A 69,711-nucleotide genomic window follows, 5' to 3' on the forward strand; every position below is an offset into this window, starting at 1 on the left:
TTAATCTCGAAAGATAAGTAGTTTGTAAGTGTTTTATATGGTATGGATCACCCTAATGGTGGCGACCATATTTGACTTGCAAATTATGAAACAATGATGGAAGTTCATAAGATAGAATTGCCTTGACTCTCGCCTAAACGGGACAACGCTGAATTCCAATCTTGATCGAATAAAAGGTTGCTAGAATGTTTAACATTTTAGATGAGCTGACAACTCTATTCAATGAATGGTAGCTTTGACTCTCGCCTAAACGGGAGACTAATATCAGTTTGTTGAAAACCTTGGAAATTTTTTAGGATTAAATGTTTTAGTATTTTCACTTGTCATTCCTACTTGCTATATGTTTAATAATTTTTGAATTGTGTATGAATTTATATTGAACCATGTTATTTTCTGTTATTAAGTTGAAGTTTAATTTTGAATCTTCATTGTTGGTCTAACTTGGTTTGTTTATCTAATGAGATAAATCCCTAATGGATTTTCACCATTAGACATTCATAATAGTGTTAGATCTCGAAAGATAAATATTGTATATGCGACATCTAGCTGTTCATCAATTGATGACACCTTAGACTAGTATTTTTACGATATGAAACAAGAAGATTGTATAAATAAGATTACTTTGACTTTCGCTAATCGAAGCATCGTTGGATTCTTATTTAAACAACGAAATTATCCTAATTCCTCTTAGCTTATTCATTTCGAATTAGCTCAATAACATATCATTGGATGAATGGTCTATAAATCATTTCATGTCATTCTATATTTTCTCTTAAGAAATTAAATGACGCATATGATTATAATCCCGAAATTCTATTCCCAATTGATATAAAACCTCAATCTTAGAAATCTCCTACTTGTATGGGCAAATAAGACTTAGAGTTAAATTAGTAGTGGTGGTCCAGGAAAGAATTACTCATTATATTTGATTGAATTTAAGTCTTTGACTTTAATTTTAGAATCCAAACAGAAATTTTCTTATATTTCTAATTCCAAGAAGCAATACAGTTACACTTTCCAAGTGTTCAATATCCATCTTCTATTAATGGATTCAAACTGTATGGAATATGAGTTTGGTATTTTGTGACCAGGATCCACTTTCACTATTCTAAGAACCCTTTGATGTAACTATACCTAAGTCATCAAAAGACTCAACCACATTTTTCATTAATCTATAGCATTTGTATCTTGTTCATAGTGGATTTGACAAGATCAATCTCTGCAAAGAGTTAATATGCCTATATCCACTGAAAGTAGTTCATCTCATTCGCAGATGAATGTACATTCAGGGGTGGATATGAGTTTTTCGTTGTATTCTTAAAACGATAACTCTAGATTATACTTTTTAGCAAGTGTTGACCGAGGTTTTCGGCAACTATTAAAATATAATTATAATAATGAGCTGTAAGAAAGTGAGATGAAGACTTTTTACGTGGTTGGGGCGTTAATGAGCCTTAGTCCACGAGCCACTGCTATTAATGGATGTATTTAATACAGATTCTACACTTGAGAGAATGTTTTTCTCTTAAATACAGAGAATGCTCTTGGTGAGTTTTTTCTCTTCTTGCTCTTTTGCAACCAAGATTCTCCGACCCCCTTAAATGAGCTTTGAGGGGGATATTTATAGTGTTTTGGTGGGGTAATCCCTAGAATTGTTCTTACACATGTGTCTGTAAGTATCCATAAAGTTGGGCATTTCCGATGAATATACCATGGGTGATGCATGGTCAAATCCCTAGGTGCTGTAGGGTTTTTATGGAGAACGTCCTTTTTGTCTTATGATTGACGTGACTCTTCGCAGAGTAGCCGTCGCTAGACTTAAATGATCATTACTGTAGCGCTGCTGTTCGGGGGTTGTGCCGTCAGACTTTATTGCGTGTTACAGTCCCAACACGCTTCCTCCCATGCAGCATTAAATGCGACTTGATTTCTCGGGAGAGACCTGACACATCCCGGAGGGCCTTCACGCTATACTAGCTTCCAGGAGTAACTTGTACTCCGGGTGTCTCCTCCGGGACCCATGCTAATAGCGCTTCCTGGTGGCATAAAAAGACTTAGCAAATCTTTCCAAGTTATCTGATCCACGTGTCCCCTCTTGACTGGTCCACGTATTTTGGGCGAATTTTGGAGCAACATTTACCCCCCAAGCCTTGTTTACTTAGTAAAAATAAACCAAGGCTTGTTCAAGTGTCTCCGGTTGACCCCTCGTTCCCCTAGCTCGAGCCTCGAGCGCGTGGGGGCACATTAAATGATGTCATTTAATGCAGCAATATGCTTGTTTGCAGGAATGTTTCCAGCCGCCTCCTCGGTCTTCTGATACGACTTGGGGGCGCGTGGAGGTGTGTCTAATAATGGCATTAATTGCGGCGATTCACTTTTGCAGAGGTCGATTCCTTCATTTCGGTTACTTTCCATTCCTTGCCATTTCTGCTCGAATTTCTCAGAGAGAAAATTCCTCAAAGTAGCACAAACTGCTTTAACACTTAAACACTTCTTTTAATTTTCCAGTGTTCGATTTTGCCAGTGCTTCTCAACTCTCACTCAACCACACTCAGTACCCCCAGTTCAACAATCAACTGGAAGTTTCTTGCATCTTTAGATAATAACATGCTTACATTTACTTCGTTTGTTTTCTGGGTTCGCACTTAGAGGCTTCTGGGTGTGTGAGTGTTTAAGTTCTTCGAGTTCTGCTTTATGTTTACTGTGTTAGTTGTAGAGTCGCCATTGTCATGCCTCTGTTGTAGGCATACAGCTTTGTTTGAAGAAGGCCATGTGTTCTTCGTTTAGCAATTGCTTAGGGCATAGGAAGGCTTTTCTCGTTTCTTTTCCTTTTTGCAAAACCACTTTTCTGCGATTTTACTGCACCCGACACTTGTTCAGGGATTCTCTCCTGAGTTTCCCAGGTGACACGTGTCCGGAGGGGGCCTCTTTCCAGCGGTTAGGGGACCCCCACTCCCTTTTTCCTGATTTAGGGTTTGGTATGGGGCCTAACTGCTGGGTTTTTTCTTTTTGTTTTTCTCAGAACATAAAATGTCTGCTTCTGGCTCGAAATCTTCGAAGAAGAAAGGGAAAAACATAGCCACCCTGGAGGAGGTTTCTCTGGGACCCGTTGCCCAGGAAGGGTACAAGTCCCGCGCCACTGGTTGGGAAGCGGCCGAGCTTCGATCGACCCTGACTTGCCCTCACCAGCTGGAGAACATCATTAATGTGGCTGGGATCAAACCCTCTACCTCAGGGACCTTCCACCGGCCTCCTCGTGACTCGGAGACGCCTAATCACAACTATGACGGCTTCGGGGCTTGGAGTCAGACCCATTTGATGGCCGGTGCCATGCTCCCGCTCCAAGATTACTTTGTGAATTTTCTTGTATTTGTCGGCCTTGCACCATACCAACTTATTCCTCAAGCTTACCGCCTGCTCTCAGGCTTATTTATTTTTTAAACCGCCCGCGGCTGGGGGTCTCCCAGCCCGGCGGAAATTTTATATTTTTATGAACTTGTATCCGTCCCCAAGAAAGGGGACAAACTTAAGGATGGTTTTTATGGGTTCCGGATCCACCCTGCTAACGAGGGGATGGTTCCATATAATAGGCAGACTCATGTTAAGGAGTACCGCCACCGATTTTTCTTCTCGTCCGGGTTCAGGGCCGTGGACCACCCGGAGCTTCTCACGGAGTGGGTGCGGATCCCACCTTACCAGCGGACGCTCCCCACTCAGGCTTTCCTTCGAAGGGCCCAAGCCTTCGCCTCCTACGACCATGCCGATCTTGATGTCGGGGGCCTGGTCACCACGGAGAATTGCAGGAAGGCTAAACTTATCCTTTCTCATCAATCCGTGGATGACTCCAACCTCTCAAAGGTCATCTGCCCCAATGTGAGGGCGCCGGTTGCGGAGAAGGCCTTCCGGGATGAGCTCATTGCTACGGCAGAGAAGAAGTACCAAGATTATCTCTACCGGAAGGCCCAGGAGAAGGCGTATTCTAAGGCCCGGGCGCCTCTGGGAGAGGGCTTCGCGTGGGGAGTCCGGTGGTGCGAAGGAGCCAAGCCATTGGCGGGAAGTCCGAAGCTAAATTTTTTGACAAGATACTTCAAGAAGAGATTGGGGGTCCTTCCGCCGGGAGGCCCCTTCGTCTTGAAGGTTCTTCTGAGAACCAGACTTCCCGGCCTCAGCCTTCAGCCCCCGAACCAAACTCGGGTGCTCCCGGTGCTAGCACTTCCGGTGCCGGTGGTAAGTCTCCCTTGATAATTCGCTATGTTCCTTCCGTTGATGAATATACCAGTCATAGGCCCATAGGGTTTGACGAGCGTCTCCGTAGGTTTAAGATGCCGTCGACCCGGTGGGGGGATCATTTGAAGGAATTTTATTTTACGAACTTAGGAGATTACCTAGGTCGGTCCCGGATGGGCTCCGGCCCTCCGGAACCTATTCCCTTAGGCCCGTCGGCTTACATAGCGTCCAGCTGGTTTCGGCCCTCGGACAGTTATCTTGGAGATGATGCTGCCAGCATTAAAGTTCGGGACTTTGCTAGGGCCGAATTAGGAAGTTCGGGTAGGAGTAGTTTATTTGCTGCACCTTTTATAAGCAGTTTCTCACGAACTTCTAACACTTGCTTATTTTATTGGAACAGGTACCTCCATGGATGCCATCCTGGAACAGCTTGCCGGGGTTCATACTCCCGTGGCTCCTCCGGCTTTCACCCCCTCTCCCCCGGCTCCTTCCTTGAAGGTTCCTTCCGGCGCTCCTCCCGAAACCATTGACTTAGTGGATGACGAGGAGGTGCTTCCGGGAGAAGGCCAAGGGAAAGGGTGGGACTTCTCGGAGGAAGCCGCCGAGGGTACTGGAGAGCCTCAAGCCCTTCCAGTGGTAGCAGAGGAGGACGAGGAGAAGCCTGAAGTGGCTCTGATTCGCAAGCGTAAGGGCAAGATGATTGCCCAGGACGAGCCGAAGAGGCCTCGGAGGGCCGACACTCCTGCTCATGGCCTAGACGGCGGGGTTTCCCCGATGGAGGAAAATCCTGCTCCTCCTCACATTGATCTTACCCCGATTCCGGGGGATGAGGTGAGGCAGGAGCTTCGCATAGCCAAACACAACTACGCTATGGACGAGTACTCCCGGGGGTATGCCGAGGTGGAGGCCCTTAGGAGGATTCTGCGAGCTGAGGTTGAGGCGAGCATCAACCATCCGGACTATCATGATCCGTGGAACCTCAACCTGGACCCCTTAACGGACTGGTTCCGTCCCCTCCTAGGGCCCACTTTGGCTCCCTTTGCCGCGGAAATGACCGGTGAGTTCGCTTCTCAGCTTACACGCTGCGCGCCCAAGCGGTTTGCCACTTGTGCCTCCTTGAACTCTATCTTCCAGGTCCAGGACCTCAGCCATTCCCTCACAGTAGTAAGTACTTTGCAATTTTTTGCGTTTCCTTTTTGTTGTTTGTATTTTGTTTTCTTCCTTTGAGAAATTTTTCCTTATACCCCGTTATGGTTCAGCTTGCTGCTGAGGCTGGTCGCCTCTCCAGGAACATCATAAACCATGGCTTCGCTCTGTCCGACTTTGGGGACATGAACGACGTCAGGAAGGTCCTCCAAGACCTCACAGCGGAGAGGCAGATCTACCGGGGAGGCCGCCGAGCACCCGGGAAGCGGCGGCCAAGGCCAAGGAAGAGAAGGCCAAGGCCAAGGAAGAGGAGGCTACCGGAGGGAGGCTCGGGCGGAGGCCATGATCCGTGTAGAGGCCCGGCGCAGAGGCGGGGATGGAGGCCCATCATCAGGAGGAACTAAGGGCTCAAACCGAGGCTGCCGAGAAGGCCAGGCGAGATCTTCGGGAGGCCAGGGAGGCTTTGGATGAAATGGCCGCCAAGGTGAGGTCTCTAGAGGAGACTCACCAGTCGGATATCGAATCCAAGGCCGCTCTAGCTGCGGAGTTGAAGGAGCTTCGGGACTACAAAGATCAGTCTACCAGGAAGGCCAAGAGGGCCGAGCTCCTTTCTCCTGTCTCCTGCGCCCGGTGCCCGAAGCGCTTTGATGATGGTGTCTACATGGCTTGGGCCACCAATGATCAGAGTATCAAGCTTACTTTTTATCCCAAACCCGAGGACATGATTGCCAAATTTCGGGAAAAGAAGAAGAGGCTTGATGCTGAGCTTGAGGCACGGATTGGACCTCGTCTTCCACCGCGGGCTGACTGAGCTGCCGTATTATTGACCCAGATTCTACCCGTTCTTCTTATAACTTTTTTTTTTGTTTGTACATATTTGCTGCTGCCTTAGAACAATTTACATATAGGCGGCAGCTTTTATTTGAAGGGGAGACAATTATATCTTAAGGCCTGTCCCCGGGCCATTTACATGTGTATGACCTACCCTTCGGGCAAGGATATTTTACTTAGATTGACCTGCCCTTTGGGTCAGGATATTTTACTTAGATTGACCTGCCCTTTGGGTCAGGATATTTTACTTAGATTGTTTTTGTTTGTCCGTGCGGTATGCCCTAGTACCCCCCTGAGTGGCATAGAAACTTTGTTTTTAAGGCACTCGGTTTTATTTAATATAGAGGAGGCATACATTTGGACGGTACAAACCCTTTGAACAAAATCTAAGTTTAATTCGCTACTGGTAATATTTTCTGAGGTGATCGGCATTCCAGGCTCTTGGGACAGTAGTTCCGTCCATTCTTTTCAGTTTGTAAGTGCCAGAACCGATTTCGTCCTCGATTTCATATGGTCCTTCCCAATTTGGTCCAAGTACCCCCACTCCGGGTTCTTGGGTGGCTGGGAAAACCCTTCTTAGGACCATATCCCCAATAGCGAATTTTTCTATTTTTAACCTTGGAGTTAAAATACTTGGTCACCTTCTTTTGATAAGCGGCCATCCGTATTTGGGACTCATCCCGGAGTTCTTCGACTTGATCCAGAGCTTCTTGGAGCAGGGCCTGATTGGTGGCCGGATCGTAAGTCGTCCTCCTGTGGGATGGGAATAATGTTTCCACCGGGACCATTGCTTCACAACCGTACGCCATTGAGAACGGCGAGTGACCGGTTGTGGTTCTGGGGGTCGTCCGGTAGGCCCACAATACCCTTGGCAATTCTTCCGGCCAGTTATTTTTACGGACGGCGGCTTCTTTTTCAAGGTGACCTTTAGGATTTTATTGACTGCTTCCGCCTGGCCGTTTGTCTGAGGCCGGCTACTCGCGGAGAAGCTTTTTATCACTCCGTGTTGGTTGCAAAAGTCGATGGAATTCCTCGCAATCAAATTGCTTTCCATTGTCTGAGACTATCTTGTGAGGCAAGCCGTATCGACACACTATGTTTTTGATAACAAAGTCCAACGCCTTCTTAGCAGTTATTGTCTTCATAGGCTCAGCCTCTGTCCACTTGGTGAAGTAGTCCACTGCTACTATTGCATACTTTACCCCTCCTTTTCCCGTAGGTAGAGACCCGATGAGATCTATGCCCCAGACCGCGAAGGGCCAGGGGCTGGTCATCAAAGTGATCTCATTTGGAGGAGCTCTCGGTATGTTCGCGTACCTTTGGCACGAGTCACACTTTTGGACATAGTCTATACAATCTTTTTTCATTGTCGGCCAGAAGTATCCCTGCCTCAATATTTTCTTTGAGAGGTTGGGTCCTCCCGTATGATCTCCACAGAACCCTTCATGGACCTCCAGCATGATTTGTCTAGCTTCAGGGTCCGATACACACCTTAAATAAGGCATGCTGAGTCCTCTCCGGTAGAGAATTTGATCCATCATTACATAACGATGAGCACGATGCTGAATCTTTCGAGACGGTGCCCTCTCTTGGGGCAACTCACTGTGGTTATGTATTTTATGATGGGGACCATCCAGCTGGGTTCTTGCCCAACCGTTTGTGTGGTCTCTTTTATTTTGATGCTTGGCTCTGCCAAGCGTTCCACTGGTACTACCCCCAGCTCTTCGATTTCGCTGTCCGAGGCTAACTTAGCCAGACAGTCCGCGTGAGCGTTCTTTTCTCGGGGGATTCTTTCTATTTTATAGTCCGTGAACTCGTGGAGCAGTTCTCGGACTATTGCTACGTACGCGGCCATCCTTTCACCGCGAGTTTGGTATTCTCCGGAAACTTGGTTTACGACCAGCTGAGAATCGCTGTAGACTTCCACCCTCTTGGCTCCTACAGCTTTGGCCAATTTTAGCCCTGCTATCAGGGCCTCATATTCGGCTTCATTATTCGAAGCTGTGAAGTTGAATCGGAGTGCTGCCTGGAGCCGCAACCCAGTAGGTGATATCATAGCCACTCCGGCTCCTGAACCATTCTCATTAGAAGCTCCATCCACAAATACTCTCCAAGTGGGGATGGGTGGCTCCGGTGTATTGGCTGTTGCCTCGGCTTCATTACATTCGGTGATGAAGTCCGCCAAGGCTTGGCCTTTTATGGAAATCCGGGGCACGTAATGTAAGTCGAACTGACTCAGCTCCATTGCCCACTTGAGGAGTCTTCCGGATGCTTCAGGCTTCTGGAGAACTTGCCGGAGTGGATGATTGGTCAGAATTCTGATCGGATGGGCTTGGAAGTATGGTCTCAACTTCCTTGATGCCATCAGGAGGCAGAATACTAATTTTTCAATAACCGGGTACCTTGTCTCGGCCCCTACCATGCGTTTACTAACATAGTACACGGGGTGCAGAATTTTTTCTTCCTCCCGACCGGTGCGACGCGGCCCGCATGCTCGGAGACGGCCAAGTAAAGGAACAAGTCTTCTCCAAGGACGGGTTTTGATAGGATAGGAGGTTTGGCCATGTGGTCTTTTAACCTTTTGAATGCCTCCTCGCATTCATCTGTCCATTCGAACTTTTGGCATTTCTTCAGTATGTTGAAGAAGGGTATGCACTTGTCCGTGGACCGTGAGATAAAGCGGCTCAGTGCGGCTACCTTTCCGGTCAAACTTTGCACGTCCTTATGTTTCTTGGGGGATGGCATGTCCAGGAGAGCTTGGATTTTCTCCGGGTTCGCCTCGATCCCCCTTTGGCTGACTATGAAGCCCAGGAATTTTCCCGACTTGACCCCGAAGGTGCATTTTTTCGGATTGAGTTTCATGCCGTATCTCCGGACGACTTCGAAACATTCCTCTAAGTCGCTTGCATGGCTGTTGCATGCTTTGGATTTGACGAGCATGTCGTCTACATATACTTCCATGTTTCGTCCCAGGAGGCTTTTAAACATCCGGTTAACCATTCTTTGATAGGTTGCTCCGGCGTTTTTCAGTCCGAAAGGCATGACTAGGTAACAGTATACCCCCTTATCGGTCCTGAAGCTAGTGCACTCCTGGTCTGCCGTATGCATTTTTATTTGGTTGTACCCAGCATAGGCATCCATGAAAGACAGCAGCTTAAATCCGGACGTGGCGTCCACCATCTGGTCGATCCTGGGCAGCGGAAAGCAGTCCTTTGGGCAGGCTTTGTTTAGATCTGTGAAATCTATACAAACCCGCCAAGTCCCGTTTGGCTTGGGCACCAGGACCGGATTGGCCAGCCATTCCGGATAGTATACGTCGCGGATCATGCTATTGGACAAAAGTTTATCCACCTCTTTCTCTAAGGCCTCGGCTTTCACCGAGTCGAGCGGGCGTCTCTTTTGCTGTACAGGGGGCATGTCCGGGTTGACATTGAGTACATGGGTGATGACATGAGGGCTGATGCCGGTCATGTCTTCTTGGCGCCATGCAAAAATGTCGATGGCGCCCTTCAGTGTTTTTATTATTTTATCTTTTTCCTCCGGATCTAGGCTTCTCCCTATCCGGAGTACTTTGGTGGAGTCGTCGTCGCACACTGGTATTTCTTCGACGTCCTCCATTGGTTCTACGACCCTTTCGGATCCTATGCGAGGATCCAGCTCGTCTTCTTCAGCCTTCTCTATCTCAGGGGGCCCCCGGACCATGAGTACTGGCAAGTGGGTGGCAACATTGTAACATTGCCTGGCCTCTCCTTGATTTCCCCTCACCGTTCCGACTCCGGCTTCCTGGGTAGGGAATTTTAGGCATAGGTGTCGGATTGAAGTTATTGCACCAAAGTCGACGAGGGCCGGTCGGCCTAAGATTGCGTTGTAGGCTGTTGGACAGTCTACCACCACGAAGGTGCAATACTTGAATGTGCTTTGGGGGGTATCCGGGCACAGGGTAACTGGGAGCCTGACTTTTCCCATCGGGATTAGCGTTGTCCCGTTAAACCCTGTGAGCTGCGATCCACTAGGAGAGAGGTCCCGGTCGGTCAACCCTATCGCAGTGAAGGCTTCTTTGAAGAGCAAGTTCACGGAACTTCCATTGTCAATCAGGACCCTAGCCACCACTTTATTTGCGATGGGGGTCTCTATGACCAGCGGGTCGTGATGAGGAAAACGCACCGTCTTGGCGTCTTCTTCCGTGAACGTTATGGGTTGGTCCATTAGCCGAGGCCTTTGAGCTGGGAGTTGAGTGACCTCCCACACCTCACTGTGTCTTGCGGCCTCGGCATATCTCTTTCGCTCCTTTCGAGTGTTTCCTCCGATATGGGGACCTCCGGAGATCATGGCTACCCGTCCATTAGGCCGGGGCGGTAGTCCGGGTATATGCTGGGTGTCACCTGCGGGAGCAGCTGGAGGCAATACTCCTGCTGTACCCCCTGGTGTTCCCGAAGGCATACCCCCTGCCACCTGCCCCGGGTTAAGGTGGGGCAACCTATTTTTGATCCACTCATAGAGGTGGCCCAAACGGATCAGATTCTCAATCTCATCTTTGAGATTTTTACACTCATTGGTGCTGTGGCCAATGTCGTTGTGGTACTCGCACCTTTTACTCGGATCTCTCCGGGAGCTGTCTCTGTACAATGGCTGGGGTCTCCGGTAGTGCGTATTCTGCCTTGTGGCAAAATATACACGTTCCTGAGAGTCCGTGAGCTCTGTGTACTGGGTGTATTGGGGTGTGTACCCCTTCTTTTGGCGCTTCTCTCCCGTTCGGGTGCTGCCCTTGGAAGACCTTTTGCTTCTCGACCCCTGGGTAGGGCCTGTTAAGCTAGCGGTCGGGGCAGCCTGTGAAGGGGTCCGTCCATTCATCCCGGACGGGTTGCCGTAATGGGAAGATGCCGGGGGCAAAGCTTGGCCCTGGCTGTATCCGGGAGTAGCAGAAAACTGTAATCCACTTATCGGAGGGGTCGCGGTCGGGACAGTACCCGAGGGCGATACTCCTGGCATGTATCCTGCTATCCCGGTGGGATAATAGCCTCCGTAAGCCACGATCTGGGCTTCTTCGAGGTTAATATATTTTTGGACTCGCTTCTGGAAGTCCTGAAGGCTAGCAGCGCCTTCTTGCTGTAATTCGTTCCAGAAGGGAGTCCCAGTGCGGATTCCTGCTTGGAGAAGCGCAAGCTGTTGTCCGTCGTCGACCTTCTTGGTCTTCGAGGCTTCCTCTCGGAACCTCTTGATGTAATTCTTCAAGGTCTCGGTGGGCAGTTGCTTGATGTTGGTCAAGGCACTAACCTCCAAGTTGACCTTCCTGGCGGCGACAAATTGTCTCCGGAAGTTGGTTTGGAGTTTGTTCCAACATCCCACCGATCCTGGTTCCAATTTCTTGAACCATTCCTCTGCCGATCCGCTCAGAGTGAGGGGGAAGCATAAGCATTTGGCGTCATTGCTGACCCGCATGACTGTCATGACTCGGTTGAATCGTGACAAGTGATCACTGGGGTCGGAGTTCCCAGTATATGCCGCCATCTCGGGCATCTTGAAGTTTTTAGGGAGCTCCGCCTCCAGGATATGTTTGGCACAAGGCTCCCGATCCTCACTGTCCGAGTCGGAGTCATCTCCCTTCTGCCTCCGGGAGACTCGGGCAATATCTTTTCGAAGTATGGCAAGCTCTGCCATAATCCCTTCGTTTACAGTACCCGAGGAGACTACGGGTCTGTATCTTTTTTGGTCAAGGTGATCCCGGAGGTCACCTTGATTCCCATTGATTTGATTTCTCAGATCAATGGGTGGACATCTCTGTCCTCCTCTTCCTCTACCCCCTGGTTCCTGGTGCACGGAAACGCTTTTCCGGTCCCCTCGATCCTGAGGGCCAAGACTCCCTCTTTGGGGCTTGCCCCTCTGCGGACCTTTCCCTTTAGGGAAATCCGAGCGGACCTTTCGCGGATCCTGCGCCTTTTTCTTTCGACCAGGGGCAGAAGTAGGGTTTTTTGTTTGGTTTTCCTCAGCAGGGTGCCTTATAGGGCTAGGTTCCCTAGGCCTTTGCTGCTGGGAATTAGGCGAAGACGTCGCTGGCTCCCCGTCGAGTCCAGCGGCCATCGCCTTGGGATGCACGTGAATACCAGCTGCCTCCATGGCTTTCTGCATGGCTAGCATCACTTCATGCATTTTTTGATTTTGCACTTTCTGAGCTTCGATCTCAGCTTCATGATCGATAGCTTTTTGTCTGAGGAGCACCAGCTCTTGGTAGCTTCCATCATCATAAGCATACTCGTCGAGGTGTTCCTCGTGGTTTTCATCGGGAACTATTCCTTCTTCTTCTTCCTCGGACTCCTCTGCTGCCCTTGAGGCTACATCTTCCTCATTGGGATCTTGAGCGTCTTCTAGAGGGCGAGGATGACGTGTAGCTCTTGTCTCCACCATTATCGTGAAGTTAAATGCTTGTTGTGAAGCAGCTTTCCTCAGCTCTCAATGAAAGCACCAAAATGTTGACCGAGGTTTTCGGCAACTATTAAAATATAATTATAATAATGAGCTGTAAGAAAGTGAGATGAAGACTTTTTACGTGGTTGGGGCGTTAATGAGCCTTAGTCCACGAGCCACTGCTATTAATGGATGTATTTAATACAGATTCTACACTTGAGAGAATGTTTTTCTCTTAAATACAGAGAATGCTCTTGGTGAGTTTTTTCTCTTCTTGCTCTTTTGCAACCAAGATTCTCCGACCCCCTTAAATGAGCTTTGAGGGGGGTATTTATAGTGTTTTTGTGGGGTAATCCCTAGAATTGTTCTTACACATGTGTCTGTAAGTATCCATAAAGTTGGGCATTTCCGATGAATATACCATGGGTGATGCATGGTCAAATCCCTAGGTGCTGTAGGGTTTTTATGGAGAATGTCCTTTTTGTCTTATGATTGACGTGACTCTTCGGCGGAAATTAGCCGTCGCTAGACTTAAATGATCATTACTGTAGCGCTGCTGTTCGGGGGTTGTGCCGTCAGACTTTATTGCGTGTTACAGTCCCAACACGCTTCCTCCCATGCAGCATTAAATGCGACTTGATTTCTCGGGAGAGACCTGACACATCCCGGAGGGCCTTCACGCTATACTAGCTTCCAGGAGTAACTTGTACTCCGGGTGTCTCCTCCGGGACCCATGCTAATAGCGCTTCCTGGTGGCATAAAAAGACTTAGCAAATCTTTCCAAGTTATCTGATCCACGTGTCCCCTCTTGACTGGTCCACGTATTTTGGGCGAATTTTGGAGCAACAGCAAGAAATTTGAAATGTTTACAAATTTCATTAATTTCTAGCAATGGTTAAAACAATTAAGGTAAGTGGTTAATGATCTTGCGAGCTGATAGGGGTGGAGATATAGTTAGTAGATATGCAGTTCAAAGATCATTAAATTGATATTTTGAATTATATCCAAACTTACCTCCCCAGAAATTTCGAGTTGCATGTTGATGATCAGTTACTAGTCATTGCCTAATTCCTTCCATGGTAATACAATTTCAGAATGATGTAATGGTTGTATACTTAATGTAAATCATTACTAGATTCATGAATGACCTAATCAAAATCTTAAGAAAAGCTAGAACTGTTAACCATGGTTTGTTAGCTATTCTAAGTGATTAGGGGTGGACCATCCCATAGTCAATAGATAAGAAAGTGTTTGTTCAAACAAATACTACTTTTCTAAGATAATGACTAAGTCTGAAAATAAAGTAGCAAATAAAGGAGATATTTATTTCTTGATTCCAAAAGTGTTCTATCATCTTATTTGACATATGATGATCCCACTGCCTCTGTTGTCTTGTCACAACCGAAGAGATCAATACCATTTAGTTTTCTTAAACATAATTACGGTACCTTGTCGTAGTGGGAGAGTTTCTAGGAACTCACCTTCTTATGACTTGGGAGACACTAGTGATTAAAATCCATTGTGAGTTTAAACAAGTAATGGATTGTCAAGATATGAAACTAGGAAGAAAAGCCAATAGAACTATGGTTTAATCCATTTACATGGAGTAACATTTAGTTTTCTATTACAAGGACATAAAAGGAAATTTTCGTTTATAAGTCTATTCTATGGACTTAACAAAACTTCCTGTTCCTAGTATTATAGGTTTGTGTTTATCTAAACCTATGGCTTGTGGTATACCTGGTAATTACTTACTCTAATGCAAGCAACTTACTTTTGTAAGATGCTGAAGCATTTTCTTTCTAATGGCAATCTATAGAAGCTTCACAACTTCTTAGGCATAGATTTTATTTATCTAAGGAAAAGTCTCAACTATTCCAGAAAAGATATAACCATGAAAGAATTTCTTATATCAACAGTGAGAGGTCTCATATATGCTTTAGTATGCCTTAGACCAGACACCTGCTGTTGAGTGGGAGTAATGAGTAGGTATCAGATTAATCCAGGAGGAGAACATTGGAAGACAATCAAGAAAATCCTAAGATTAAGAAGAGGAACTATATGTTAGTCTATAAGAGTGTGTTTAAAACTCTTAGACTACACCACATCAGATTTCGAAATTTGCCTTTGTGCTAGAAAATCTTTCTGATGAGATGGTGGTTACTCTAGGGGTGGAATAGTGATTTTGGAGAAGTGTAAAAACCTATCTGAAGCCTGTAGGTCTACCAGAAAGGGACTGAATGTTAAAGTTGGAGGAAAGGTACTTATTCAGTCTAAGGAAAGTTCTATACATTTTTGGCACCATTCCAAATTGCCTTAACTACTAGTGTTACTTCCTCAATAACCAAGAAGTAGTTGCCAAAGGTATAGAATCCAGTATCCCAAGAGAGTAGACATATAGAGAGGAATTTCACATTATCAATGATTTTGTGATTAAGGAAGAGTAATGGTGGAGAAAAGGTTGTGTTTAATTCAACCTTTCAGATCCTATTACGAGGAGTTTACTACTACTACACTTGATTTGTATATCGAGGTGTTGAGATTATTTGAAACGCACTTTTTGTTTTATATTAGTGCAAGTGGGAGTTTGTTGGGTTTTATGCCCTAAATAAAACTCATTTCAATATAATCAGATTTACTTATTAATATAGATCAGAAATAACATTTAATGTTGCATGGTTCACATGATTTATTTCATGATTATATGTACATAATGTATAAATTCATCTGAAACCCTTTTCACATACTTGATCCTGTTTATTGTGCTGTCAACACATTGTAAAGTAAACATGACTATGTGAATAAAGTTTCCTAGATTTATCAGACATAGGGTTTTACTGATATGATAATCTACAATAGAGTTTACTTGCATTTGGAGAAGTGCTATGTTCTTTCCAGAGCATTGGTTAAAGTAAAGCTCAGGTTGGATGCATGGAGCATGCATCGGAAGGGACTAATATTGAACTTTGACTTAGATTTATTAAACTTACCGTAATATCTATTCAAGTCAATATCGCCTAGTTGATCCTAGATCAAATGATCTTAATCCTGTTATGATTAGGCTCAATCTCAAGAGGCTATTCGTGTTCTTTGATTTGTTAGTTAAGCCTAATTTTAGGTCAGGGTGATACGTACATTTTGGGAACACGGTAGTGCAATTGAGTGGGAGCGCTAACATAAACATGGAATCTATAGCTTCTATCTGGCGAATAGTAAGCAAAGGATGATCTCCTTCGAGCTTGACCAAACGAACATAAATGGTGGAGTACTCATTTCACATAAGCTGAAATATCATTTATACGGGGTCAAGTGTTTTAAGGATAAAATACATAGTAGGGTGTAACGGTAATCTAATCCCTTTACAGTGTAGATCATTCATATAGAGGATCATTAATCAAATTAGGATTATAACAATGGATAACTAATGATGTGTCTATATGGTGGAACATATAGAGCATTCTATATACTGAGAGTGCAATTCTAAGTTCTATGCGTGGATTCAACGAAGAATTAATAAGTTAGTGAATTTTAGTGATAAATTCTTGATCTACTTATTGGAAGCTCGGTTATATAGACCCATGGTCCCCGCACTAGTTGAGATAATATTGCTTGTAAGACTCATATAATTGGTTTTGATTAATCAATTATAATTCTCAAATTAGACTATGTCTATTTGTGAATTTTTCACTAAGTAAGGGCAAAATTGTAAAGAAAGAGTTTTAGGGGCATATTTGTTAATTATGATACTTTGTATGGTTCAATTAATAAATATGATAAATAACAATATTATTTAATAATTATTTATAGTTATTAAATAGTTAGAATTGGCATTTAAATGGTTGAATTAGAAAATTGGCGTTTTTAAGAAAATCAGATGCAGAAAAGATAAAACTGCAAAATTGCAAAAAGTGAGGCCCAAATCCACTTTGTATGGCCGCCCACTTTTGTAGGGAATTTAAACTGATATTTTTCATTTTTTTAAAGCCAAAAAATTCAAACCTAACCCTAGTGGAATGCTATAAATAGATAGTGAAGGCTTCAGGAAATTTACACTTAAATTTTCTATTTTTCCTTCAGAGAAAAACCTGAGCCTTCTCTCTCCCTATCTGGTCGACCACTCCCTCTCTCTTTCTTCCCTCTTAAATTTCGAAATCCTTAGTGTATGAGTAGTGCCCACACACAGCAAGTGATACCTCAACCATTGTGAGGAAGATCGTGAAGAAAGACTTTCAGCAAGAAGGAGTTTTAGCATCAAAGATTCAGAGAAAGAGATCCAGGTTCAGATATTGATAATGCTCTGCTACAGAAAGGAATCAAGGGCTAGATATCTGAACAGAAGGAGTCATTTAATTTTGCTGCACCCAATGTAAGGTTTCCTAAACTTTATATGTGTTTATTTTATCATTTTAGAAAGTTCATATTTAGGGTGTTAATCAACATACTTGTGAGTAGATCTAAGATCCTGGTAAAATAATTTCCAACAGTTCTGTACTAGTCCTTGTCTCGGGTCTTGACCTTGTCGGGGTATAGGTCACGGTTCGGTTCTCAGGTCCTCGTCCCAATCCTTGTCCCGGGTCCCAGTCTGAGTACTTGTCCCAATCCCAAGTTCAAGTTTGGGTTCTAGTTCGAGTCTCAGTCCTAGTCTAGGTCGGGACTAGGTCTGGGATTGGGTCTAAGCTTGAGTTTTATGGTTGGTTATGGTCTAGTTTGGGTCCGAGTCCTGAGTTCCAATCTAGGTCTGGGTTCCAAGGCCTAGGTCCAAGTCCCCCATCCAGGTCCAGGTCCTAGGTCCTGGTCTGGGTCCATGTTGGGGTTTGGGTCCTAGTCCCTGTTTTGATTTTGATTCAGTGTCTCAGTTCAGGTTTGGGTCGGGGTGTAAGTCCTAGTCTGAGTCTGGAATTGGGTTTGGGTCCAAGTTCAGGTCACGGTCTGGGTCTAGGGTCATTTCAAGTCCGAGTTTGGGTCTAGGGTGCGGGTCCAGGTCTGGGTCTGGGTCAAGGTTCATATCAGGATCCCTATCTACGTCTAAGTTAGGTCTGGGATCGGGTCCTAGGTCTAGGTTCGGGTCCAGGTTCGGTTTCGGGTCTCGATCCTGGTCTGGGTACACGACCGTGTCTAGGTTCGAGTTTCGGTCTCAGTTAAGGTCTGGGGCTATGTTCGAGTTCGGTCCTAGGTCTGGGTCTGGGCCCTAGATCCAAATCCTAATCTCAGGTCTTGGTCTTGTTCAAGTCTAGGTCTTGGGTCGGGTCCCGCTCCTTATTTCGTTGCCCTGGTCCCTATCTCGATTATCGATCTAGGTCCTAGCTTTGGTCTAGGTTTGGAACCTGGTGTAGGTTCAAGTTTGGGTCCTAGTCGCAGTTTGGGTTTGGGTCTCAGTCTGGGTTTTTATTTGGGTTTTTGTTCGTGTCTCAGTCCTGGTCCTTGTCCTGGTCCTGGTGGTAGCCCTAGTCTTCTTCCAGTTCCACTTGCGATTCTGAGCTCAAGTTTGGGTTTGAGTTTGGGTCTGGGTTCCTTTTCGTCTCGGTGTTTGAGTTCTGTTCTGAGTTTGGGTTTGGGTCCGGATCTTTTTCTATGTCTGGATCGGGCTCAGGGTGTGGGTTAGGGTCCTGGGTCTTGGTCTAGGTTCGGGTGTGAGTCCTAGTTTTTGATCTCGATATGAGTCTGGGATTAGTTCCTGGTCTAAGTCTTGGGTTTCGATCCCGGTCTGGGTTTAAGTTTAGATCCAGGTGCAGGTCCCAGGTTCGGGTCCAATTTTGGGTGTGAGTCCAGGTTCGGGTTTGGTCGTGGTATGGGTTCGTGTCTAAGTTCCTATCCTTGTTTGGGTTCAGGGGAGGTTTCGGCTCCATGTTTAGGTCTGACTTCGGATTCCCAGGTCTAGGTCAAGTCCTGGGTTGGGTTGAGTCCTGGATTTAGATTTGGGTCTGTGTTCCGGGGCCTAGGTGCGTGGTCTAGGTCCCCTATCCAAGTCTAGTTCTTAGGTCTTGGTCTAGGTCCAAGTTCGGGTTTGGGTCCTAAGTCTTGGTTTTAGTCCAGGTCTCGGTCTGGATTCAGGTCCAGGTCTTGGTCTTGGTCCGGGTTCAGGTTCAGGTCCTTGTCAGGGTCTGGATCCTGGTGTGGGTTGCGGGTCTCAGGTCCTGACGAGGGTTTAGGACCAGGTCAGGTCTAGGTCCCGGTCTGGGTCCCGGTGAAGGTTCGGGTCCCAGGTCTCGGGTCTCTGTCCTAGTCAAGGTCTCAGTCTAAGTTTGGGTTCTTGTTCGTGTTCGGTTCTTGTCTTAGCTTTGGGTCCTAGTCACAGTCCTAATTCTGATTCCGTGTCCGAGTTCGGTTCCAAGTTCGGGTCTGGGTCCAGGTTGGGTTAGGGTCCGAGTCTGAGTACGGGTTTTTTTGATCTTGGTCTGGGTCTAGGTCTGAGTCCATGTCTAGGTTTGGGTCCTGGATCTGGGTCCCAGGTTTGGGTCTGGGTCTACGTCTGGGTCCAGGTCTCGTGTTGCGATGCCAGTCTGGGTATGGGTCGGTATTTGAGTCCAGGTCTGGTTCGTGTCCATGTCCAGGTCTGAATCCCAGTTTATGTTAGGGGCTTGGTCTGGGTATGGGATTGAGTCTTGAGTTTGGGTTCAGATTCAGGTCGAGTCTCCGTCCTAGTCTGGGTTTGGGACTGGGTCCGAGCCTGAGTTCCGAGGCTGGGTTCTGGTTAAGTTTCGGTTCCCAGTCTAGGTCCAAGTTCGGGTCCCGGTCCCGGTCCTGTTCCAGGGTCCTGGTCACGTTTTGGTTCAAGTTTCAGTTTTGGGTCCCAGGTTAAGGTTTGGGTCCATGTCCTAGTCCAGCTTCGGGTCCTTTGCTGAGTCCCAAATCAAGACACCGACTATGGGTCTTGTCCAAGACCTGGTTCCCAGATCCCAGGACAAGATCTGAATCCCAATCACGGGTCACAGTCTGGTTTCGATTCATGTCCCAGGTCTCGATCTGGGTCTTAGTCTAGGTCTGAGACTGAGACTTGCATGCAATTCTTGATCTCGATCCCAATTCTGGGTCGCAAGCCCTCGTCCATGTTTGGGTCTAAGTTTAGGTCTTGGTTCTTGTCCCGCATCCTGGTTCAGGTTTGGATTTGGGTTTGGGACCCAATCCCAGGGTGGGTTTGTGTCTGAGTTTGGGTCGTGGTCCGGTTATAGTTTAAGGTATTAGTCCAGGTCCTGGTCCTGTTCCTAAGTCCTGATTCGCTTCTGGTTTTGGTTCTAGTTTCAAGTCACAGGGTATGGGTTCAGGTCGAGTTTGGGTTCGAGTCTGGGTTCGGGTCTTAATTTTTTTCTAGGGCGAGGTTCAGGTCTAGGTTTTGGTCTCAGTTATTGTTCGCGGTTGGGTCCGGTGCCGGGTTTAGGTCCGAGTCCAGGTCCCGGTCCTATTCCAAGATCCCAGTCCGGCTCCATTTCAAGTTTTGATTTTGGATCCTGAGTGTGGGTCTCGGTTTGGGGTCAGGTCATGGATCTCAATAGTTTTGGTCCTAGTTTGTGGGCCCCATTCCTAGGTCTGGGTCCCCAATCTATGAGTCTTAGGTCCTGGTCTAGGTCCATGTTCGTGTTTCGATTCAAGTTTGGGTCTCGAGTCCCGATCTGAGTCCAGGTCCCAGGTTTGGTTATGGTCCCAGTTTGAGTCCCAGTTCTAGTGCGAGTCTGAGGTTCGGGTCCCTGGTCTGAGTCTGGTTCTTAAGTCGTGGGTTCGGCCCCAGTTTTTGGGTTTGGGTCTAGGTCTAGGTTCGGGTCCCAGTCTGGGTCAAGGTCCAGTTTTGGTTTACGTCCTAAGTCACAGGTCCCGGTCTAGGTCCAAGTCCTGGTATGGGTTCTGGTCTGAGTTTGGGTTTAGGTTTGGGTCATGTTACTGTCCCAGGTCTGGGTTCTAGTCCCAGGCATGGTTCGATTCCAATTTCATGTCCAAGATCAGGTCTGGATCCCTGTTTGGGTCTGGGTCTAGGTCTGGGTATGGATCCGGGTATGGGTCATGGATTCAAACACTGACTACTGGTTAGGTCGAAGCCTCAAGTTCAGATTCGGATCTCATTCTTATTCCAATTCGACCCTAGGTCTAGCTTCGTGTCCTAAGTTTGGGTTTGGGTCCGTGTTTGGGGTTGTGTCCCCGTAGTCACGTCCTGCGTTCTAGGTCCAAGGTCGGGTCCTGTGTCTCGAGTCTAGGATCGAGTTTTGGGTCTTAGTCCCTGTTCCAAGGCCCAATTTTGGGTCCAAGTCTCCTATCAAGGTCTAAATCCTTGGTCTAGGTCTGGGTCTAGGTTCGGGTTTGGGGCCCAGGTCCCCCATCTAGGTCTGGATCCTAGGTCTCAGTGTAGGTCCAAGTTCAGGTTCAGGTTTGGATCCTGAGTTTGGGTCTGAGTCTAGGTCTCAGTACGAGTTCAGGTTTGAGTTTGGGTTCGGGTAGGGGTCCCGACCCGGGTCCCAATCAAGGTCTAGGTCTTGAACCAGGTTCTGGTCTGTGTTTGGATCCTGGTTCAGGTCATGAGTCTGGGTCTAGATTCAGGTTTGGGTCTGGGTCCTGGGTTCTGATCTCATATGGGTATGGGTCTAGGCCCATGTCCAGGTTAGAATTTTGGGTTTATGGTTTTGTGTTTAGTGTTTAGGGATTTAATGTTTAGGGTTTAGGGGTAAGTGTATAGAGTTTAGGATTTAGGGTTTAAGGTTTAGGGTTTTGGGTTTAAGGGTTTGCTTCTAGTTCCAGTTCACATTTTGGGTCATAGGGTAAGATTTAAGGTTCAGATTGGGGTCTAGGTCCGAGTCCTGGTCTGGGTCTAGTTTCGTGTTTTGGTTTAGGTTTGAGTCTTGGTCCTAACTCCAAACACCAACCACATGTCGAGTCTAGTTTGAGTTCTGGTACGGGTTCAAGTTCTTGTCCGGGTCTATGTCCGGGTCCAATTCCAATTCCCAGATTTAGACACAGACTGTGGGTCAGGTCTAAGCCTCGGGTCTTGGGTACTGGGTCTTTGGTCTAAATCAAGATCTTAGTCCAGTTCTAGCTCATTTCTTGTGTCCTGGTTCGGGTCTCAAGTTAAGGTTTGGGTCTAGGTTTGGGTCTTGGGTCCTCAGTCATTGGTCCATGTCCCCGATTCAGGTCAGGGTCCTAGGTCCCGGTCTAGGTTAGGTTCCCAGTCCGATTGCAGGTCCCGGTCCATGTTCCGTACTAGTCCTTATCTCAGGTCTTGACCTTGTCAGGGTATAGGTCAAAGTTCGGTTCTCAGGTCCTTGTCCCGATCCTGGTCCTCGGTCCCAGCCCGAGTACTTGTCCAAATTTAGGTTCAGGTCTCAGTGCTAGCCTTGGTCTGGGTCCCAGTCATGATCTCGATCTAGGTCCAAGTCCTGGGTTCGAGTCTAAGTTATATTACGAGTTCGGGTCCGGGTCTGGGTTTGGGTCTTGGTCTAGGTTTCAGTCTGTGTTTGGGTCTGGGTCCTGGTCTTGTTCTTTGTGTGGGCACAGGTGCGGGCACAGGTCGGGGGTGCGGGTACGGGTCTTGGTTCTGGTACGGGTCTAGGTTCTAGTGAAGGTCCTAAGTCACGGGTCCTAGGTCACAGGTCCTAGCCCAAGTCTGGGTTCAGGTTCGGGTCTGGGTCTTGGAAATGGTTCCAGGTTTGGGTCTTGGTACGATTCCAAGATCTAGACACCGACTACGAGTTTGGTTGAAGCGTTGGGTCGTGGGTCAAGATCCGAATCCTGGGTCCCTGCCCATGTCTGTGTTTGGCTCCGGGTCTGGGACAAAGAACGAGGTCTAATCTTGGATCCCAGTCCTAGTCCTAAGTCCTGATTCTGGTTCTAATTTAGAGTTTGTACCCCCAATCTAGGTCTTGGTATTGGGTCCAGGTCTGAGTCTCCAATTCCGGTCCGGGTCTTGGGTCCGGGTCTGGGTCCAAGTCCACGTCTGGGTTTGGGTTTGTGTCCCGAGTCCCGATTTGAGTTTTTATTCGAGTCCGTGTCCCGGTTCGGGTTTGGGTCAGGTTCCTATTCAAATTCTAGTTCCGGACTCAAACTTAGATTCGTACTTGGACCTAAGTCTGGGGTACGGGTCTGGGTTTGGGTTTGGTTCTAGGTCCGAGTTTGGATCTGGGTTTGAGTCCGAGTATGGGTCCCAGATCCAAACACTGACTATGAGTCAGGTCCAAGCCCCTGGTCCCAGTCTAGTTCCACTTCGGGTCCCATGTCCCAGTTTGAGTCCAAGGTTAGGGTCCGGGTTCGGGATTGGGTCTTGGGTCTCGGTCCCAGTTCTGATGCCTATTTCCTGAGTCTAGGTCCCTCATTTGGGTCTAGGTCCCTCATTTGGGTCCAGGTCCTAGGTCCCGCTCCGAGTCTAAGAGCCGGTCGGGGTTCAACTCCTGCTCTGAGTCTGGGTTCAGGTTTCGATCTAAGTCTGGGTCCTGATTTGGGTTCGGGTCTTGGTCCACGTTCGGTTTTGAGTCTCGAGTTCGGATCTAGATCTGGGTTCCGAGGCGTAGGTCCAGGTCTGGGTCCTAGGTCTCAGTCTAGGTCCATGTTCTGTTTTGGGTCCTAGTCCTAGTTTCTATTTCGATTCATTGTTTGGGTTCACGTTTGGGTCTGGGTCTGGGTCTTGGTCTGAATCCTGGTTTGAGTCTGGGTCCGGGTCTGGGTCCAGGCCAGGATCCCAGTCCTGGTCTTGGTTCAGGTCTAGGTCCGAGTTCGGTTCCCGGGTGTTGGTCCAAGTCTAGGTCTGGGTCAGGGTCTCGGTCCTGATCTAGGTCCCAAGTTTCGATCCTGGTCTAGGTCTGGGTCTTGGTTCGAGTCTAGGTTCGTATCCAAATCCCTATCTAGCTTTAAGTCTGGGTCTAGGATCAAGTCCCAAGTCTAGGTCTGGGTCCAGGTCTCGGTCCTGGTCTGGGTACACAACTGTGTTTGGGCCTGAGTTTCGGTCTCAATTTGGTTCTGGGGCTAGGTTCGAGTTCGATCTAGGTTTGAGTCCGGGTCTTGTTCACTATCCTAGTCTTGTTCGAGGGTCCTAGTCCAGCAGTTCTTGTTTAGCTTCCCGTTTGGGGTCCGGAGTTTGAGTCACGATCCCGGTTTAAGTCCTGGTCCGGGTTCGAGTTTGGGTTCGGGACCGAGACTGGGATGCGGTTCTAGGTCCCAGCCCCATTTCTCTGTCCCGAGTCTGGTTCCATGTTTTGTTCTCAGTTCGGGTCCAGGGTCGACACCGAGTCCAGATATGGGTTGAGATCCAAGTCTGGTTCCCAGTTCAAGTCTAGGTCTGGGTTGGAGTCTGGTTCCTGGTGCGGCTATGGTTCCGGGTCTAGGTCCAAGTCTGGTAACGGTTTTAGGTCAAGGTCGATGTCTTGGTTCCGGTCTCGTTCTTGGGTCTCGGTCTAATTCCGATTTTAGTTCCAATTTTGAGTCACAGGGTACAGGTTAAGGTCTAGGTTTGGATTGGGACTGGGTTTGGGTCTGGGTCTGGGTTCGAGTCTTCATCGAGGTTTGGGTCCGGGGCTTGTTCCTAGATCCAGACACTGACTACAGGTTAGGTCCAAGCCTGGGTCCATATTCGGATCCCGATCTCGGGTCCCAATCTAGTTCCATTTCGGGTGCCAAGTCACGAGCTCGGTCCTAGGTTCAAGTCCGTGGCTGGGGTCGGGTCTTAGGTCACGGTCGTAGTTCCGTTCCCAGGTCCCTATCATGATTCTGGGTACAGGTCCTGGTTCTGGTCTGGATTTGGGTCCCGGTCTAGGTTCGGGTTGGGTCCTAGTGCCAGTTTGGGTTTGGGTCTCAGTTTGGGTTTTTATTTGGGTTTGGGTTCAAGTCTTGGTCCTTGTCCTCCTCCTGGTCCTAAACCTAGTCCGGTTCCAGTTCTAGTTGTGATTCCATGTTCAAGTTTGGGTTAGGGTTCGAGTCTGGGTCTGAGTTTGGGTTTGGGTTCGGATCTCGGTCTAGGTCTAGATCGGGCTCTGGGTGTGGGTTAGGGTCCTGGGTCTCGGTCAAGGTTTGGGTATGAGTCCCAAGTTTCGATCTCGATCTGAGTCTGGGTTTAGTTTCGGGTTGTACTGGGTTCTGATCCCAGTATGAGTTTGAGGTTGGGTCCGGGTGCAGTTCTAGGTTTGGGTTTGATTCTTGGTCAGGGTCTGAGTTTGAGTCCCGGGCTTGGGTCTAATTTCGTGTTCGGGTCTGGGTTCGGGTTTTGTCCTATTATGGGTTCGTGTTCGGGTTCTTATCCTGGTTTGGGTCCAGGGTCGTGTTCGAGTTCCGAGTCTTGGCTTTAGTCCAGTTCCTAGTCTGGGTTCAAGATTGGGTCCTTATCAGGGTCTGGATCTTGGTCTTGGTAGCTGGTCTCAGGTCTTGGCGAGGGTTTAGGATTAGGTCAAGTCTAGGTCCCGGTCTAGGTTCGGGTCCCAAGTCTCATGTCCCAATCCTAGTCAAGATCTTAGTCCAGGTCCTGGTCTTAGTGGGTTATGGTTTGGGTTCAGTTCTCGTCTCAAGTCTGGGTCCTAGTCACAGTTCCAATTCCAATTCGGGGTCCGGGTTTCGTTCTCGGTCCAGGTTGGGGTCGGGGTCCGAGTCTTAGTCCGAGTCTTGGTACGGGTGTTTTGGAACCTGGTCTGGGTCCAGGTTTGAGTCTAGGTCAAGCTCTCATGTTTCGATTCTGGTTTGGGTCTAGGTCGGTATTCGGGTCTAGGTCTGGGTTCGTGTCCATGTCCAGGTCCGAATCCTAGTTTAGGTTAGGGGCTTGGTTTGAGTTTAGGATCGAGTTCTAAGTTCGAGTTGGGGTTCAAGTTCGAGTCTCAGTCCTAGTCTGGGTCCAGGACCGGGTTCGGGAGTGGGTTTGAGCACGAGTTCCGGGCTGGGTTTTGGTCGAGTTTCGGGTCCCGGTCCAGGTCCAGGTCCTTGTCACGGTCCCGGTCCTGTTCAAGGGTCCTGGTCATGTTCTGGTTCAAGTTTTGGTTTTGAGTCCTAGGTCTGGGTCTTGGTCCAGGCCTTGGTCCAGCTTCGGGTCCTTGTCCAAGTCCCAAATAAGGACATCTACTATGGGTCTTGTCCAACCCCAGGTTCTTGGATTTTGGGACAAGATCTGGATCCCAACCATGGGTCCGAGTCTGGTTTCGATTCATGTCCTAGGTCCCCGTTTGGGTTTGGGTCTAGATCTAGGACCAAGACTAGGGTCCAGTTCTGGGTCACGATCCCAGTTCTAGGTCTCGAGTCATGTTCAATGTTTGGGTCTGAGTTCAGGTTTGGGTTCGGGTCCCAAGTCCCGGTTTGGGATTGGATTCAGGTTTTGGACCCAATCCTAGGGTGGGTCTGTGTCCGAGTTCGGGTCCTGGTCCGATTATAGTTTTGGGTCTGGGTCCAGTTCTTAGTCCTGGTCCTATTCTTGGGTCCCCATCCGATTCTAGTTTTGGTTCCTGTTTCAAGTCACGGGGTACGGGTTGGGGTTGAGTTTTGGTCCGAGTCTGGGTTTGGGTCCTGATTTGGGTCTGGGGCGTGGTTGAGGTTCGAGTTTTAGTCTCGATTAGGATCCGAAGGTGGGTCCAGTTCCGGGTTCAAGTCTAGGTCCAGGTTTCGGTCCCGTTCCAAGATCCTGGTCCAGTTCCAGTTCAAGATTTTGTTTTGGTTCCCGAGTGTGGGTCTGGGTATTGGTACATTGTCTGGGTCCTGGTTTGAGTTCGAGTTTGGGTTCGGATTTTGGTCTAAGTCCTAGATCTAGACACCGACTACTGGTCGGGTCCAAGCATCGAGTTCCGACTCCCAGGTCTCGAGGTTGGTCTTAGGTCCAGGTTTGGGTGTGGGGTCGGGTCTCAAATCCCTATCCAAGTTTTGAGGCCCAAGTTCTGGTCCTAGTTTGGGGGCCCAATTCCCAGGTCTGGGTCCCCCATCTATGTTTGGTTCCTAGGTCCCAGTCCGGGTCCAAGTTCGTTTTTGGGTTTGGGTATGGGTGCAGTCCGAGTCCGAATCTTGGTTTGGGTTCGGGTCCAAGTTTGGGTCCCAGTCCCAGTCTGGTCCGGGTTTCGGGGCCTAGGTGTGAGTCAAGTTCTTGGGTCATGGGTTTGGCCCTGGTTTTTGGGTCTTGGTTTTGGTCTGTAACTAGGTCCCAATCTTGGTTTAGGTCCCAGGTCACAGGTCGCGATCTGCGTCCAAGTCCCGGTATGGGTTCAGGTCTGAGTTTGGGTTTAGGTTTTGGCCCTGTTACGGTCCAATATCTGGGTTCTAGTCCCAGTCCTAGTCTAATTCCAGTTTCGGATCCCGGATCACGTCAGACTTGAACCTGGGACCCGATCCCAGACCCAAACTCGGACCTAGACATGGATCTGGATACGAACCTAGACTTACACCCAGACCCAGACCCATACCCACTTGGATCGAAACTTGGGAGTTGGATTCGGACCGAGACCAAGACCCAAGCCTGGACCCATACCCAAGACTTGGACTCAGACCTGGACCCAAACCCAGATCCAGACCGGGATCTGGACTTGGACCAAGACCCAACCCTGGACTCGAACTAGGACTCAAACCCCGACATAGACGGAGACCCAAACCCAAACCCGAACCCGGACACGGAATCAAAATCGGAACTGGGACTAGGACCTGAACCCAAACATGGACCCGGACTAGGACCTAGGACCCGGACCTGGATGGAAGACCTTGACCCGGGCCTCAGTACACAGACCCGGATCAGAACCGGAGACTCGGACCCGGACCTGAATCAAGACTCAAACCCAGGACTCGAACCTAGGTCTAGACCCAGATTAGAATCGGAAACTCGAACCCGAACTCAAACTAGGACTTGAACCCCAATCGGGTCCTAGACTCGGACTGGGACCTAGGAACCGGACTAGGAAGGGGATTTGGATCCGGGACCCACCGAGACCCAGGACCTAACCCCGGACCCAGATCCTAAACCTGGAGTAGCACCAAGACCTAAGACTCGAAGTGGAACTAGACTGGGACCTGAGACCGGGATCCTTATTTAGACCCGGGGCTTAAACCTTACCCATAATCGATGTTTGGATCTGGGACACATACCCGGACTAAAACCTAGACCCAGACTCAGACCTAAACCCGTACTCGGACCCAGACTCAGACCTAAACCTGAACCCAGACCCGGACTCGGACCTAAACCCGTACCCCGTGACCTAAAACTAGATGCGGAACTGTAAGCGTACCGGGACCCGGGAACAAGACCGAGGGACTGGGACCCATTCTCATTCCCAGAACTAGAATCTGACTAGGACCAAGACCTAGACCTAGACCGGGACACGGAGCCGAATTAAAACTCAGATTGCGACTCAGGACACAAACCCGAAGCCAGACACGGACTTGCACCCAAACCCAGACGCACAACCTAGACTGGGATTGGAGACTGCTTGGACCCAAGTCCCAGACCTAGATTGGGGAACCAAACTTGAAATTCGAACCAAAATCGGGACCCAAGAGTGGGATTGGGACCCAAGACCCGACCCCGGTTTCAATCCTCGACCCGGACACGGACACGGACACAAACACGGACTAGGACCCAGTATTCGAATCAGAACGAGACCGGGACACAAGATTGGGATCTGAATCTTGACCCACGACCCGGGGCTTGGACCCAACCCGTAGTCAGTTTCTCAATCTTGGAATCGTACCAAGACCCACACCTGGAACCATTTCTAGACAAAGACCAAAATCCAGACTCGGAATCGAGACCTGAAATCAGAACAAGAATCAGAATGAGGACCTTGGAACTGGAATTGGACCTGGACCCAAAATCAGATCTAGATGAAGAACCGAACATGAACCCGGGCCCGAACTAGGATCGATACCAAGACCCAAACGCGAACCTGAACTGACACTTGGGCCAGGTTCTACGATCTAGACCCTGGAACCCTGGACCCGTGACCCAAGACCTGGACAAGAACCCAGACTCGTACCAGAACCTAGACTTAAACCCAGACCCGGACCCAGGCCTAGACCAAGACTTGGACCCAAATCAGACCGAAAACTGGACCCAGACCCAGACCCGCACCCAGACCAAGCGCCGGACTCGTACAAAAACTCCGACTCAAACCCAAGACTCAGACCCGGACCGAGATCAGGACTAGGACCCAGACACAGACTAGGACCGAGCCCTGAACCTCGACTTGGACCAGAACCTAGATTGGGACTGGGACTCGAGACTCGAGATCGAGACACGAGACCCAAGACTCAAACCTGGGACCTAAGAACCGAACCGTGACCTAGATGGGGGACTTTGGCCCCAAACCCGAACCTAGAGCAAGACTTGGACAAAGGATCCGAACCTAGATGGGGGACTTGGACCCAATACTGGGCCTCAGAATCGGGGTCTGGGACCCAAAATTTGACCCTAGGCTCGAGATACAGGACCCGACCTTTGACTTGGAACCCAGGACCTCACTACCAGGACACAACCCCAAACTCGAACCCAAACTAAAACTTAGGACTCGGCCTGAGACCCGGGACCCGAACTAGAACAAGATTGAGATCTAAGACCGAGATTCGAATTTGAACTTGAGGCTTCAACATGACCCATAATCAGTGTTTAAATCCACGACCCAGACCCATACGGGAACCAGGATCCAGACCCAATATTTGACCCAGAATCGGAATCGAACTAGGACTGGGACGAGAACCCAGACCTGGGACTGTAACAGGACCCAAACCTAAACCCAAACGCAACCTGAACCCATACCGAGACTTGGACCCAGATTGGGACCTGTGACCTGGGACCTAAACCAAGACGGGGACCCAGACCCAAGAACTAGGCTGGACCTAGGAACAAAGAACTTTACTCAGACTCGAGATTCGGGACCTGACCCCAGACCCAAACCTTGACCTAGGACCCACCCCGAGACTTAGGATCCAGGACTCGATGCTTGGACTCGACCCGTACCCCATGACTTGAAAGTAGAACCAAAACCAGAAGCGGATCGGGATCCAAGAACAGGACGAGGCTCATGACCTGGACCCAAACCCAAAATTGTAACTGGACCAAGGCGGGGACACGAACATAGACCCACACTCGGATTCTGCGTCAAGGTTTGAGTTTGGGTCTGGGTCTTGGTCAGGGTTTGAGTGCTTGTTCAAGTCTAGGTCCAGGTCTGGGTCCAGGTGTGGATCCCGATCTGGGTCTGGGTTCAGTCTAGGTCTTAGTTCAGGTCCCTGGCGCGGGTCTAGGTTTGGGTTTGGGTCTGGATCTAGGTCCTGATTTAGGTCCCAGGTTTCGATCTTGGTCTGGGTCTGGGTCTGAGTCCCGGTTCGTACCTTGATCCCTATCTAGGTCTGAGTCTGTGTTTGGGATTGGGTCCTAGATTTAGGTCTAATCCAATGCTCGATTCCAATCTGGGTACACGACCATGTCTAAGCCCAAGTTTTGGTCTCAGTTGGGGTCTTGGGCTTGGTCCGAGTTCGGTTCTAGGTCTGGGTCTGGGTCCTGGTCAGGGTCCTAGTCTTGTTACACGGTCCTGGTCTGGCAGTTCTTGTTTAAGTGCTAGTTTTGGGTCCTGGGTCTAGGTCTGGGTTCGGGTTTGGGTCCTAGTCTAGGTTCGGGTCCTAGTCTGAGTCCCAGATTCAAACACCGACTACGAGTTTGTTCCAAGCCCCATCTACTGGATTCCGAGTCAAGGTCTTGATCCCTGTCACAGGTCTAAGTCTGGTTCTTGTCCTGGGTTCTAGGTCCAAGTTTGGGTTCGGGATTGAGACCGGGTGCGATTCTAGGTCCTAGCCCTAGTTGTGTGTCCCGAGTCTGGTTCTATGTTTGGGTCTGAGTTTGGGTCCCAAGTCCAGGTCCGGGCAGGGATCTGGGTCCGGGTCCCAGTTCGGGTCATAGTCTGAGTCCCAGATTTAAACACCGACTACGTGTTTGTTCCAAGCCCCATTTACTGGATTCTGAGTCAAGGTCTTGATCCCTGTCACAGGTCTAAGTCTGGTTCTTGTCCTGGGTTCTAGGTCCAAGTTTGGGTTCGGGATTGAGACCGGGTGCGATTCTAGGTCCTAGCCCTAGTTGTGTGTCCCGAGTCTGGTTCCATGTTTGGGTCTGAGTTTGGGTCCCAAGTCCAGGTCCGGCCAGGGATCTGGGTCCGGGTCCCGGTTCGGGTCTAGGTATAAGTTTGAGTCTGGGTCTTGGTCCGGTTATAGTTTTGGGTCTAGGTCCAGGTTCGGTTACGGTTCTAGGTCCAATTCCTGGTTTTGGTCCTAATTCTGGGTCAAGGTCAACTTGTGATTTCGGTTCCAATTTCAGGTCACAAGGTACGATTTTGGGTCAAGGTTTGGGTCTAGGATTGGGTTCAGGTCTGAGTTTTGGTTCAGGTGCTTGTCTTGGTTCGGGTCTAGGGCTTTGTCCCAAATCCATACACCGACTATGGGTTCGATCCAAGCCTTGGCTCTAGATCCAGATCTCAATCTCGGGTCCTAGTCTGGTTCCATTTTGGGTGCCATGTCATGAGCTGGGTCTTAGGTTCAAGTCCAGGTCTGGGGTCGAGTACTAAGTTTCGGTCCTAGTTCCGTTGCCCAGGTCCCTATCCTGATTCAGGGTCCACGTCCCAATTGTTGTCTGGGATTGGGTCCGAGTCTAGGTTCACGTTTGAGTCCTAGTCTCCATTTGAGTTTGGGTCTTTGTCTTGATTTTATCTGGGTCAGGTTCGGGTTTAGGTCCTAGTGTTAGTCCTAGTTTGGTTCCACTTCTAGTTACAATTCTGAATTTGAGTTTGGATTCAAGTTCATGTCGGGGTTCGAGTCTTGGTCTGAGTTACGGTTCGGGTTCGGATTTCGGTCTAGGTCCGGATCAAGCTCCAGGTGTGGGTTCGGGTCCAGGTCCGGGTCTGGGTCTGAGTCCCAAGTTCCATTCTTGATCTGAGTTTGGGTTCAATTCTAGGTCTAAGTCCTGGGTTTCAATCCTAGTCTGGGTTTGAGTTCAGGTCTGGGTCTAGGTCTAGGTTTGGGTCTAATTCTAGGTCTGTATCTGAGTTCAGGTCCCGAGTAAGGGTCCGATTTTGGGTTTGGGTCCGAGTTCGGATTTGAGCCTGGTTTGTGTCCATGTTCCTATCCTAGTTTGGGCCCGGGGTAGGTTTCGAGTCTGGGCTGGGTCTGACTTCAGATTCTCGAGTCCAGGTGAAGTTCTAGTTCGGGTTCGAGTCCCGGATTCCGATTTGGGTCTGTGTTCTGGGGCCTAGGTCCCTGGTCTAGGTCCCCCATCTATGTCCGGTTCCTAGGTTTTGGTCTTGGTCCATGTTCAGGTTTGGGTCCCGAGTCTTAGTTCGAGTTCAGGTTCCAATTCAGGTTCAGGTCCAAGTTTCGTTCCCAGTCTTGGTCTGGGTTCGGGTTCGGGTCCCAGTCCCAGTGTGGGTCTGATTTTGGGGTCCCATGTGTAAAACTGGTAGTTAGTTCCTGGGTGTGGTCCCAGTTTTTGGTCTAGGTTTGGGTCAGGGTCCGGGACCCGGTCTAGGTCCAGGTCCTAGTCTTAGTTTAGGTCCCAAGTTACAGGTCCCGGTCCAGGTCGAAGTCTCAGTATATGTTCTGGTCTGAATTTGGGTTTAGGTCCGAGTCTTGATCTAGGGTCGGGTCCCGTGTCTCGAGTCTAGGGTTCAGTTTTTGATCTCGGTCCCAGTTCTGGGGCCTAATTTTTTGTTAAAGTCCCCCATCTATGTCCCGATCGTTGGTCCAGGTCTTCGTCAAGGTTCAGGTTTGGGGCCCAAGTCCCCTATTTAGGTCTGGATCCTAGGTCTCGGCCTAGGTCCAAGTTCAGGTTCGGGTTTGGACCCCGAGTTTGGGTCTAAGTCTAGGTCCCAGTACGTGTTCAGTTTTGAGTTTGGGCCCAGGTGCCGCTCTGAGTCCAAGTCCCTGTTTGGGTCGGCGTCGAGGTCCTGATCTATGTCCCAGTCAAGGTCTAGGTGCCGGACAACGTTGTGGTCTGGGTTTGGGTTCGGGTTCAGGTCTTGACTTTGTGTCTAGGTTCAGGACGAGATCTGGGTCTGGGTCTTGGTCTTGGGTTCCGATCTCGGTATGGGTATTTAGGGTTTTAGGGTTTTGGGTGTAGTGTTTAGGGTTTAGGGATCAGTTTAGGATTTAGGGTTTAAGGTTTAGGGTTTTGATTTTAAGGGTACGATTTAAGGTTCAGGTGTGGGTCTCGGTCTGAGACCTAGTCTTGCTCTAGGTCCGTGTTTGGGTTCAGGTCCGAGTCTTTGTCCTAAATCCAAACACTAACAACATGTCGAGTCTAGTTTAAGTTCTGATTCTGGTCCGGGTCTGGGTTCGGGTTAAGGTCAAATTCTGAGATTTAGACACCGACTATGGGTCGGGTCCAAGCCTCAAGCCTTGGGTCCTGTCTAGAGTCCAAATCTAGATCCTAGTCTAGTTCTAGCTCATGTCTTGGGTCCTGGTTCGGATCTTAGGTCCAGGTTTGGGTCTAGGTTTTGGGTCTTGGGTCCTGAGTCATGGGTTTGGATCCCCAATTTAGGTCAGGGTGCTAGGTCTCAGTCTGGGTTAGCGTCCCACCCGAGTGTAGGTCCCGGTCCTTGTTCGGTACTGGTCCTTCTCTCGAGTCATGGCCTGGTCTGGGTCTAGGTCACGATTTACGGTTTGGTTCTTAGATCCCAGGTCCAAGTATCGGGTCCTGGTCCCGTTCCCAATTCCCAATCGCGGTCCCAGTGTGGGTTCTAGTCCTATTCCAAGTTCAGGTCACGGTTTTTGTCCAAGTTTGGGTCCCAGTCCTAATCTTGGTTCGGGTCTGAGTCCCGGTTTCAAGTCAGAGTTCTGGTATGAGTCCGAGTGTGGGTCTTGGTCCAGGTTTCAGTTAGTGGTTGGATTTGGGTCTTGGTTTGAGTTTGGGTCTGGGTTTGGGTTTGGGTTCTTGTACGGGTTTGGCACCTGGTCCAGGTCCCGAGTCACGGGTCCTAGGTCGCACGTCCTGGCGCAAGTCTTGGTCCGGGTTCACATTTAGAGCTAGTTTTGGGTCCAGGTCCAATTCTTATTCCAAGGTCCTTATTGCGGTTCTTGTTCCGATTTTGGGTCTCGGGTTTGAGTCTGGGTTTGGGTCCTTGTCTACAAATGGTTCTAGGTTAGGGTCCTGGTACGATTCCAAGATCTAGACACCAACTACGGGTTGGGTCCAACCCTAGGTCGTGGTTCAAAATCCGCATCCCAATCTAGGGTCTCCGTCTCGTTTCGACTCGGATCCTGGATCCCAGTCCGTGTTGGGATCTGGGTTTGGGACCGAGACCGGGGTTGGGTCTTGGGTCCCAATCCCAATCCTGGGTCCCGATTCTGGTTCTAATTTTGAGTTTGGGTCCCCAATCTAGGTCTAGTACTAGGTGTAGGTCTGAGTCTCCAATCTCAGTCCGAGTCCTTGGTCTGGGTCTTGGTCCATGTCCGTGTCAGGGTTCAGGTTCGGGTCCCGAGTCCCGATCCGAGTTTTGATTTGGGTCCGCGTCTCGATATGGGTCTGGGTCTAAGGTCCTCGTCTGATTCCAGTTCCCGAACCCAAACTCAAACTTGGACCCAGGTCTGGGGTACGGGTCTAGGTCTAGGTCTGGGTCTGGGTCCGAGTCTAGGTATGGGTCCCAATTCTAAACACTGATTACGAGTCAGGTCCAAGCCCCGAGTCCAAATCTAGATCACAATCTCGGGTCCTAGTTTAGTTCCACTTCGGGTACCAAGTCCTAGGTCTCGGTCCATGTCCTTGGTTAGGGTGTTGGTCTAGGGTCAGGTCTTGGGTCTCGGTCCCAATTTTGATGCCCATGTCTTGGTCCATGTCCTTGGTTAGGGTTTAAGTCCCGGTTCAGTTTCCAATCTCGGTCTAGGTCATGATCTGGGTTTGAGTCCTGGTCCAAGTTCGAGTTTGAGTCCTGTGTTCGGATCTGGGTCTGCAATCTGAGGCGCAGGTCATGTTCCGGGTCCTAGGTCTCGATTTGGGTCCATGTTTGGGTTTGGGTCCTAGTCCTAGTTTTGATTTCGATTCAGTGTTTGAGTTCGAGTTTGGGTCCGGGCCTGGTTGGGGTCTGAGTCTTGGTTTGAGTCTAGGTCCGAGTCTGGGTCTAGGTCTGGGTCTTGGTTCGGGTCCAGGTCCGAGTTTTGGTCTTAGGTGCAGGTCCAGGTCTGGGTCAGGGTCAGCGTCTCAGTATGGATCTAGGTCCCTAGTTTCGATCCCGACCTGGGTCTAAGTCTGGGTTCGAGTCTAGGTTCGTATCCGAATCCCTATCTAGGTCAGAGTCTGGGTCTTGGATCAGGTCCCAGGTCTAGGTCTAGATTCAGGTCTGGCTCTCGCTCCAAGTCTGGGTACACGATCATGTTTGGGCTCAAGTTTTGGTGTCGCTTTGGGTTTGGGGGTAGGTCCGAGTTCGTCTCTAGGTTTGGGTCTTGGTCCAGTCACAGTCCTAGTCTTGTTCAAGGGTCCTGGTTTTGCAGTTCTTGTTCAGGTTCCAGTTCTGTCTCCTGGGTCTAGGTCAGGGTCCGCGTTTGTGTCATGGTCTTGGTTCGGGTTCGAGTCCTGGTTTGAGTCCCTGATCTTGTCCTGGTCACCTGTCCCGGTCTAGTTCTGGTTCAGGTCCTGTGTCCCAAGTCTGAGTTTGGGTTCAGGACCGAGACTGGGGTGCGGTTCTAGGTCCCGTGCCCAATTTTGTGTCCCGAGTCTGGTTCCATGTTTGGGTCTGAGTTTGGGTCTAGGTTCGGCACTGAGTATAGGAATGAGTTGGGATCTAGGTTTGGGTCCCGATTCGGGTCTAGGTCTTGGTTGGAGTCTGGCACCTGGTTTGGTTACAGTTCTGGGTCTAGATTTAAGTCCGGTTACGGTTCTAGGTCTAAGTACAAGTTCTGGTTACGTTTCTAGTCCCGTTCCCGGGTCCCGGTCTACTTCCGGTTTTGGTTAAAAAATTTTGTCACAAGGTACGGATTCGGGTCCTAGTTTGGGTTTGGGACGGGTTTTGGTGCGGGTCTTAGTTCAGGTCCTGGTCTTGTTCTAGTTCTGGTCCCGGGTCTTGGGCTGTGTCCTAAGTTTAGGATTAGGTCCCGTCTCTCGAGTTTGGGGTCGAGTTTTGGGTCTTCATCCCAGTTCCGGTGCCTAGTTTCTAGTCCAAGTCCTCAATCAAGATCCAGATCCTTTGTCAAAATTTGTGTCCATGTTCGGGTTCAAAGGCCCATGTCCCCCATCTAGGTCTAGATCTGGTCTAGGTCCAAGTTCAAGTTCGGGTTTGAATCTCAAGTTTGGGTCCTAGTCTAGGTCCCAGTACGGGTTCAGGTGTTAGTTTGGGTCTGGGTCCAGATGAGTCCAAGTCGCTATTTGGGTCCAGGTCGGGATCCCAAACCGGGGCCCAGTCAAGGCCTAGGTCACGAACCAGGTTTTGGTCTGGGTTTTGGTCCGGGTTTAGGTCTTGAGTTTGGGTCTGGATCTGGGTCTGGGTCTTGGTCCTGGGCTCCAATCTCAGTTTGGGTATGGGTCTGGGCCCCTGTCCAGGTTGGGGTTTAGGATTTAGGATTTAGTATTTAGGGCTTAGGGCTTAGGGTTTAGGGGTAAGTGTAAAGATTTTAGAATTTAGGGTTTAAGGTTTAGGATTTAGAGTTTAATGGTCCGCTTCCAGATCCGGTTCCAATTTCGTGTCACAGGGTACGATTTAAGGTTCGGGTGTGGGTCTGGGTCAGAGTCCTGGTTTAGGTCTAGGTCCGTGTTTTGGTTTAGATCTGAATCTTAGTCCCAAATCCAAACACAAACCACATGTCGAGTCTAGTTTCAAGTTTTGGTACGGGTTCGAGTTCTGGTCTCGGTCTAGGTCCGAGCCTAGGTCTAATTACTAGATTTAGACACCGAATATGGGTCGGGTCCAACCCTCGGGTCTTGGGTCCAGTCCTGGGTCTAAATCTAGATCCAGGTCCAGTTCTAGCTCATGTCTTGGGTCCTGGTCTGGGTCTTATGTGGAAGTTTTGGTCTAGGTTTGGGTATTGGGCCTGAGTCATGGGTCCGGGTCCCCGATTCAGGTCAGGATCCTAGGTCCCGATCTGGGTTAGGGTCCCAGTCCGAGTGCTGGTCCCGGTCCATGTTCGGAACTGGTCCTTGTCTTGGGTGTTGGCCTGGTCTGGGTTTATTTAACGGTTCAGTTCTGAGGTCCCGTGTTTGAGTATCGGGTCTCGGTCCCGGTCCCAGTCTGAGTTCTAGTCCTAGTCCAAGTTCAGGTCTCGGTCCTAGTCTGGGTCTAAGTCCGAGTCCTGATATATGTCTGGGTCTGAGTCCTGAGTTTGAGTTCGAGTTTTGGTACGAGTCCGGGTCTAGGTCCAGGTCTAGGTCTGGGTTTGGGTCTAGGCCTAGTTTTCAGTCTGTGTATGTGTCCGGGTCTTTGTTTGGGTCTGGGTCTGGGTCTATGTTCGAGTTCTGGTACGAGAATGGGTTTTCGTCCAGGTCTTGGGTCACTGGTCCTAGGTCCTAGGTCCTGGCGCATGTCTGGGTCCGCGTTCGGGCCTGGGTCCTGGTATTGATCCCAGCCTGGGTTTGGGTCTATGTTCGGTTCCGTGTCTTAATCCGATTTTGGATCAAGGTCCAATTCCTGTTCCAGGGTCCTTATTCTGGTTCTTGTTCCTATTTCGGGTCTCGGGGTTCGAGTTTGGGTTTGGATCATGGTCTAGAAATTGTTCCAGGTTCCAGTCTTGGTATGATTGTAAGATCTAGACACCAACTACGGGTCAGGTCCAAGCCCCAGGTCGTGGGTCAAGATCCGGATCCCAATCTTGGGTCCCGCTCTCATTTCCATTCAGATCCTGGGTCCCAGTCTATGTCTGTGTCTAAGTCTGGGACCGAGACCGGGGTTGGGTCTTTGGTCTCAGTCCTAGTCCTGAGTCTTGATTCTGGTTCTAATTTTGAGTTTGGATCCCCAATCTAGGTCTGGGTCCTGGGTGCAGGTCTGAGTCTCCTATCCCGTTCCAGGTCCTGGGTTCAGGTCTAGGTCCAAGTCCGTGTCTTGGTTCGAGTTCGTGTCCCGAGTCCCGATCTGAGTTTTGATTCAGATTCGCGTCTTGATCTGGGTCGGCATCCCGATCCGAGTTTGGGTCTGGGTCCTAGTCAGATTCTAGTTCCCGGAGTCAAACCCAGACTCTGACTCGGACCCTTGTCCGGGGTACGGGTCTGGGTCTGGGCCAGGGTCTTGGTCTGACTCTGGGTCTGGGTTTGAGTCCGGATATGGGTCCTAGATCCAAACACTGACTACGGGTCAAGTCCAATCCCTGGGTCTAGATCTGGATCACAGTCTCGCTACCTAGTCTAGATCCGGGTCCAAGTTCATATCCTGGGTCTCAGTCCCAGTTCTGATGCCCGTGTCCCGGGTCTAGGTCTGAGTCCTAAGTCTCGGTCCAAGTCCAGGACCCGATCGGGGTTGAAGTCTTGGTCCGAGTCTAGATTCAGGTTCCGATATCGGTCTGGGTCCAAACCAGGGTTCGAGTCTAGTTCCAAGTTTAGGTCCAAGTCCCAAGTTTTTATCTGGGTCTAGGTTCTGAGGCCCAGGTCCAGGACCCCCATCCAGGTCTGGGTCATAGGTCCCGGTCTGGGACCATGTTCTTATTTGGGTCCTAGTCCCAGTTTCAATTTCCATTCAGTGTTTGGGTTCGGGTTTGGGTCTGAGTTTGGGTCGAGGTCTGAGTCCTGGTCTAAGTTTGGGTCCGGTCTGAGTCTAGGTACAAATCCCGGTGTCGGTCTGTGTTCGAGTCCAGGTCTTGGTTTGGGTTCCAAGTGCAGGTCTAGGTCTGGTTTTGGGACAGGGTCTCTGTCTGGATCTAGGTCCCGAGTTTTGATCACGGTCTGGGTTTTGAGTCTAGGTTTGTATTCGGATACCTATCTAGGTCCAAGTTTGGGTTTGGGATCGTGTCCCAAATCTAGGTCCAGGTCCGGGTTCGCGTCTCGGTGTCGGTCTGGGTACGCGACCGTGTCTAGGCTCGAGTTCCAGTCTCGGTTTGGGTTTGGGGCTAGGTCTGAGTTCGTTTCTAGGAATGGGTCTGGGTCCTCACCACGGTCCTAGTCTTCTTCGAGGGTCCTGGTCTTGCAGTTCTTGTTTAGGTTCCGATTTCGGGTCTCAGGTTTATATCAGGGTCCGGGTTTTGATCCTGGTCCGGGTTTGGGTCCTGGTCTGAGTCCTAGATCTGGATCCCTATCACTTGTCCCGGTCTGGTTCTGGTTCAGGTCATGGGACGCAGTTCTGAGTTTGGCTTCGGGACCGAGACTGTGCTGCGGTTCTAGGTCCTGACCCCATTTCTGTGTCCCGAGTCAGGTTCATGTTTGGGTCTTAATTCGGGTCCAGGTTCGGCACCGAGTCGAGGTATGGGTTGGGATCCGGGTTCCAGCCTAGGTCTAGGTTGGAGTCCGGGTCCTGGTCTAGTTACGGTTTTAGGTCTAGGTCTATGTTTAGTTACGGTTCGAGGTCCTGTTGGGTTTTATGCCCTAAATAAAACTCCATTTCAATGTAATCCATTTTATTCAACATCAATAAAGAAACAGAAGTATTTTTCATTCATTTGTGTATGTTTTGGTTCATCTTGTCAATTTCTTGTCTATTTGATTTTTAAATTCATTTGAAACCCTTTTTACATACTTGATCCTATTTATTATGTTGTCAACACATTGGAAAGTAAACATGACTATGTGAATAAAGATTCCTAGATTTATCAAACACAAGGTTTTATTGATATGATAATCTACAACAGAGTTTACTTGCATTTGGAGAAATGCTATGTTCTTTCCAGAGCATTGGCTAAAGTAAAGCTTAGGTTGGGTGCATGGAGTATGCATCGGAAGGGACCGATATTGAACTTTGACATAGATTTAATTAAACTTACCGTAATATCTATTCAAGTCAATATCGCCTAGTTGATCCTAGATCAAATGATCTCAATCCTGATATGATTAGGTTCAATCTCAAGAGTGTTATTCGTGTTCTTTGATTTGTTAGTTAGGCCTACTTTTGGGTTAGGGTGATACGTAAATTTTGGGAACACGGTAGTACAATTGAGTGGGAGCGCTAACATAAATATGGAATCTATAGCTTCTATCTGGCGAATAGAAAGTAAACGATGATTTCCTTCGAGCTTGACCAAAAGAAAATAAATAGTGGAGTACTCATTTCACATAGCTGAAATATCATTTATACGGGGTTAAGTGTTTTAAGGATAAAATACATTGTAGGGTGTTACGGTAATATAATCCCTTTACGGTGTAGATCATTCATATAGAGGATCGTTGATCAAATTAGAATTATAACAATGGATAACTAATGACGTGTCTATATGGTGGAACATATAGAGCGTTGTATATACTGAGAGTGCAATTCTAAGTTCTATCGTGGATTCAACGAAGAATTAATAAGTCAGTGAATTCAGGTTATAAATTCGTGATCTGCTTATTGGAAGCTCAGTTATATAGACCCATGGTCCCCCCACTAGTTGAGACAATATTACTTGTAAGACTCATTTAATTGGTTTTGATTAATCAATTATAATTCTCAAATTAGACTATGTCTATTTGTGAATTTTTCTCTAAGTAAGGGCGAAATTGTAAAGAAAGAGTTTTTAGGGCATATTTGTTAATTAAGATACTTTGTATGGTTCAATTAATAAATATGATAAATGACAATATTATTTAATAATTATTTATAGTTATTAAATAGTTAGAGTTGACATTTAAATGGTTGAATTTGAAAATTGGCATTTTTGAGAAAATGAGATGCAGAAATGATAAAATTGCAAAATTGCAAAAGTGAGGCTCAAATCCATAATGCCATGGCCGACCACTTTTATAGGCTTTATCATATGATATTTTCATTATTTTAATGCCAAATAATTCAAACCTAACACTATGTGGAATGCTATAAATAGATAGTGAAGGCTTCAATAAATTTACACTTAAACTTTCACATCTTGTTTCCTTCAGAGAAAAACCTGAGCCTTCTCTCTCTATACCTAGCCGCCACCTTCACTCTCTTCTTCTCTCTTGTAAATTTCTAACCTCTTAGTGGTAGAGTAGTGCCCACACACAGCAAGTGATACCTCAATCATAGTGAGGAAGATCGTGAAGAAAGACATTCAACAAGAAGGATATTCAGCACTAAAGAAAGGAGAGAAAGAGATCCAGGTTCAGATCTTGATAATACTCTGCGACAGAAAGGATACAAGGGTTAGACATCTGAACGGAAGGAGACATATTATTCCGCTACACCCAATGTAAGGTTTCTCATACTTTATATGTGTTTAATTTATAATCGTTTTAGAAGTTCATATTTAGGGTGTTAATCAACATACTTGTGAGTAGATCTAAAATCCTGGTAAAATAATTTCCAATAGGTCCAAGTCCAGGTCCAAGTCCTTGTTCCGGTCCCGTTCTCGGGTCTCGATCTACTTGTGGTTTCAGTTCCAATTTTGGGACACATGGTACGGGTTCGGGTCCATGTTTGTGTCTAGGACTGGGTTTGGGTCTGGGTCTGAGTTTGGTTCCTGCGCTAGGTTCAGGTCCGGGGTTGGGTCCTAGATCCAAACACCGACTACGGGTTCGGTCCAAGCCCCGGGTCCAGATCTAGATCCCGAAATTTTGTCTCGGTCTGGTTCCATTTCGGGTGCTTGGTCACGAGCTGGGTCCTATGTTCAAGTCCGGGTTTGGGGTCGACTCTTGGGTCCCAGTCCTAGTACTGTTTCCTAGGTCTCTATCCCGATTCTTGGTCCACGTCCTGGTTCTGGTCTGGGATTGGGTCCCAATCTAGGTTTGGGTCTCGGTCTTAATTACAGTTTGGGTTTTGGTCTCGTTATGTGTATTTTTTCGGGTTTGGGTCCTGGTCCGTGTCCTGGTCCTAGTCCTAGTCAGGTTCCAATTCCAATTGTGATTCCAAGTTCGAGTTTGGGTTCGAGTTCGGGTTGGGGTTCGAGTTCTAGTCGGGGTTCGAGTCCTAGTCTGAGTTTGGGTTCGGATCTCGGTCTAGGTCCGGATCGGGCTTCGGGTGTGGGTTAGGGTCCTAGGTGTGGGTTAGGGTCCTTGGTCTGGGTCCAGGTCCCAGGTTTTGATCTCGAACTGAGTTAGGGTTTAGTTCTGGGTCTAAGTCCTGGGTTTTGATCATAGTTTGGGGTCGTGTTCGGGTCCGGTTGCAGGTCTAGGTTTGGGTCTGATTCTAGGTCTGACTTCGGGTCTTGAGTTTAGGTTCGATTTTTAATTCGAGTCTGGGTTCGGGTTTTGTCCTGGTATGGGTTTGTGTCTAGGTTCTTATCTTGGTTTGGGTCCGGGGAAGGTTTCGGGTCCAGGTCTAGGTCCGACTTCAGATTCCCGGGTCTAGGTCAGGTCCTAGTTTTGGTTTGAGTCCCGTTTAGATCTGGGTCTGGGTTCTGGGGCCTAGGTCCCTGGTTTAGGTCCCCCATCCAAGTCCAGTTCCTAGCTCCTGTTCTAGGTCCAGGTTCGTGTTCGGGTCCCGAGTCTTCGTTTTAGTCTAGGTCCTAGTCCGAGTTCGGATCCAGGTCTCGGTCCTAGACATGGTCTGGGTTCTGGTTTGGGTCCTCATCAGGGTCTCGATCCTGGTCTGGGTCGCGGGTCTCAGGTCCCGTGGAGGGTTTAGGGCAAGGTCAAGTTCAGGTGCTAGTACAGGTCCCAGTCTAGGTTCCTATCCCAGGTCTCAGGTCCTAGTCCTAGTCAAGGTCTCGGTCCAGGTTTTGGTCTAAGTTTGGGTTATGTTTTGGGTTCGGTTCTGGTCTCAGGTCCGGGTCCTAGTCACAGTTCTAGTTTTCATTTTAGGTTTGGGTTTTGTTCCGGGTCCGGGTCTAGGTCCAAGTTGGGATCAGGGTCCGAGTCTCAGACCTAGTCTGGGTACGGGTTTTTCGGATCCCTATCTGGGTCCAAGTCTGAGTCTGGATCTAGGTTCGGGTATTGTTTCTGGTCCCTGGTTTAGGTCTGGGTATGTGTTTGGGTCCGGGTTTGAGTTCGTGTCCATGTCCAGGTCCAAATCCCAATTTAGGTCAGGTGCTTGATTTGGGTCCGGGATCGAGTCCTAAGTTCGGGTTTATGTTCTACTCTAAGTCATATTCTGGGTCTGGGAACGAGTACAGGACTGGTTCCGAGCACGAGTTTCGGGGCTGGGTTCTGGTCTAGTTCTGGGTCCCAGTCCAGGTGTGGATCTGGTCACGTTCACGGTCGTGTTCCAGGGTCCTAGTCATGTTCTCGATCATGTTTCAGTTTTGGGTCCCTGGTCTGGGTCTAGGTCCAAGTCCTTGGCCAGCTTCGGGTCCTAATCCAATTACAGTTTTGGGTCTGTGCCCAAGTCTTGTTCCTATGTCACTACAAGAAACCAACTTTTTAGCAACGAAAGTTTAGCTACCAAATGTAGTTGGTAGCAGTTAATTAATATTAGTTACTAAATTTTCGTAGCAAAATAATTTTGTAGCAAGTTCTAATAAAAAAATACTATATGAGTTTCCTACCAAATATTTTAGTAGCAAATTTATATTTTTAGCTACAATTATCTTTGGTAGCTAACATTTTGAGCACTAAATAAAAATTTGCTACTAAATTTTAGTAGCAAAATGAGTTTTAATCAAAATGACACTAAATATGCTTGTTACTAAAAATTTTGGTGGCATATGAATACTTTTAGCTACTAGTATTTTTTGTAGCTAAAATTTTATATTGGCGTAAAATATAAAGTTGATGCATTTTGTGTATATTAGAATTTATTGCAATTATAAATTTATTGCTACTAAATTATATCATATTTTTACACTAGCAAATAAATATTTCTAGTTAAAGTGTTAATTTATGTATTACTAATTAATAAATGTAGAATATAATATAATATATACGTAAGAATAGTAAACATAAAAACATAATTAAATCTGTACTTGTGCTCCAAATTAAAAAAATTAATCTATATTTTCTTAAAAAACAATATGTATATAAATTATATTTTGTTGTAATATTAAAGAAAGGTAAAAAGAAATAATTAAATTTATAATAAATGAATAAGATAAACTAAATTTAAAAAATTATAAACGCCACAAAAAATTGAAAGAAAAATAATGTAATAAACAACTACATAAGTCATATAGGATATATATAATTTTGTTGAAACAAAGATACTAGATGGACCCTCTAATAAGCTTCAGTAAAAATTTCAAAGAAACCAACATAGATAAAAGCATCTTAGGGAAAAAAAAACACTTACTACCTTAAAACAAATTAATAAACTGAAAGGTTTGCATAACACAATAACAATGTTTCTTTTATTGTGATCACTCAATTAAAGCACTCCATCTTCTGTAATTTCTTCTAAAAATTGGTCAGCCCATTCCAAACGAATTTCATCAATTTCTTGTTTTGTATAAGTTTTTTTCCCATTCCACTGCAATGAGTAAGGTAAGTATTAGTTCATATAGTAGTATTTATAATAAAATAGAAAAATATTTTATCATAGTGTATATACCCCAAATATATATATATATATATATATATAACTTACTTGAGTGGTTAGCCAATTGATAGGTCTAGAATTCATGCAAAATTCACGCATGTATCTCATTACATAATATCCACACTCAAAATCCGATATTTGTTGAGGACACTGCACATATTTATGAAATAAAAACACATAAATATTTTAAAATTTATAGAATAATTAATATATTGTTATATTAATGTAATTTTATTTTACAACTTACTTTTATAGATTTCCATGTAATGCCAGACTTTTTTGGCTGCCTATTAGTGGAAGCATTGTAGTAATCAAAAGTCCTAATAAACAAAAGAAATATTAAAATAATTTAAAAAATAAAAATTAAATTAGACTAAACCATAATATTATTTAACTTACATTGCCATTAGAGATTTAATTTTATTAGGCGGGGGTAATCCAATTGAGTCAAGCCAATAACATGTTTCACGCAATACATCAATAATTGCTAGCATCCAATGGTCTCTGTTGACCACCAAAGTAAGATATTATATGTAAGTCAAATATATTGATAACATAAATAGTTAACTAAATAATTCTTACCCAGTATTAACAGAAAGCAACCAAAATTGTCCCGCTTCTGTTCCTTCCATGCGATCTGCCATTGTCATTGCATTTTGTGCTTGACATGAATCCAAAGCTAAAATTGGATGAAAGAAACGAAAATATTGTGCTCGATTTGCCTTCACCAACTTTTCATGTAAGATCCTAAATATTACAATTAGATTAATAAGGAAAAAATATTATTTAGTGCATTAAGTGTAATTTAAAGATAAATTTTTTACCTAATGTAAAATACTATGCAAGCAGCTCCAATCCGTTTCATAGTGCCTAGATGAATTACATCGATAGGTGAAATATGTAAATATTCATCATTATCCAAAATTTCTGGGTCCATGACCATGGAAAAAGTGTGTGAAGCTTTTATAAATCGAACAGCTAGTAATGCAGCTTTTACACCCTTTGGAGTGTCCTTAGGAATCTCAAATTTAATTGGAGAATCTCGCACTTCTTCTAAATTTGAGGACGATTTAGTGGGTTTTTGTGAAGATGAGGGTTGATCTTTTTCTTTACTTGGCTCCAGTTGCGTGAAAAAACTATTTTGTTTATCCTGAATCAAAAAAAAAATTGTTATAATTTATTTTAAATACATGAAAAAAAAAATATGTGAGAGTAAATTTATGTTCTAATAAAACCATTGATGGAATTCTGATTGGTGACTCTGATGATCGTTCCTCTAATAATCTGCCTTGTTGTGATTCATAGAATATTTTCATATTCTCTTGAACGATTCTTGCAACATTATTATCTTGGTCCTTCCTTAGATCTTCAATGATTTTCTCTAATTTGTCCAAACGTTCTTCTTCAATCTCTTTATGTTTGGATGATAATTCCACTGAGATCTTTTTTCCAGGTGTAGGACCTAAACCTCGTAACCAACCGTATTTTCCTTCACCTAACACCTGCCTATATATAGCAGCCTCATCAACTACTAGTAGCAAGCCATCTTCAAATTGAATAAGTTTATCTCGTCGCAACTCAACCATTTCATTCTACAATAACAATAAAATAATGAATTATTACTTTTACAAAAACGATTAAATAAAATTACTAACTTTTAAAGTTAACATACATATTTTTCCTTGGCTATTTCGTTGATCCATCCATTCTCAATCGTATAATGAGTTTTTCGAAACATTTCGATCTCTCCACACTTCATAGTTTGTTGTTGTACTTCATCACCTATGCTTTGTTTTGATTTCTGTAATACATTTAAATAATAAATAAAATTAAAATATAATAATATTTTAATGCTATTATACGAAAAAAAAAATACTACCTCTTCATGTAAGTATTGAATAAAGGATTTTGTTCCACCAGAATGCATAAAAGAAACTTTTGCTCTATTTTTAGAACACACGGTGACTTTTTCTACATAACATATTTCATGTCAGTATTAAGAATTTAAAAGTATTAAATGTGTACAAATTGAAGAAATATTATGATACCTTCCATTCTTCATTAGAAAAACAGTTTTTACACATCCATTCCCAGTCTTCGTCTGTTAGCACCAACTTTTTAGGTCGATTTTCTAATGGATTTTTACCTTCCTCGATAAGAGATTTGTATTTCTTTGTGGCATTTGTTACGGTAGCCCCTATATCTCTCTTGACAATAGTGATTGCAAATAGTTTCGAGGTATGGATCTTTTTTAAAATCTATGTCAAAGATGTCCTAAAAAAAAGATAATTATTAAATGAATTATAAAATTATAGCTTTATGTACATAAAAATTGTACTATAAATATGTATACCATGATGCGAGCATATACTGCTTTCTTATCTTCTGGAGGAATTTTGGCCCAACCACTATACTGAAGTGGAGCATGATGACGTACTTTTACACCAACAGTGTTTCCAAATATAGTTGCATTTGGCCCATACACTCTAAGTTCACCTTTCCTATAAGAAATTATTTTCTTACTTGTATCATTTTTTGATGAACGTCTAACTCCATCCCCACGAGTAGGGCCACGGGTGTTCTTCTTTGATTCTGTCCATAATTACAATATAATTTGTGATATAACTATATTTATGTATATATTATCTTAATTAAGTCATGCATGTATGAACGGTTGTACCTAACAATTCTTGAATTTCATCATCAGATGGTGTTGTTGAATCTTCATTTGGAGAACAAGGCACAGGAGGTGGAGATTTTGTAGATGTTGAATCATTATTATGTGTCTTCTTTGGACCAAATGACCTTGTACGACTTAATGGTAGATCACGTGACTTCTTATTTGACATGACTGTAAAGCTGAAAAATACCAAATTAATTAGTATTGCATGTAACAAATTTTTATATTGAAAAATTAAAAAAAACAAAAAATTGACGCACTTTATACCTAATTAGTTTTATCACTCAATATTATATCTTCGTAATCATCAAGTTACGGTTCTTCTTCTGTATCATCATTGTGATTTATTGGAATATCACTAAATACTCCATCATCACATTCTATATCTTCGATATCATCCCGAATAAGATTGATATTACTTATTGTTGAATCAAAATTTAAATCAATATTATTCGAAAATTCTTCTTGATATGCTTCAGAACCGATGATAGTGGGATCTTCATCATCATCTTCACCATGATCTGGCTTTGGTGGTATATCCCAAATGTGGCGATGATTCACTTTACGCACTACTTTCCAATCTTTATTTTTTTTAATATCATCTAAATAAAAGACTGAACATACTTGATTAGCAAGAACAAATGGTTCATCTTCAAACCATTTTGAGCTAATGTTTATACTAGTAAAATGATACTCAGTATACATTTTATTCCCATTGGTATTGTACCAAGAACATTTGAACAATACAACTGTATTCCAATAGAGGTAGTGTACTTCCCAAATTTCATCAATGACGCCGTAAAAATTACACATTTTTCCTTCATATTCTGCTTCAACCAAAACACCATGATTTTGAGTTGTACGTTTTTCATCTCGACTTTTTGTATGATATCGAACTCCATTAACCATACAACCATCATATGAACAAACCAACAAATCAGGTTGCACTGCAATTGCATACAAATCTTCTACTGCTTGACCAGAAGTTGTTTCGTTCATTTTTTTATCTGTGAATATTTCAAATTTCATATTGTCATTTTATGATGCAAACACAAATTTATGTTATAAGATATTTTAATTTATATTTTATACTTACTTTATTTTCAAACCATCTTGAAAATTCATTTTTTTGTACTTGGTCAATGTCGGAAAATCCTTGAGATTGTAAGAATAATCTATGTTCTCTGTTTTCATAACAAGTACTATGAAATATTAATTTTATGCTAAAACATAAATATTATAATATTTGGGAAGGAAAAACAAATTAACTTACGTTAAGTATGTGTCTAACTCAGGACAATTATTCAAAATGTACCATTGAACTTGGTTTCGTTCCTCTTGAGTTAGTGTGAAAGATGATTGTTTGCCAAATGGTCTTGTAGGCATGTTGAATATAGACAAGGTAGATTCTTTTCTGAGGCCAAGGTTTTTAGAATTACGATCGGGGCGATTAAATCGTGTCTTTATTCCACGAAGATACATGGAACAAAAATTTAATGCGTCCGTAATAATGTATCATTGAGCAATACAACCTTCAGGTCGAGCTTTGTTCTTTACATATTTCTTTAAATGACCTAATTCCCTGAAATTTATTATGTTTTCAATGTATAATTTTAAAATATTGTACTCAACAATTATCGAATAATACAAATTTAACTAAAATACAATTTATGATACCTTTCGATTGAATACATCCATCGCATTTGTACTGGACCTCCCAACTTCGCTTCTAATGGCAAATGCACCGCAAGATGAATCATCACATCAAAGAAAGCAGGAGGAAAAATACTTTCCAATTTACATAAGGTCAGTACAATGCCCTCTTCCAATTCATCTAAGTCTTTCACATTTAATGTCCTCGCACATAGTTTTCTAAAGAACAATGATAACTCAGCAATTGCATCCATCACCTTTTTATTCAAATATGGCCTTAAACCAATAGGTAACAACCTTTGCAGTAAGATATGACAATCATGGCTTTTCAACCCAAATAATTTTCCATCTTTCATGTTAACATTTCGAGAAATATTTCCTGCATATCCATCAGGAAATTTTACAGATTTTATGAACGTACAAAATTCTTGTCGTTCCTTTGCCGATAGTGTATAACATGCTACTGGTTTCAACCATTTATTCCCTTTCTTTTTCATGTGTAGCTGCTTCCGAATATTTAAGTCTTGTAAATCAAGTCTTGCCTTTTCAGTATCCTTAGACTTCCCATCGATACTAAATATTGTACCGACCACACTCTCACATATATTTTTTTCAATATGCATCACATCCAAATTATGTCTTAGTTTTAACTTAGGCCAGTATTCTAACTCCCACAAAATACTTTTTCGCCTCCAGTTTGTTTTGTTTTCATAAGATGCATCCTTCATTTGTTGCTTATCTTCCTTAATGATCTTATCATTTTTCCCTGGCCTACATTTCCATAAACCTTTTACTTTGTCCAAGATTTCATCTCCTGTTAAAATTCTTGGAGCCGAACGTCTTTCAATTGTGCCATCGTACTCTTTATCCTTGCGCCATTGGTGGTTCAGACTCAAATATCGACGATGACCCATGAAACATGTTTTTCCTCTTACTCGAAATGAAGATGTGTCTTCCTCACAAACAGGACAAGCCTTATACCCTTGAGTGCTATACCCAGACACAGTACCATATGCTGGAAAATCATTAATCGTCCATAATACTGCAGCACGCATTGTAAAATATTCTTGGTCAACAATATCAAAAGTACGCACCCCATTTTCCCATAATTCCTTGAGCTCATCAATTAGAGGTCGTAAAAAGACATCTATGTCTTTACCTAGAGCACTGGGTCTTGGAATTAGTAATGCCATCATTACGAATTCTCGTTTCATACATTTCCATGGAGGCATGTTATATGGCATTAGCAACACTGGCCACATACTATGTGCGTTTGATAAATCACCGAATGGATTGAATCCATCTGTTGCAAATCCCAACCTAACATTTCTAGTTTCTTTTGCAAAATTAGGATATTGTCGATCGAAATCCTTCCAGACTTCTGCATCAGCTGGGTGTCTAAGTTCACCATCAGTATCAACACGTTCTTCCTTATGCCACCTCATATCAGTTGATGTATGGCGAGACATAAAAAGTCGTTGTAGACGTGGAGTTATGGGAAAATATTGCATCTTTTTGTATGGGATCTTCTTGCCTTTAGTTCCTTGAAATTTGTATCGTTCATGATCACATACAGGACATCTTTCAGCATTTTCATTCTCTTTCCAAAATAAAGCACAATTGTCCTTACATACATGAATGGTTTCATATCTTAAACCAAGATCACGCAACATCTTCTTAGCCTCGTAATATGACCGTGGAATCTTATTGTCTTTGGGAAATGCTTTCCAAAGTAAGTCCAACAACAGATCAAATGATTTGTTACTCCAATCACACATCACTTTAATGTGCATTAGATTAACAATAAATGTTAAGCTCGAGAATACTGTGCATCCGGGGTACAACTCCTTTTCAGCTTCAGCAAATAAGTTAGGTAATGAATTCCTTGCATTGTTGTCGCCATTTGAATCTCCAAGGTTCACAAACTCACTATTTCTATGAGATTGATTAGCCAAATCCTCTAATGCTGGTATCATATCGTCATCATCTTCATCATCACTATCATATAATGTGTTGTCTTCCTCAACGATTGATTCTGCATTCTCTTCATCCTCGTGTATTTCTGTGATATCTTCCCCGTGGAACTCCCATAAAACATATTTTGTATAAAATCCTCTTACAAATATATGGCGCTCAATCGTCTCCAAGTCATAATAGTATAAGTTCATACATGAAACACATGGACATCGAATCTTATTTTCATCATTCAAGTGAAAGGATGATAATTTGAGAAAATTTTTAAGTCCATTGAAAAACTCCTCCGATAATCTATCCTTTTGGAAAATCCAGTTCTTATCTATCATTTTTTATTGTATCTTCCGATAAACACGATGAATTATACTACAAGAAAAAATATTTAATATTAATAATTTTGATAAATACTATATTGTATTTGAAAAAATATATGAAATAATATAATAATAAATAATATGATTTTTTTGTTTGGGTTGCTCTGGTAGTTTATATGTGAATTTTTGTTACGATTTAGGTTGTTCAATTACTATGAGGGTTTCTATGTGAAATTATGTGAAGATACAAAAAAAATTATTTTCAAGTGTAAAAGTAAAAAAATCCTATCAAATATTCTTTAGTTATTAATAATTATAGGTGCCGTTTGGTAACACTTTTTTAATCACTTTTCTGTTTTTAAAATTAGAAAAGTCAAAATATTTTTCAAAAACATATTCTATAAAACTGTTTTTACTTTTCAATATTTTTAATTGAAAATTAAAATTTTAAAAACAAAAAAGTCACTTTTACTATTTTTTTAAACAATTTTTTTAATCAATGTTTTAAACTCCGACTCAGACCCAAAATTTTTCAGAAACAAAATTTTAAAAACAAAAATTCTACCTCATTTTTGTAATTTAAAAATTAAAAAACATAATTGTTACCAAACGGCACCATAGTGTATAAATTTTTGGGGTTTTTTCAATAATATACTTAACATTGATTTTATTTGCAAAAATACCTTTAACAAATTTATTTGCACAAATACCGATGTGCCACATCAGCATAAATGCCAAAATTTAAAATTATTACCGAAAATTAAAAAAACTTAAAAATTCTCGCTTCCAGAAATTTCAGTGTTTTGCAAGTAAAAAAAATAGTAATCTTTTGGTTGCTTTTGATGTAAATAATATATCAATTAGTTACTTTTCATTAAAAAAATATATATTTCAAAATAATTTTTCTCATACACATTTAGTTGCTTATTTTATGGATTACTACAATAAATATTATAATAGTTTATATTTAAGAGTTTGCTAGAATCTAAATAAATTTACTTTAAATAAGTAACAACAACACATCCTATCTAACAGAGAAGATATCATGTTTAAAAATTTAGTTTCTTATAAATTATTTTAGAAATTAGTTGATATTTAAAAATTCGATTTTCTAGTAATTATATTTTTTTTTTTTTGAAAATTATATATTAGTAATTATTTATAAGAGTATTAGGGTAAATTTTCCTAATATTTTTTAAGGCTAGTAAAAGGTTTAATTTTTAAATAATAATAATAATAATAAATAAAATAAGAAGGAATAAGCTAGCAGCTAGCTTTAACACACACAAACCCTAAACTCCAAAAAGCTAAACCTAAAATCGATCTATCGCAGCTTATTCCTAAATTCCTAAACTTGAAATCAATCGTGCCGCCTAAATTCCTAAACCTAAAATCGCTCTTAATCTCTCCCTCTCGTCTAGTTACAAAGTATGGAGCAGGAAATCTAAACCAGAAACCAACATAGTTGCGTTTGGGGGTGTGGCGGTGGGAGGAGTTGCGATTGGGGGTGTAGCGGTGGGAGGAGTTGCGATTGGCGGTGGGAGGAGTTGCGATTGTGAGTGGAAAAGAGAAGAATGAGAATATAAAAAAGGGCAGGGTTTGAAGGAAGGGGGGAGTAGTAGGAGGAGGGGCAGTTCGAGGAGGAGCAAGCAATAACCACCGAAGACATGGAAGGAAACAAAAGGTTTCGTCTGGTCACGATGTTTCTTCGAACGACTGCTCTAGTGGTATATCAGCAGCTTGATTCGAATGAGTTCGAACAAAAGGAAAAATATTTTCTGCTTCCAGCTTATTATATAGAGGATTTAAGAAAAATCACATTTTACAGGCAAACAATAGGGTATTTTTGCCTTGTTTTTTTTTTTTTTTTGTTTTATGTTTAGTGGTAGTAGGATTTGAATTGAACTTCACATTGGCTACTGCTGGGGCAATTGGGGCCACAGAGTGTTGTCTAGCCACTCTACACATTCATGTCCCTGCTGTGGTTTAGTAATTGTAGCTTGGTCTAAAGCCTTCGAATTCGATTGTACTGTTTAGCTTTTCTTTTCAAAAAAAAAAGGGAGGAAGAAAGTGGAGAGCTGAACAAAGACAGCGCTTAACAGAACATCAATTTCCGAGTAATTACAGCGGGAATCGGGGAAGTCTATTCTTGTCAGCTATATATTGATGATCTTCTATTCATTTTGTAATCAATTGTATTGATTCAATTCATCAATAATAAGCTCCATTGTTTTCCTCTTCTTGTTTCTCTCTGTTTTTCTCTGTTGCTGGTTTTATACCAGGTGATATCTATCGAGGCCTTCGTTAGAGACCCCAAAGGAGAGCTTGTCTACCCAACTACAAGACTTATCTGCTTGGAAAATACACATGGAAAGTAAGGACCTTTTTGTTATATATTTTGTCTTTCATCTCAACTCTTAATAATACAGGATTTTGTCATAAAATATATTATGATACTTTATTGGCAGAATTTTTAATCTTATGGGGAGAGCTAGAGAGCGGGCAGAGCACCATAGCCTTTACTCCGCTACATCAGGATGAAACAGATGAGGTGACAGGATCGGTCCAAACCGCAACCAGGTCTCACGGTGAGAGACAACCTGTCGAGGTATGCTTTGCCTTCTCGGACGTCGATGCTGCTTACAAGGTATATATCCATATATGTGCGTGCGCGTTAGTGTACTAATTGGGGTTTCAGATCTTCTTATAATATACTGGGTTTCATTTTAATTTTATTTGTAGTGGGAGATGGAACTTAAGTGCAACTTCGTTAACAAAACAACAATATATTATTGAAACATTCTACAATTCAAATCTTAAATAGGGTTTAAAATAAGTTTATTTCTTCACAAGTTTATAAAAGAACATTTGAACCTGAATGAGGTCTTAACTTATTTTAAATCTCTCAAAATTTTGTAAATTATTTTAAATAACTACACCATGACTATTAAAAAAAAAATCTGAAACAATTAAGGGTGCATGGTTCACCCCTTTTAAAGGAGTGTGTTGTGTAAACACTGTATTATTAGGTTATGTTTTGAATGTGATAAATATTATTGTAATAATGCAGAAAGCAATAGAGAATGGTGTCGTTTCAATTCTATATTTCCTAGTTGGTTTCAATGCATATTGTTTTAGTGAAATAGGATAGAAATTTATTCAAACCTGTTTGTGTTTGTATGTACTGATTCCTTGTATCCTTTTTGAAATTCTTTGAAACACCTAACCAGTTGAAACACCTGAAAGAATTTTTTAATTAACAATCTAATCAATGCAAGATTATAATGTCAATCATGATATATATCAAATATCATTTAGCTCATACCTTAACAACTATGTCACTGAATTGCTCTTCAGATTTGTTGAGACTGTTGAGGCAAATTGAAATTCTTTTGAGAGAAAAAAAATTAAGTGAAAATTGTTAACCGTGAATAGAGTAATGAAAAAAATGATGATAAATATTAATGTATAGTACATACATACGTATATATAAAAAATCAAATTTTAATTTTAATTTTTGAAATAGTAATTCTGTTATCTTTTCTCCCTTGTTTTGTGGGATACTTATCTTTTTGGAAATTTAAATTTAAATTACTCTGTACAGTATGTTGTATATAGGTTTTTATTTTATTTTTTATGTTTGGATAAACTAAATTCAATATTCTATAACTAAAATGTTCTACATTTGTGGTTAATATAGGTATAATTTTTAATTTAAAAATAGATTGATAGATTTTTAAATATAGATTTTTAAATACTTATTTTTAAATGTATAATGTATCAGTCATTCATGGCACACCAGCTCCATTCCGCCAAGGAAATACAAGTGCACAAGAAGCTGCAACTCCAAATAATATCTTGTTCATAGAGAATTTGCCCCATGAAACCACTAGTATGATGCTGGAACTGCTCTTCCAACAATACCCAGGATTTAGGGAAGTTCGAATAATTGAAGCAAAGCCAGGTATTGCCTTTGTAGAATTTGAAGATGATGTTCAGTCATCCATGGCTATGCAAGAACTTCAAGGGTTTAAAATTACTCCACAGAACCCAATGGCCATTACCTTTCCAAAGAAGTAACTGCCTTTTTTTCCATTTTATGTGAGTGAGTCCATTTTTCAGGAAGATAAAAATAGTTGAAGTATTTTACTAATGCTGTAGTCATGTAGATCTTCTAGAAATTTCACTAAAACCTTATCCAATGAAAGTGGGAAACCAATAGAATGCAAAGAGGAAATGAAAGAATGCTATGTTGTTGTTTAAAAGGTTAAAAATGTAGCAACGGTGTAGTATATTCGTTTTATCTGGTTAACAGATTGTTTAAACTGTCCCAAGTAATATTTTTCCATATCTGGTTAGCAACGGTGTAATATTTTTGTTTCTCAAAAATGTATAATGTATCAATAAGCAATCTGGAAGCTTTGTGTATAACTGCACAGTGATCCGTGTGCTATGGGAGTCCTGTTTGAGTGGAATTGATAATCTTCGCTTTTCAAGGAGATGGGGTTCCAGCTCATGGGTAATCTCTGTCCTCCTCTTATTGTAAAATTTCAGGTTTAATTTAGCCATAGAAACATTTATAAAAGGGGGCTTGCAGGTTTAATTTCCGATCTCAGCTTCTACTTTCCACAGGAAAATCAAACTACAGTGGCTATACGTACCTGAGCTAATGAACTTCCTTGCACATACATATATAAAGGTAACATTAATTCGTGAGACAATATCTAAAGACACCTAATGATATGACTTTTTTTTAAGGGTTTATGATATATATATATATATATATATATAATAGATTAAAGATGATGGAATCTGGAGAGTTGTGAATCAATTAAGGACAAGTGATATAATAATCATCACTATTAGAAACATAGAGGTGGGAGTGATGAGAGTGAGAGTGAGAGTGAGCAAGAGGGCTGAGCTTGTTATGGCAGGGAGAAGGCTTCTTCATTTTTTTTCACCTTTAATTGTTGTGTTGCATCTTTCTTTTCTAGTTAACATGAGGGCTTTTCAAAGGTTGGGTATTATGTAGAACAGGCATAGGTTAATAACTCATGTACTGCTAAATGTTTAGGTTGTGTTGACTATTTTCATAAGTTCTATTGAAACATTGCAGAATTGTGTAATGGTTTATATTCTATAACCTCTTATGTGCATTAGCATATTGAATCGTCTAAATTATTGGTTCCCAAACAAGGAAAGACAAAGAAAGAGACATGAAATGACAGATGGAGGACGTGAAATGTTGTAGATAGTGTCAACAGAAGTGAGTTTCTCTCTTTTAATCTGATTGTAGATAAAGTGTAATTGTACTTGTATATGAAACTGAGTGGGACATAGAACTAGTTTTGATAGAACAAGTAGTCTAGTATTTAGTAATGATGCTTATGGTTGTGTCATGATTTACTATGAGAATTGTTCGTTTGATTCGTGAACTAAGTTGCATCAACAAAGACTAGGAAGACAGAAAATCACAGGTCACAGAATATCATTTGTAGAATATTCTATTGAACAAATTTTAATAGTTTTCTCAATGTTTCTATACAGATTGATTACATTCTGCAAAGGCTAAAGTTCTTACAGTCCAACTTTAGATATTTTCTTATGGAAAAAAAAAATTATAATTATTTTGTGTATGTACTCATTTATTATAGAATAATTATGATTTTTTCCCTAACTGCCACTTATATAGAGTGCCCCCAGATATATTTATTTATTTTTAAAAAAATCACTCAAATTATCAAAACTATTAGAAATTTGTACCTTCATTTGCAAGTACTAGCTTTATCATTGTTGGAGATATTTATGTTTGTTAACTATATATCTCTTTTTGATAATAGTATTTCAGTACTGTTACACTGTTAACCATGTTTGTCTGTAACTGGGTGGGTATTTTAATTTCAAACCATTCTTCCTCAAAAAAAAAAAAAAAAATTGGGAATTTACTTAGGAATCGTTTAGTATGCTGTATAAATTGTATTTTATCAGGCTATTGCCAGTCAGCTATTTTTTGTGACATGTTTTGTGGTTCATCTTATTCAGGTGCTCTTATTTGGTGTAGTAACTTCAGAAGTTGCTATTTGGAAGGATTTACTTGTTTACTTGCTATCTGGAAGGATTTACTTGCTATCTGGTTTAGGTGTTTACCTTCACAACCCGACAGCCCTTGTTGCAGCCGTATACCCTTGATCTGGTCAATTGGTGTTGTGAGAGTCCACACCAATGGCATCACGAGAGGGCTCAATTTATTGTATTGCAAATATAAAATGTTTGGGGAAGTACTAACAGAGGTCGGATATAAGCCAACATCCAAGATTGATTTGATTTTTATAGATTTGTGTATGTTATATATTTTAAATTATGTTACAGATTTTGTATTATATATCAACAATTTACTAGTTGAATTTGTATATATATAAGTTATTATTAATTCTATTAAAGTAAGTTTTGATATTTTAATTATTCTACAAATATATAATTAAAAATTTTGCATTAATGGAATAATTAAAATTAAATATTAAATATAAATTTGGTTGGAAAATCACATATCATTCAATTTAAATTTATTTTGCAACAAAATTTCAGTAGCAAAATTATTATATTTTTAAGTACTAAAGTTGTATTTGTTACCAATTTTAAAGTGATTTGCAACCAAAATGTAGTAGCAAAAAAGTTTTAGTAGTCTTTCAAAGTAATTATTTCGCTACTAGATTTGACTTTTTTTGCTACAAAAATATTAGTAGCAAATTTGCTACAAATTGTCTTGGTATCAAAAAACTTTCACCAACGGAGTATTAGCTACGAAGTGGCCACCAAAAAAAGTTAGTAGCAAAAAGTTTAATAGCTACCAAATAGGCATTATTTGCTACCAATTTTTTTGTAGCTGAATATCCTTTTTTTTGTAGTGTGTCCCGATCCGCTTCTAGTTTCGGTTCCAGTTTCAAGTCACGAGGTATGGGTTCGACTCGAGTTTGGGTCCGAGTCTGGGTTAAGATGTTATTTGGGTGTGGAGCTAGATTTAGGTCTGAGTTTCGATCTCGGTTAAGGTCCAAGGGTGGGTCCAGTTTCGAGTTCAAGTCTGGGTCCAGGTCTCGGTCCCGTTCCAAGATCCCTGTCCGGTTACAGTTCAAGTTTTGGTTTTGGTTCCCGAATGTAGGTTTGGGTCTTGGTATGTGTCCAAGTCTTGGTACCCAGGTCTGGGGTACGGGTCTAGGTTTGGGTCAGGGTCTTGGTCCGAGTCTGGGTTTGGGTTTGAGTTAGGGTATGGGTCCCAGATCCAAACACTGACTACGGGTTAGGTCCAAGCCCCGGGTCCAGATTTGGTCACGGTCTCGGGTCCCTATCTAGTTCCACTTCAGGTCCCGGGTCTGGGGTCGGGTCGTGGGTCTCAATCCTAGTTCTCATGCCCGTGTCCTGGGTCCAAGTTCCCCATCCAAGTCCGAGTCCTAGGTCTCGATCTGAGTCCACAACCTAGTCGGGGTTCAAGTCTTGGTCCGAGTTCGGGTTCAGGATCCGATCTTTGTCTGGGTCCAGATCAGGGTTTGAGTCTAGGTCCATGTTCGGGTCCGAGTCACGAGTTTTGAGTTCCGATCTGGGTCTCGGTTCTGAGGCCCATGTCTAAGTCCTCAATCTAGGTCCGGGTCCTAGGTCCCGATTTGGGTCCATATTCGGGTTTGCGTCCTAGTCCCAATTTTTATTTCGATTCAGTGTCTAGGTTCGGGTTATGTTTTGGGTTTGGATTTTGGTCGAAGTCCTGGTCCGAGTCTTGGTCCGTGTTTGGGTCCAGGTTCGGATTCTGGTCTGGGTCTGCGTTCGGGTCCAGGTTTGAGTTCAGATCCTGGATGTGGGTCCAAGTCTGGGTCAGGGTCAGAGTTTGGGTTCAAATCTAGGTCCCAAGTTTTGATCTCGATGTGGGTCCTAGTCTAGGTTCGAGTCCAGGTTCGTATCGGGATCCCTATTTAGGTCCGAGTCTGGGTCTTGGATCGGGCCCTAGGTCTAGGTCTGGCTCCAGGTTTGGGTCCGGGTCTTGGTCTCGGTCTGTGTATATGACTGTGCATGGGCCAGAGTTCCGGTCTCGATTTGGGTCTGGGGCTAGGTCTGAGTTTGTTTCAAGGTCTAGGTTTGGGTCCTGATCACGGTCCTAGTCTTGTTCGAGTATCCTCGGCTTGAAGTTCTTATTCAAGTTCTAGTTTCAAGTCTCGGGTCTGGGTTAGGGTCCGAGTTTTGGTCTTAGTATGGGTCTGGGTACTGGTTTGAGTCCCAGATCTAGATCCCTATCACGTGTCTCGGTCTTGTTCTGGTTTTGGTTCAGGTCTTGGGTCCCATGTCTAAGTTTGGGTTCGGGACCGTGACTAGGGGGCACTTCTAAGTCTCGGCCCCAATTCTGTGTCCCAAGTCTGGTTCCATGTTTGGGTCTAAGTTTGGGTTAAGGTTCGGCACCGAGTCTAGGTCTTGATTAGGATTCAGGTGCGGGTCCCAGTTCAGATCTAGGTCTGGGTGGGAAACTAGGTCCTGGTCTAGTTACAGTTTCGGGTCTAGGTTCAGGTCCAAGTCCTGGTTCTGGTCCCGTTGCCGAGTCTCGGTCTACTTCTGATTTTTGTTCCAATTTCAGCTCACAGGGTATGGCTTTCGATCAAGGTTTGAGTTTGGGATTGAGTTCAGGTGCGGGTCCGAGTTTGCATCTTGGTCTAGGTTCAGGTTTGGGGCTGGGTCCCAAATCCAGACCCTGACTACGGGTTCGGTCCAAGCCCCGGGTCCTGATCCGAACCCTGATATCGAGTGCTGGTCTGGTTCCATTTTTGGTGCCAGGTCACGAGCTGGGTCCTAATTTCAAGTCCGGGTCTGGGGTCAAGTCTTGGGTCCCACTCCTAATTCCTTTGCGCAGGTCCTAATCCCAAGTCCAGGTCTTGGGTCGAGTGTTGGGTCCCGGTCCTTGTTTCGTTGCCCTGGTCCCTATCTCGATTATGGGTCTAGGTCCTAGTTTTGGTCTAGGTTTGGGTCCTGGTCTAGGTTGAAGTTTGGGTCCTAGTCGCGGTTTGCGTTTGGGTCTCGGTCTGGGTTTTTATTTGGGTTTGGGTTCGTGTCTCAGTCCTGGTCCTTGTCTTTGTCCTTGTCGTAGTCCTAGTCTGCTTCAAGTTCCACTTGCGATTCTGAGCTCAAGTTTGGGTTCGAGTTGAGGTTGGGGTTCATGTTCGTGTCGGCATTTGAGTCCTGGTCTGAGTTAGGGTCGGTTTGGGTCCGGATCTTGTTCTAGGTCTCGACCGAGCTCCGGGTGTGGGTTAGGGTCCTGGGTCTTTGTCTAGGTTTGGGTTCGAGTCCCAGATTTTGATCTCGATATGAGTCTGGGATTAGTTTAGGGTCTAAGTCTTGGGTTTCAATCCTGATCTGGATTTAAGTTCAGATCCGGGTACAGGTCCCAAGTTTGGGTTTGAGTCCAGGTTCGGGTTTGGTCGTGGTATGGGTTCGTGTCTAAGTTCCTATCCTTGTATGGGTTTAGGGCAGGTTTCGGCTCCAAGTCTAGGTCAGACTTCGGATTCCCAGATCTAGGTCAAGTCCTAGGTTGGGTTCGAGTCCTGAATTTAAATTTGGGTCTTGGTTCCGGGGCCTAGGTCCCTGGTCTAGGTCCCCTATCCAAGTCTGGTTCTTAGGTCCTGGTCTAGGTTAGAGTTCGGGTTTGGGTCCTGAGTCTTGGTTTTAGTCTAGGTCTCGGTCTGGATTCGGGTCCAGCTCTCGATCCCAGTCTTGGTCTTGATTCAGGTTCAGGTCCTTGTCATGGTCTGGATCCTAGTCTGGGGTGCGGGTCTCAGGTCCTGAGGAGGGTTTAGGACCAGGTCAGGTTTAGGTCCCGGTCTGGGTCCCGGTCCAGGTTCGGGTCCCAGGTCTCAGGTCCCAGTCCTAGTCAAGGTCTCAGTCTAAGTTTGCGTTATTGTTTGGGTTCGGTTCTTATCTAAGCTTTGGGTCCTAGTCACAGTTCTAGTTGTGATTCCGTGTCCGAGTTCGGTTCCAAGTTCGGGTCTGGGTCCAGGTTGGGTCAGGGTCCGAGTCTTAGTTCGAGTCAGAGTATGGGTTTTTCTGATCTCGATCTGGGTCTATGTCTGAGTCCGTGTTTAGGTTTGGGTCCGGGATCTGGGTCCGAGGTTTGGGTTTGGGTCTACGTCTGGGTCCAGGTCCCGTGTTACAATGCCAGTCGTTGTATGGGTCGGTATTTGAGTCCGGGTCTGGTTCGCGTCCATGTCCAAGTCTGAATCCCAGTTTATGTAAGGGCTTGGTCTGGGTTTGGGATCAAGTCTTGAGTTCGGGTTCGGGTTCAGGTTTGAGTCTTAGTCCTAGTCTGGGTCTGGGACTGGGTCCGAGCCTAAGTTTTGAGGCTGGGTTCTGGTTTAGTTTCAGGTCCCGGTCTAGGTCCAGGTCCTGGTCGTGTTCCAGGGTCCTGGTCATGTTCTGGCTCAAGTTTCAGTTTTGGGTCCCAGGTCTGGGTTTGGGTCCATGTCCTGGTCCAGCTTTTGGTCCTTCTCTGAGTCCCAAATCAAGACACCGACTATGGGTCTTGTGCAAGCCCTGGTTCCCGGATCCCAGGACAAGATCTGAGTCCCAATCACGGGTCACAGTCTGGTTTCGATACACGTCCCGAGTCTCGATCTGGGTCTCCGTCTAGGTCCGAGACCGAGACTTGCATGCAATTCTTTGTCTCGATCCCAATTCTGGGTCCCGAGTCTTGTTCCATGTTCGGGTCTAAGTTTAGGTCTTGGTTCTGGTCCCGCATCTCGGTTCAGGTTTGGATTCGGGTTTGGGACCCAATCCCAGGGTGGGTTTTTGTCTGAGTGTGGGTCCTGGTACGATTATAGTTTAAGGTATGGACCCATGTCCTGGTCCTGTTCCTAAGTCCTAATCCGCTTCTGGTTTTGGTTCTAGTTTCAAGTCACAGGGTATGGGTTCAGGTCGAGTTTTGGTTCGAGTCTGGGTTCGGGTCTTAATTTTTTTCCAGGGCGAGTTTCAGGTCTAGGTTTCTGTCTTGGTTATGGTTCGCAGTTGGGCCCGGTGCCGGGTTTAGGTCCGAGTCCAAGTCCCGGTCATATTCCAAGATCCCAGTCCCGCTCCAGTTCAAATTTTGATTTTGGTTCCCGAGTGTGGGCCTCGGTTTGGGGTAAGGTCATGGCTCTCGATCCAAGTTCTGAGGCCACAGTTCTTGTCCTAGTTTATGGGCCCCATTCCCAGGTCTGGGTCCCCAATCTATGTTCAAGTCCTAGGTCCTGGTCCGGGTCCATGTTCGTGTTCCGGTTCAAGTTTGGGTCTCGAGTCCCGATCTGAGTTCAGGTCCCAGTTTGGGTTATGGTCCCAGTTTGGGTCCCAGTCCTAGTGCGAGTTTGAGGTTCGGGTCCCTGGTCTGAGTCTGGTTCTTAGGTCCTGGGTCCGACCCCAGTTTTTGGTTTGGGTCTAGGTCTAGGTTCGGGTCCCGGTCTGGGTCAAGGTCTCGGTCTTAGTTTATGTCCTAAGTCACACGTCCCGGTCTACGTCCAAGTCCCGGTATTTGTTTTGGTCTGAGTTTGGGTTTAGGTTTGGGTCTTGTTACCCTCCCAGGTCTGGGTTCTAGTCCCAGGCTTGGTTCAATTCCAATTTCGAGTCTGGGATCGAGTTTGGATCCCAGTTTGGGTCTGGATCTTAGTCTTGGTATGGATCCAGGTATGGGTAATGGATTCAAACATTGACTATGGGTTAGGTCGAAGCCTCAGGTTTAGATTTGGATCTCAATCTTGGATTTCAATCTTGTTCCAATTCGGCCCTAGGTCTACCGCCGGGTCTTAAGTTTGGGTTTGGGTCCGTGTTTGGGGTTGTGTCCCCGTAGTCAGGTCTTGGGTTCCGGGTCCAGGGTCGGGTCCTATGTCTCGAGTCTAGGGTCGAGTTTTGGGTCTTAGTCCCTGTTCCAAGGCCCAGTTTCGGGTCCAAGTCTCTTATCCAGGTCTGGGTCTAGGTTCGGGTTTGGGGCCCAGGTCCCCCATCTAGGTCTGGATCCTAGGTCTCGGTGTAGGTCCAAGTTCAGGTTCGGGTTTGGATCTTGAGTTTGGGTCTGAGTCTAGGTCCCAGTACGGGTTCAGGTTGGAGTACAGGAACGGGTCGCGGTCTGAGTTCAGGTCCCTATTCAGGTCCGGGTCGGGGTCCCGATCCGAGTCCCAGTAAGGGTCTGGGTCTCGAACCACGTTCTGGTCTGTGTTTGGATCCAGGTTAAGGTCATGAGTCTTGGTCTAGGTTTGAGTCTATATTCAGGTTTGGGTCTGGGTCCTGGGTCCTGTGTTCCGATCTCAGTATGGGTATGGGTCTAGGCCCATGTCCAGGTTAGGGTTTTGGCTTTAGTGTTTAGGGATTTTATTTTTAGGGTTTAGGGCTTAGGGTTTAGGGGTAAGTGTACAGAGTTTAGGATTAAGGGTTTAATGTTTAGGGTTTAGGGTTTAAGGGCCTGCTTCTAGTTCCAGTTCACATTTTGGGTCATAGGGTAAGATTTAAGGTTCGGGTTGTTGGAAATTATTTTACCAGGATCTTAGATCTACTCACAAGTATGTTTATTAACACCCTAAATATGAACTTTCTAAAACGATGAAATAAACACATATAAAGTTTAGGAAACCTTACATTGGTTGCAGCAGAATATAATGACTCATTCCGTTCAGATATCTAGCCCTTGATTCCTTTCTGTAGCAGAGCATTATCAATATCTGAACCTGGATCTCTTTCTCTGAATCTTTGATGCTGAAACTCCTTTTGCTGAATGTCTTTCTTCACGATCTTCCTCACTATGATTGAGGTATCACTTGCTGTGTGTTGGCACTACTCATACAGTAAGAATTTCGAAATTTAAGGAAGAAGAAAGAGAGAGTGGGTTCGGCCAAAGATAGGGAGAGAGAAGGCTCAGGTTTTTCTCTGAAGGAAAAATAGAAAATTTAAGTGTGTAAATTTCCTGAAGCCTTCACTATCTATTTATAGCATTCCACTAGGGTCCGGTTTGAATTATTTGGCATTAAAATAATGAAAAAATCAGAGGGAAAAACCCTATAAAAGTGGCCGGCCATGCAAGGTGGATTTGGGCCTCACTTTTTGCAATTTTGCAGTGTTATCTTTTCTGCATCTGATTTTCTCAAAAACGCCAATTTTCTAATTCAACCATTTAAATGCCAATTCTAACTATTTAATAACTATAAATAATTATTAAATAATATTGTCATTTATCATATTTATTAATATAACCATACAAAGTATCATAATTAACAAATATGCCCCTATAAACTCTTTCTTTACAATTTCGCCCTTACTTAGTGAAAAATTCACAAATAGACATAGTCTAATTTGAGAATTATAATTAATTAATCAAAACCAATTACATGAGTCTTACAAGCAATATTATCTCAACTAGTGGGGGGACCATGGCTCTATATAACCGAGCTTCCAATAAGTAGATCAAGAATTTAGCACTAAAATTCACTAACTTATTAATTCTTCGTTGAATCCACGCATAGAACTTAGAATTGCACTCTCAGTATATAGAATGCTCTATATGTTCCACCATATAGACACATCATTAGTTATCCATTGTTATAATCCTAATGTGATCAATGATCCTCTATATGAATGATCTACACTGTAAAGGGATTAGATTACCGTTACACCCTACAATGTATTTTATCCTTAAAACACTTGACCCCGTATAAATGATATTTCAGCTTATGTGAAATGAGTACTCCACCATTTATGTTCGTTTCGTCAAGCTCGAAGGAGATCATCCTTTGCTTACTATTCGCCAGATAGAAGCTATAGATTCCATGTTTATGTTAGCGCTCCCACTCAATTGCACTACCGTGTTCCCAAAATGTACGTATCACCCTGACCTAAAAGTAGGCTTAACTAACAAATCAAAGAACACGAATAGCCTCTCGAGATTGAGCCTAATCATATCAGGATTAAGATCATTTGATCTAGGATCAACTAGGCGATATTGACTTGAATAGATATTACGGTAAGTTTAATAAATCTAAGTCAAAGTTCAATATCGGTCCCTTCCGATGCATACTCCATGCATCCAACCTGAGCTTTACTGTAACCAATGTTCTGGAAAGAACATAGCACTTCTCCAAATGCAAGTAAACTCTTTTGTAGATTATCATATCAGTAAAACCCTATGTCTAATAAATCTAGGAAACTTTATTCACATAGTCATGTTTACTTTCCAATGTGTTGACGGCACAACAAACATGATCAAGTATGTGAAAAGGGTTTCAGATGAATTTATACATTATGTACATATAATCATGAAATAAATCATGTGAGCCATGCAACATTAAATGTTATCTGTGATCTATATTAATAAGTAAATCTGATTATATTGAAATGAGTTTTATTTAGGGCATAAAACGCAACACGGGTGTGGGTCTAGGTCCGAGTCCTGGTCTGGGTCTAGGTTCGTGTTTTGGTTTAGGTCCGAGTCTTGGTCCCATATCCAGACACCAACAACATGTCGAGTCTAGTTTGAGTTCTGGTACGGGTTCCAGTTCTGGTCTGGGTCTGGGTCCGGCTCCAAGTCCAATTCCCAAATTTAGACAGCGACTGTGGGTCAGGTCCAAGCCTTGGATCTTTGGTCCTGGGTCTCGGGTCTAAATCAAGATCTTAGTCCAGTTCTAGGTCATGTCTTGTGTCTTGGTTTGGGTCTCAAGTCAAGGTTTGGGTCTAGGTTTGGGTCTTGGGTCCTCAGTCATTGGTCCATGTCCACGATTAAGGTCAGGGTCCTAGGTCCCGGTCTGGGTTACCTTCCCAGTCTGAGTGCATGTCCCGATCCATGTTCCGTACTAGTCCTTATCTCAGGTCTTGACGTTGTCGGGGTATCAATCACGGTTCGGTTCTCAGGTCCTGGTCTTGGGTCCCAATCGAGTACTTGTCCAAGTTTAGGTTCAGGTCTCGGTGCTAGTTTGGGTCTTGTCAAGGTCCTAAGCCACGGGTCCTAGGTCGCAGGTCCTAGCCCAAGTCTAGGTTCAAGTTTAGGTCTGGGTCTTGGAAATGGTTCCAGGTTCGGGTCTTGGTACGATTCCAAGATCTAGACACCGACTACGAGTTAGTTTGTAGTGTTGGGTCGTGGTGAAGATCTAAATTCTGGGTCCCTACCCATGTCTGTGTCTGGGTCTGGGTCCGGGACCAAGACCGGGGTTTAATCTTAGATCCCAGTCCCAGTCCTGGATCCTAATTTTTGTTCTAATTTAGAGTTTGGGCCCCTAATCTAGGTCTTGGTACTGGGTCCAGGTCTGAGTCTCCAATCCTGGTCCGGGTCCTGGGTCCGGGTCTAGGTCCAAGTCCGCGTCAGGGTTTGGGTTTGTGTCCCGAGTCCCGATCTGAGTTTTTATTCGAGTCCGTGTCCCGGTCCGGGTTTGGGTCTGGGTCCTATTCAAATTCTAGTTCCCGGACTCAAACCTAGACTCGGACTGGGACTTAGGTCTGGGTACATGCCTGGGTTTGGGTTTGATTCGAGGTCCGAGTCTGGGTCTGGGTTTAAGTCCGGGTATGGGTCCCAAATTCAAACACTGACTATGAGTCACGTCCAAGCCCCGGGTCCCCCTCTAGTTCCACTTTGGGTCCAGGTCCCAGTCCCAGTCCAAGGTCATGGTCTGGATCCGGGATTGGGTCTTGGGTCTTGGTCCCAGTTCTGATGCCCATTTCCCGAGTCTAGGTCCCTCATCTGGGTCAAGGTCCGAGGTCTTGGTCCGAGTTTAAGAGCCGGTCGGGGTTAAACTCCTGGTCCGAGTCTGGGTTCAGGTTTCGATCTAGGTTTGGGTCATTATTTGGGTTCGAGTCTTGGTCCAGGTTTGGGTTTGAGTCTCGATTTATGATCTGGGTCTGGGTTCCGAGGCGTAGGTCTGGGTCCTACGTCTCAGTCTGGGTCCATGTTCGGGTTTGGGTCATAGTCCTAGTTTTGATTTTGATTCAGTGTTTGGGTTCAGGTTTGGGTCTGGGTTTTGGTCGGGGTCTGAGTCCTGGTTTGAGTTTGGGGTCTGAGTCCGGGTTTAGGTCACTGTCTGGGGGTTTTGATCTCGGTTTGGGTTTGGGTTTAGGTCTTTGTCCAGGTCCTACTCCTAGTTCGGTTCTAGTTCCATTTGCGATTCTGAGTTCGAGTTTGGATTTGAGTTCGGGTCGGAGTTCGAGTCCTAGTCTGAGTTTGGGTTCAGGTTCGAATTTCAGTCTAGGTTCAGATCAAGCTCCAAGTGTGGGTTTGCATACTTGATCTTGGTCTAGGTCGGGTCCGAGTCCAAAGTTCCAATCCCGATCTGAGTCTAGATTCAATTTTGGGTCTATGTCCTTGGTTCTGATCCTGGTCTGGGTTCGAGCTTGGGTCCGGGTCACGGTCAAGCGTTCGGTCTGATTCTAGGTGTGGGTGATTGAGTTCGGGTCCGAGTCTGTGTTTGGGTTTGTGTCCAAGTCTGGACCCCGATCTGGGTCTAGGTTCGGGTCCAGGTCCAAGTTCAGGTCCCGAGTGCGGCTCAAAGTTTTTGTCTGGGTTAGGATCTCGGTCCAAATCTAGGTCCAGCATTTCGACCCCAGTCTGGTTCTTGGTCCGAGTCCAGGTTCGTATCCGGATCCCTATCTAGGTCCAAGTCTGTGTTTGGGATCGGGTCCCAGATTTAGGTCCAGGTCCGGGTCTCAATTTCGGTCTGGGTACGCGACCGTGTTCGGGCCCGAGTTCCAGTCTCAATTTTGGTCTGAGGCTAGGTCTGTGTTCGGTTATAGGTCTGGGTCCGGCTCCTGGTCACGATCTTAGTCTTGTTCTAGGGTCCTGGTTCGGCGATTCATTTTCAAGTTCTAATTTTGGGTCCCAGGTCTAGGTCTGGGTTTGGGTTTGGTTCTTCGTCGAGGTTCTAGTCCTAGTCTGAGTCCCAGATCTAGATACTCACTACTGGTCTGTTCTAGGCCCCGTTACCCGAATCCCGAGTCAAGATCTGGATCACTGTCACGCGTCTCGGTCTTGTTCTGGTTCAGGTCCCAGCTCCCATTTCTGAGTTTGGGTTCAGGATCGAGACTGGGGTGCAGTTCTAGGTCCCGACCCTGGTTCTGTGTCCCTAGTCTTGTTCCATGTTTGGGTCTGAGTTCAGGTTCGAGTTCGGCTCTCGAGTCCAGGTTTGGGTTGGGATCCGGGTCTGGCTACCAATTCAGGTCTAGGTCGGATTTGGAGTCCGTGTCCTCGTCCGGTTACGGTTTTGGATCTACGTTTCAATTATGATTCCAAGTCGATGTCCTAGTTCCGGTTTTGGTTCGAATTTCGGGTCACAGGTGTTGGAATTTATTTTACCAGGATCTTAGATCTACTCACAAGTATGTTGTTTAAACATCCTAAATATGAACTTTCTAAAACAATAAATTAAACACATATAAAGTTAAGAAAACCTTACATTGATGCAGCGGAATTTATGTTTCCTTCCACTCAGATCTCTAACCCTTGATTTCTTTCTGTAGCAGAGTATAATCAAGATCTGAGCCCGAATGTCCTTCTTCTTCAAGTTTGATCCTTCACAGTCTTCCAATCTATGATTGAGTTACTGCTTGCTGTGTGTGGGCACTCACTCTTTCACTAGGGTCACGAAAAAGATGAAGGGAAAAGAGAGAGGGATTTCGGCCAGGTATAGAAAGTGGGGAAGGCTCAGTTTTTCTGAAGAGAGAAATTTCTGTCAGATTACTAATGAAAGCATGTTATTTTGGTGTGAGCCATCACTTTCTATTTATAGGCAACTACTAGGTTTAGGTTAGGATTTATTTGGCATTAAAATAATGAAAATATTAATTTGAAAAACCAACTTAAGTGGCCGACCATGGTGTAGTATTGGGCCTCACTTAATTTTGCAGTTACCAAATTTTATCTCTATTTTCTCAAAAACGCCAATTTTCCAATTCTAACCTTTTAAATGCCAAAACTAATTATTTAATAACTAAAATAGATTATTAAATAATATTGTCATTTAATTTAATTATTAATTAGACATATAAAGTCCATTAATAAATAAATAAACCTAGAAAACTCCTTTCTTTACAATTTCACCCCTGCTTAGTGAAAATTCATAAAATTAGACATAGTCTAACTATAGAATTATAATTGATCAATCACGAATCAATTAATGAGTCATACAAGCAGACACTACTAGAAAATTGGGTTTTAGTGACACACATTAAGTAACTCTAAAAGTGTATAGTGACACTTCAACGCGCGTCACTAATGAGGGTGACTGGAAAGATAATTTTTAGTGACACTTCACACGTGTCACTGAAACTTTTTGCATTCATTTTCTGCGTGTCACTATAGGCGTATAGAGTCAGGTTTTGTCAGACTAAAAAGGTAACAACCACACACATAAAGTGTCACTATATCCTTTTTTTTTTATTTTTTATTAATATTTTTAGAGATATAGTGACACACAAAAAGTGCCACACAAAAAGTACTACTGTATTAAATATTTTTTTTTAAAGAAATAATATTTAATTTGATTTAATTCAAATTTTATATATTATAAATAATAATTTATATTAATTGTATACAAATAATTTTATTAATTAACTAAATCTAAAATTTATAAATTACACTATAGATTAGAGATAGACAAAAATGTATTTTATTAAAATAAAAATCTAAATTAATTTACAATTAATCACAGAGATAGACAAATTCTTCCATAACAACATACAAACACTATAATCAAATTATTAGTATACTAACAACACCATACAAACACTATAATCACATTCTTTATACATTTTTTTTTTATTACTGTTGCCTCCAAAAGAGCAACAAAGCACCAACGAAAACTAAACATCAATACAAACCAAAAAAAACTACTATCAGCAGAGACAAAAAGGGGAAAACGCAGAGTTCAAAAGAAACATTACTATACAATCAGAGATAAATAAATCTCAAAATGAGAAAAAAAATGAGAAGATTATCCCAAAATAAATGTGATAAAATTTTTCTTTTGGCGAGCTCCTAATCTCATCAAACGCCCAACCTCTACGACAAAATCAGCCACCTGTGAACCCCGATAATCCAAGAACAGCTACTTGCAAACTCCGAACCTCGACGACGCAAGCACAGCTA

At 44.5% G+C, this 69,711-nt stretch overlaps 4 protein-coding genes and 1 long non-coding RNA gene across 5 annotated transcripts in view; 2 read left to right on the top strand and 3 right to left on the bottom strand.

The window, feature by feature from the left end:
* The first annotated feature begins 4,635 nt into the window (after positions 1–4,635).
* LOC133034556 (uncharacterized) lies at positions 4,636–42,731 on the top strand. Its single transcript, XM_061109662.1, has 3 exons — positions 4,636–5,391; positions 5,487–5,619; positions 42,628–42,731. Exons 1-3 carry the CDS (start codon positions 4,636–4,638, stop codon positions 42,729–42,731), a joined length of 993 nt encoding a protein of 330 aa, XP_060965645.1.
* Positions 42,732–43,001: 270 nt separating this feature from the next.
* LOC133035145 (uncharacterized) lies at positions 43,002–45,833 on the bottom strand. Its single transcript, XM_061110954.1, has 7 exons — positions 45,221–45,833; positions 44,810–45,135; positions 44,568–44,732; positions 44,385–44,489; positions 44,233–44,305; positions 44,034–44,135; positions 43,002–43,916 (listed from the first exon to the last, which is right to left on the bottom strand). Exons 1-7 carry the CDS (start codon positions 45,569–45,571, stop codon positions 43,815–43,817), a joined length of 1,224 nt encoding a protein of 407 aa, XP_060966937.1. The 5' UTR covers positions 45,572–45,833; the 3' UTR covers positions 43,002–43,814.
* A 2,347-nt stretch (positions 45,834–48,180) lies between these two features.
* LOC133034557 (uncharacterized) lies at positions 48,181–50,621 on the bottom strand. The gene is made up of 2 exons (XM_061109663.1): positions 48,343–50,621; positions 48,181–48,247 (listed from the first exon to the last, which is right to left on the bottom strand). Exons 1-2 carry the CDS (start codon positions 50,619–50,621, stop codon positions 48,181–48,183), a joined length of 2,346 nt encoding a protein of 781 aa, XP_060965646.1.
* A 1,261-nt stretch (positions 50,622–51,882) lies between these two features.
* Positions 51,883–54,946, top strand: LOC115718041 (U2 small nuclear ribonucleoprotein B''-like). Its single transcript, XM_061110955.1, has 3 exons — positions 51,883–52,980; positions 53,075–53,253; positions 54,391–54,946. Exons 2-3 carry the CDS (start codon positions 53,217–53,219, stop codon positions 54,684–54,686), a joined length of 333 nt encoding a protein of 110 aa, XP_060966938.1. The 5' UTR covers positions 51,883–52,980; positions 53,075–53,216; the 3' UTR covers positions 54,687–54,946.
* A 14,347-nt stretch (positions 54,947–69,293) lies between these two features.
* The window catches only part of LOC133034051 (uncharacterized), a 799-nt gene continuing 381 nt past the window's right edge, over positions 69,294–69,711 (bottom strand). Inside the window, exon 2 of the long non-coding RNA XR_009686011.1 lies at positions 69,294–69,711. This exon is cut by the window's right edge and continues 31 nt beyond it. This is a non-coding gene — a long non-coding RNA (uncharacterized LOC133034051).

This window comes from Cannabis sativa, chromosome 2 (assembly GCF_029168945.1).
Source record: "Cannabis sativa cultivar Pink pepper isolate KNU-18-1 chromosome 2, ASM2916894v1, whole genome shotgun sequence".
Classification (NCBI taxonomy): Eukaryota; Viridiplantae; Streptophyta; class Magnoliopsida; order Rosales; family Cannabaceae; genus Cannabis; species Cannabis sativa.

Bases quoted from the DNA above. Each gene is read 5' to 3' on its own strand.
- LOC133034556 (XM_061109662.1), top strand. From the start codon at position 4,636: ATGGATGCCATCCTGGAACAGCTTGCCGGGGTTCATACTCCCGTGGCT. The intron at 5,392-5,486 runs GTAAGTACTTTG...GTTATGGTTCAG, and splicing joins TCAGCCATTCCCTCACAGTA to CTTGCTGCTGAGGCTGGTCG. The intron at 5,620-42,627 runs GCCGCCGAGCAC...GAACGAGTACAG, and splicing joins GAGGCAGATCTACCGGGGAG to GACTGGTTCCGAGCACGAGT.
- LOC133035145 (XM_061110954.1), bottom strand. From the start codon at position 45,571: ATGGTTGAGTTGCGACGAGATAAACTTATTCAATTTGAAGATGGCTTG. The intron at 44,733-44,809 runs GTAAAAAATTTA...TGTAATATTTAG, and splicing joins TGCATAGTATTTTACATTAG to GATCTTACATGAAAAGTTGG. The intron at 44,136-44,232 runs GTAAGTTGTAAA...AAATATGTGCAG, and splicing joins TTACATGGAAATCTATAAAA to TGTCCTCAACAAATATCGGA.
- LOC133034557 (XM_061109663.1), bottom strand. From the start codon at position 50,621: ATGATAGATAAGAACTGGATTTTCCAAAAGGATAGATTATCGGAGGAG. The intron at 48,248-48,342 runs GTATCATAAATT...AATAAATTTCAG, and splicing joins TGGATGTATTCAATCGAAAG to GGAATTAGGTCATTTAAAGA.
- LOC115718041 (XM_061110955.1), top strand. From the start codon at position 53,217: ATGCTTTGCCTTCTCGGACGTCGATGCTGCTTACAAG. The intron at 53,254-54,390 runs GTATATATCCAT...ATAATGTATCAG, and splicing joins ACGTCGATGCTGCTTACAAG to TCATTCATGGCACACCAGCT.